At 42.9% G+C, this 71,127-nt stretch overlaps 1 protein-coding gene across 1 annotated transcript; it reads left to right on the top strand.

Moving 5' to 3' along the window:
• The first annotated feature begins 11,681 nt into the window (after positions 1-11,681).
• Positions 11,682-29,204, top strand: GPR37 (G protein-coupled receptor 37). Its single transcript, XM_032800953.2, has 2 exons — positions 11,682-13,744; positions 27,919-29,204. The coding sequence occupies exons 1-2, from the start codon at positions 12,668-12,670 to the stop codon at positions 28,735-28,737; spliced, it is 1,896 nt and encodes a 631-aa protein (XP_032656844.1). The 5' UTR covers positions 11,682-12,667; the 3' UTR covers positions 28,738-29,204.
• Positions 29,205-71,127: the final 41,923 nt, after the last annotated feature.

Below are 71,127 nucleotides of genomic sequence, written 5' to 3' on the forward strand. Positions count from 1 at the left end.
GAGGTGCTCTGTGGGATAGCTGCCCACAATGCACCACTCACAACAGCGCTGCAACTGGTGCAAGTGTGGACACACTGCAGCGCTGGTCGCTGTCAGTGTGGACACACTGCAGCGCTGGCCGTACACAGCTGTACGACCACAGCTGTAACGGCCAGCGCTGCAAAACTGTAAGTGTAGACAAAGCCTCAGTCAGCAAATCCAGATGACGTGCATCCTTGGCTGTACCCTAAAAATGCTGAACCACTGACAATTATTTTTGAAAAGTCATGGAGAACTGGAACACAAACAGAGGAGTAGAACAAAACAAGTGTGACATCGAGCTTTGAAAAAGGAAAGATGATTGATCCTTCATTCATTCACCAACCAGTGAGTCTAATTTCAGACCCTCGCAAAATAACAGAACAAGTGCTGAGGAAAAAAAAACCCTGCAAACATTCAGAGGATAATAGAACCAGGAGCAATAAGCAGCATGGGTTTAGAAGGAACAAATCATGCCGGAAAAAAACGTGATGCTTTTTTGATAGAATTGCAGAAACAGTGAATAAAAGACATACAGCATGATCTTAATATAGGATTTAATACAGCGTCTCACTAAATCTCACAAAATGAATTCAAATTGCCTTGGACATGAGCACTGACAGATTGAAAACAGAATGAAGGTTCCTATACAAAGTGTGATGATAAGTGGCAGCATACTGTGGGGAGGTGTGCAATGGTGCTGCTGAAAGGTTTGAAGTTAGTGCTGCTTTTAACATCAATATTAAAGAAGAGGTAAACAGCATGTACATGAACATTACAGAGATTACTTGGAGCTGTTGCAAAAGGCAGTCATGACTGGTAAATAATAATAAAAAGGATCTACAGTATTGAGCTTAGAAATATAGACAGTAAATAACACACTGAGATCTAACTAAGTGAAAAGGAAGCAGCAAACTAATGCATTTTAGGAAGAACCATCCACAGCAGGAAGAAAGCAACCTGGGAAGCATAAATTCTGAGACTTACACTTTGGGATGGTGGTGGACAGCAAATTGGACTTGAGTTTGCAACGTGTTATGTTAGACAAAAAAGGCTAGTGCAAGTTTGGGTTGCACATGCAGATACTTAACATCATGGAGCAGGGAGAAGAAAGCTCGCCTCTGTACCTGGGGTAGATGGAAGGATAAGGGTCTCAGTGGTAAATGAACCTGAGTGGCCTGATAGCAGGGCCTAGTGTACAATTCAAGGGGAAGAACCAGAACAGTGAGAAAGGCAGTCAGGATCTGAATGCTGATGGCTGGAGTGACAGTCAGGCACAGGTGAGATGTGGCAGGTCCCTCCTCAGCGCTTCCTTCAGACTCAAAGACTTTGACTTTACGGCCAGAAAGGACCATCATGATCATCTAGTCTGATCTCCTGAACATTGCAGTCAGCAGAAACTCACCCACCCACTCCTATAATAGACCCCTAACCACTGGCTGAGTTACTGAAGTCCTCAAATCATGATTTAAAGACTTCAAGTTACAGAGAATCCATCATTTACTCTTGTTCTAACCAGAAACTGACCCATGGCAGTACTGGAGGGCAAAACAACCTTAAGGTCTTTGCCAATCTCAAGTGGGTGGAAATTCCTTCCCAATCCCAAATATGGCAATTAATTAGATCCTGAGCATGTGGGCAAGACTCACCAGCCAGCACCCAGGAAAGAATTCTCTGCAATAGCTCAGAACCCTCTTCATCTAGTGTCCCATCGCTGGCGGTTAGAAATATTTGTTAACACCAGTTGCAGATTGGCTACGTGCCATTGTAGGCCACCTTGTGATACCATCCCCTCCATAAACTTACGAAGCTCAGTCTTGAAACTGATTAGGTTTTTTGGTCCCACTACTCCCCTTGGAAGGCTGTTCCAGTACTTCATTCCTTCTTCTGACCTCAAGCCTAAACTTACTGGACAGTTTATATTCATTTGTTCTTGTGCCAACACAGGCCCTTAAATTAAATAATTTCTCTCCCTCCCTGGTGTTGATCCCTCCGATGTATTTGTAGAGAGCAATCATCTCTCCCCTCAGCCTTCACTTTGTTAGGCTAAACAAGCCAAGCTCCTTAAGTCTCCTCTCATAAAGCAAGTTCTCCATTCCTTTGATCATCCTAGCAGCCCTTCTCTGCACCTATTCTTTCCCTGGGCTGTTTTTCTCCTTCAAGTTCCTTCTCCATGTTCTTTCAGGAGAACCCCTCCTTCCCTTCAATTACTGTTTTCTTTTTTCTCAGCTTCCTCCTTTCTTCTCTTTCCCTCCTTTTTGTCATCACCAGTCTCTTCCTCTTTTCTACCCCATTCCCCTTATGTCCTACCGTCCATTCCCCATTCATTTATATATCTACTGCTTGCCCACACTTGTCACTCACATTCTGCCACTAAAACATCACAGACATCCATACACACAACATACACACACATGGGCCTCAGCCACCCTTACATGTGCCCACATTGACTCACTGTCCCCCCTCCAATAGCTCTCCCACCCCTCACTGCACCACCTATTTCTTGCTTGCTCTCACCCTGTGTGTGTCTCTCTCTCTCAGACACACATGCACAGAGTCCCACCACTCAGCTCCAATCACCCATTTACTCACCACAGACCCACCATCTCACTCCTGCATTACATATCTGATAATTACTGACCATAGATACTGCTCCACTGACACCAGCAGCAGAAGAGTTTTCCTTCTGAGAACTGCTTAAACTAAAGTACAGGCCTATCTAGAAAACAAGTTCCATAATAAAGTGGCATCTCTCTATCACAGGAATGAAACTAGAACATCTGGAGAATCATCTCAGACAAATGAAAAACACAAAAGACAAGAGGGAGGTGACAATTATCCACCTAGGTATTTACACCTCTTCCAGGAACTTTACAATAGAATTAATCTCATTCTCTCTCTTTCTTCCTTTTCCCTACCTTTTGTAGAAACAGCTTGATTATTTTTAAGTCTCTCATTTGTTTATGTTTGCATCCATGTGTGAAGACCTTATTGAGGGAAAGTTAAGCTGAAGTTCTCAAAGTGGTTACTTCCCATATTTGCTCTTTTCTCTTGCAGAAGCAAGTTCCGTATTCCAACCCCAGCTCCTGTGAAAGTTCTGTGATGTGCATGAACCTCCAATTTTTGGCTGGAATACAGATTTCATAGGAGACCAAGGCTGCAGAGAGAGAGCTGATCTCTCAGGTAGCTTGAGCCATTCCAACAGAAGACTTTGAATTTCAGAACAGAGTCCTGGAACTGGACCCTGTATTAAATGGGGACTCTGCAGAGAGTGCAGATCCAGGATGATATCATGGTGATCTGTGTTGCTAAGCAAAATGACTTCAGCTTTAATAGCAGTCAGAGCCTTTTCAAGGAGTATGGCTCCATTCCTAATGAATTGTAATAATCAAGCCTGGAGGTCATGGAAGAGTGGAGCCAGGTCTGCGTTTCATGAAATTAAAAATATTGGTGAAACAGGGATAGTCGGCTGAAGTGTATAAAAGAAGATGAGAACAAAATGAGATAAAAATCCCTGAAGTGAAAGAGCCTCCTCTGGGGATACTGTAGAAATTAAAATTCTTGCTCTGGTGGGAATGCTCTTGTGTATGTTGAAAGATGGCACTGGATTCTGCAAAATATTGAAAAGATTAAACCTGCATCCACAAGTTCTCTCTTGCCCTTTTGTATATCCTGTTGATTCTTGTACCAGGGAGAAAATCTTAGATGCCCTTTGAAAGAAGGAGAGAGAGAGGGAGGGAGCGAGAGATGGGGAGGGGGAAAGAAAAAAAGACTTCACTATTTTTTTCCTGATCTGAATTCTATGAGCCAGCAAAGGAGAAAAATACTGTATGTACTATAAATAGATTTACTGGTGAAGGAATCTCCTCATCCCATGTGTTTCTTGCAAAGGTCTAGGGGAGATGTAGAATAATAAGACTTTTCTGTCTGGGAATGCATTCTCTGCACAGAAACTTCTGAAGAAGATTACTGATAAAAGAAATGAAACCAGACACAAGTGTCTGAAATGGAGTCTTGTGGTGCAGATGAGGATGTGCTTTCAGTCTCTTTGTCTCAATCTACATTCTGACTAGGAAATGCACTGTTATAAATATTTTGCTTACTTTTCTATCTGATATAAATAAGCAATGGACCAACTTCATTCCTTTCCTTCCTCAGTCCCTGTTGTATGCTTGCTATAACCTATGTTATTAGATGCACAATTTATTGTTCTGCCTCATGGACAATGAATAGGACAGAAATGTAAGTAATCGGTTGTATTTTATTGTGGAATGTATATCACTTGTTTTGTTATAAGTAACAGAAACCAGAGGGCCTATCTGCGATTAATGGCTAGCTTTGTATTTCTAAACAAGAATAATTTTTAAAACAAGGATCTACTGAGCCTCAGTGATGTGAACATTAGATGCTGGTTCTTCAAGAGAAAACTCAGACCTTCCAAAAGGAGAGCTGAGAAAAAGTATTATAGTTTAAAATCTGAAGCTATACAGGGACAGTAATCCACACATTCAGATTGTCATATGCTTACTTAATGGAGTTCAATCCGTGTAGAATCACAGCAGTAAGCATAAGTAATTCCCTATCTTGGGACAGAACTTTGAGTCCCTCTTTTTCAAAATTAGCATTTTACCATTGAACTAACAGCTTGGTCCATAGCCCATTGAAGTCAATAGAAAGGTTCCTGGTTTAATGGGCTTTGGATCAGGCCCTAGATGAGAAATTCCACTGACTCTACTCAGTAGAAATCCATTCTATATAAACTCAGACTTTTTGACAAAATAATGTGCCAAAACAGGAGAGATATAAGGGGAGGAGTTGTCTCTACAACTGGGTTTATCTAAAGCGAGGAAAGGTGTCTCTTAGATGAGAGAGTTGATAACAAGAAAGGATCTGGTAACTACAGTGAGCAAGATGAATGTGCCAGGGTCTGAAACCAACAAAGTTCACACATTACTTTAGGCAGATTCACTCTTCCCCCTCTTCACTGACCAGCTGTAGGATGTGAACACTGGTCAGAGCTCATTAGATAGCAAAAATTCTTTCTCACTGTAGCATAATAACACATTCAGACTAAGTTGCCTCAAGAGAATGAGTGTCTGAAATGTCAAAAAAGCAAGCTGTAGACACTGAGATCCTATTGATTTCTTTACCATAGCTGAAAAGTAGTTGGACACCAAGAGAGTGTAATGTATGTCCTTGGAAACCTTTCAAATGCCATACTTCTGTATTCTAATAAGGGATTATGTTCTTTTATTGTCTTTCCTATCATCATATATATTGGCTGCAAAGACACCTCCAAACCAAATTTCGCTTGTCCCAACCAACAGAGAAAAGTTAATTTTTACGTGTTATAAATACAATAATCCTCTTTTGTTTTGTCAGTCTATTTCTAAGATGATATATGATGTAGCACAGAGGCTATGACAATTTGTAGAACTCCTTTAGCAGAACAGAACACTACAGAGGGATAAAAAGCTTCTGAATTGGAAGTAGAATGATACTATTAGCAGTGAAAGAAATATCATTACTCTTAATGGACGATCTTATCAGAAGAGCTAAATAGCTAATACGAAAGTTACCAGGTTGGTAAACTAAAAGACCAGAAACATTATGGACCACAACAGTATTTGAAACCATGGAAATCAAATTTTCAAACACACCTTTTTGAAACTTTTGAGGGGTCAAGCTCTGCAACAGAAAATGGGTAGAGTGAGGATAGTTGTAATGGCAAATTAATTGTTTTAAAAACCAATTAAAGAGACTCCTTATAGTTTGCGAGAGCCAAATAATGATGATAAGAAGCATCACGTCAAACCAAAACCTACAAAAGACTCTACATCCCAGTGAGATAAGGAAGTGCCCCTATGTGAAATCACTCCTCTGATGGCAATTCTTTTACATGAATGTCCTGGCAAGAATAAAGCTTTAGAGATGTCCGTAAAAGACTCGCATGGAAGCCATATGAAACAACGGGAGATCTTCACCCATTCAGATGAGATGACTATGTGGCTAGATTTCTAAAAAATCTTTCTTCCTGCTCTTGAGTGTCCTTTCCACCAAACAAAGTACTTAATGAAGTACAACAATGGGGCAAAATTGTCAGCAAAGAGCAATAATTTATGGGCCCTGTTTTGTGTTAAAAAAATCAGTTATCGGTATTATTATATAAACCAGAAGGATGCTGACACAGAGAAAGTCAAGCATTACTCATTTCTCACCTCACCATTAAAGGATCAGTGATGTAAACCAAACAATGCTTAACTTTCCTCTTTTTGATCCATATTTGATACCAGAATTATACAAAAGAGCAATGTGTCTGATGACTCTAGAAGCAACACTCTCACTAACACCACTATCCTTTAGGAACAAGCACTGAATTTATCATATCTCTTTATAATGTCCTGTGGGAGCCTTCAGGAAGAAAGGCGCCATAAATGTAAGCTCATTATCCTCAACTTCTGTTATGCACCACCTGAGCACAGAATCAAACAGGAAAAATATGAAAAAAATTAAAAATATATTTTCCTTGCTCTTCTTTTCCTGATGGTCATATTTTTCCCTGAGCATAAAGATTTTTCTTAAATAAGACTTGCTATTTATTAAGCATCCTAAGAATCTTCTTGACCCCTTAGCAATCCTAAGTATTCTTTACATTACTGAGACAGAAATGGCTTAATTAACATTATGGAACATTTAACATGATTGTGCCTGATGCACTATACTTGTTCTCAAGTCTAGAAATCTCTTAAAATTGTCACTGTTGCACATCTCAAAGAAAGTAAAGAGGGGGTTCAGGGTAACTGAGAATTTTCAGAGCTCTTCAGGAGAGGGGCTTTCTGTTACTATGCATTAGTACAATGCCCTGCAAAGCAAGTTCTGAGCTTGGTTCTGGTAGTTAGGCTCAGATCCTCAAAGGTATTAGGTGCCTACGTCCCATTAAAAACAATGGGATTTAGCAACTAAATACCTTTGAGGATCTGGTCCTTAGTCCCTACTGTAACACACACAAATACAAAATAATAAGTTAATAATGATACAAATACAGAAGGATCCATTCTTCATTGTGGGCTTGATCCAATTCCTATTGCAGTAATGGTAACAGTCCCAGTTATTCCAATTGAAGTTGAATCAGGCCCTAGATACATAGGCACCAAGGGCTACTCTAAGCCTTCCTCTTAGCTTAATATCAACCAAGGAAATCTGAAGCCCAACCCTGAAGTGCACCACACAGAATCACAGAATATCAGGTTTGGAAGAGACCTCAGGAGGTCATCTAGTCCAATCCCTGCTCAAAGCAGGACCAGCACCAACTAAATCATCCCAGTCAGGGCTTTGTCAAGCCGGGCCTTAAAAACCTCTAAGGATGGAGATTCTGGCACCTCCCTAGGTAACCCATTCCAGTGCTTCACCACCCTAATAGTGAATTAGCTTTTCCTAATATCCAATCTAGACATCCCCCACTGCACCTTCAGACCATTGCTCCTTGTTCTGTCATCTGCCACCTCTGGGAACAGCCTAGCTCCATCCTCTTTGGAACCCACCTTCAGGTAGTTGAAGGCTGCAATCAAATCCCAACCCATTCTTCTCTTCTGTTGACTAAACAATCCCAGTTCCCTCAGCATCTCCTCGTAAGTCCCCTACTCATTTTTGTTGCCCTCCTCTGGACTCTCTCCAATTTGTCCACATCCTTTCTGTAGTGGGGGGCCCAAAACTGGATGCAGTACTCCAGATGAGGCCTCACCAGTGCCTAATAGAGGGGAATAATCATTTCCTTGAATCTGCTGCAAGTGCTTCTACTAATGCAGCCCAATATGCCTTTAGCCTTCTTGGCACAAGGCACACGCGAACTCATATCCAGCATCTCATCCACTGTAATCCCCAGATCCTTTCTGTAGACTGCAACCTTAGCCAGTCAGTCCCTAGCCTGTAGCAGTCATGATTCTTCCGTCCTAAGTGCAGAACCTGCACTTGTCCTTGTTGACCTCATAAAAATTCTTTTGCCCACTCCTCCAATTTGTCTAGGTCACTCTGGGATCCTAACCCTACCCTCCAGTGTATTCACCTCTCCCCCCAACTTAGTGTCATCTGCAGCTTGCAGAGGGGCAATCCATCACATCCTCCAGATCATTAATGAAACATTGAATGAAACCCGGTCCCCAGACCCACCCCTGCGGGCAACTTCGGCTTATACAACTTGCCAAATAGACATTCAAGCTGTTGATCACACCCATTGAGCCTACATCTAGCTGGCTTTCTATCCACCTTATAGTCCATTCATCCAATCCATACTTTTTTAACTTGCTGGCAAGAATACTGTGGGAGACCATATCAAAAGCTTTGCTAAAGTCAAGATATATCATGTCCACCACTTTCTCCATATCCACAGAGCCAGTTATCTCATCATAGAAGGCAATCAGGTTGGTCAGGCATAATTTGCCCTTGGTGAATCCGTGTTGACTGTTCCTGATCACCTTCCTTTCCTCCAAGTGCTTCAAAATGGATTCCTTGAGGACCTGCTCTGTGATTTTTCCAGTGACCAAGGTGAGGCTGTAGTTCCCCAGATTCTCATTCATCTGTTTTTAAAAGATGGGCACTATATTTGCCTTTTTCCAACCGTCTTGGACCTCCTCCGATCGCCACGAGTTTTCAAAGATAATGGCCAATGGCTTTGCAATCACATCAGCCAACTCCCTCAGCACCCTCAGATACCTTTCATCTGGCCCCATGGACTTGTGGATGTCCAGCTTTTCTAAATAATCCTTAACCAGTTCTTTCACCACTGAGGGCTACTCACCTCCTCCCTATACTGTGCTGCCCAGTGCAGCAGTCTGGAAGTTGACATTGTCTGTGAAGACTGAGGCAAAAAAAGCATTGAGTATTTCAGCTTTTTCCACATCATCTGTCACTAGGTTGCACCCCATTCAGTAAGGGTTCCACACTTTCCCTGCAGAACTCCAAGACTTCAGTGGGAGTTCCCCAGGGGGAGAGTTCGCAGGATTGGGCCCATGGTCCTGATTTTAGTCCCTGCTCTCACAATTATAAAATATGCCTTAGGTGATCGGTGTGCTTTAACTACCTTGTTTTTGTAAGTTGAACTGAATGGACAAGGGACTTGGGAAAAAGGTAAAAAAAGAGTGGTTTGAAGGCTTGTTTTGGGACAGAGCCAGAAATATTTTTAAATGCTTGGGGGCTGACCAACAGGAATATAATGTCTGCAAAGGGTTAAACTTGGACAAAAACTGAAATAACAGGGATGCCAGGACTTGCATTTTAAAACAATTTCGGTGGAGATTTTAGTGTGCCTGAGGGTGGTCAACTGTGGCGCCCTGAGAAGGAGTAGGAATTGCGTGGAAATCTGATAGATGTGATGAGAGTCAGGAGGAAAGTCTCTGATTTTCTATATATAAACTAATATAAGAGTGTGTGGATGAGGAGAGGGAGAGAGACACTTGGGCCTGCCTTCCCCAAACATTTAGAACACAAACAATTGCCTTTCCTTGAGGATCTGCTGACGTTTATTTGCTGCTGGGCTAGCATCAAGCACATTTACACCAAAGTATGAAAGGCTTAAATTTACAGTCCCATCCTTGGATATCCTTTTCTCCACCAGCCATTATGCTTCCTGGGCAGCTCCCATTCTCTTCCCGTTCCTTTTCTCAAGCTTTACCTGCTGAAATCATCAGGGCAGTGAGTTTCTGGAAAGTTCCTCCATGGGGAAAGGTAATGCCATAGCACTTCTACCCCTTGAGCAGACCCTTCTCACAAGGTATGTCTACACTGTCCTGCGGAATCCCTCAGACTGGGCTCCAGCCTGAGCCCAAATGTCTACACTGCAATTTTATAGCCTCGCAGCCTGAGCCAAGGAGCCCAAGACAGCTGACAAGGGCTAACCACTGGTGTGTAATTGCATCACAGACATACCCAGAGTCACAGTCCACAGATAAGAACACTTTGTTCTTCTAGGACCCCAGTTCTTGGAGTCATGCAATTACACCAGAATTCTTTTTTTAATTAAAAAAGTAAGTTTCTAGCCTTTGTGATTATAGAGAAACGGTTGAAAACCTGAGTGTAACCAATGCAGTGACATTTACTAGAGTCTGCAGACAGCCTGAAACAACAGCTCTAAGAGGTTTGACCTGTACTATCTAAATGCAGGGTTAACTCCTGGACTCCTTATGCTAGTGGCTCTGCCAAAACCACCTCAGCAGAGGATTCTTTGTGGAGCAGAAGGGAAGAGTGCTGTGGGCCCACTGACTCAAACAGCTACACCCCAGCTGTTGGGGAAAGTACTCGGGCCCCTGCTACTGCACAGATGCCTCCACTTATTGGGAAGGAAACCCCATGCTGCTCCCCCAACCTCTCTGGGAGGAGAGCTCCCTTGCCACAGTTCCTGCCACTCCTGAAGGGAGGGAACCCTGCTGCCACTCTTGCCTGTCTGGGAAGGAAGAAAGCCCTAACATGCTCAAAGGCCCATGGTCCAACAGACTTCCCTTGTGTATTTGGCCCCTACCACTAACACTCTAAGTGGGGTGAAGTCAGAGGATGGATGAGGGACCACAACAAGAAAGGGGAGGTCTTGGGGGGCCTGTGTCCTGCTGCATGTAGTGTCCCAGGATGCCTTAATCTGGCCTTCATTCTTGCCATCCTTACCGTTGGATGCACATCTTCTCCTGGGGGAGAGCTCCCCTCTCCAAATCTAGATTACTCCACTGGTTAGCGTGGGAGCCAGAGACTCCAGTACCCCAGTTCAATTCCTTCTTCTATCACAGTATTCCATGGGCAAGCCTGACTCTCAGGTCTCAATCTGTAAACTGGGGATACAAGAACCCTTCCCTACCTGATAGGGGTGTTCTGACAGTACATAGATGAAAGCTATTTGATGCTCAGATGACAAAGGCTGCAGTTGCAGGGAATAGTAAGTCTCCATTTAAAAAGAAAAAATCAGTGGTTCGTTCAGGAAGCCTTTCCCCGACCCAGCAGGTCAGACTCTACTGTGCATGTAAACACAAAGGTTTCCGCCCTACCACTGCCAGCCATACTCCGGCAGGTGATGGGATCCATCCAGGTCTTAATTTTTGCAACAGGAGAGCCTCTGTTCTAGCTCCACTGCCACCAGCAACCATTCGCGTGCGTTAGCCCGTGTGCAGGCTTGGGACCAAGGTGTGAGGAGGGAAGTGGGTCAGGATGGGACAGGAAGGAATAGGAGTGCTGCAGGCAGGGAGAAGGTAGCAGCAGCAACAGTAGCCAGATGGAGAGTGGGCAGCAGTGGGGGTGGCAGGACTAGGGAATTACAGGAGGCCAGGAACACGAGGTGGGGGGTGCAGTGGGGCGCGTGGGGCAGCAGCAAGGGAGCGAGCCCCGGGGCTGCTGCTGCGCCTACAATGTCCAGGCAGCTCCTGCACAGATCTAACCCTGTGAGCCAGGCAGGTCTACCTAGGTTGGGTAGGATGGGAGCAGCGTCTGGCCCGGGGAAGAGGGGGTCAGGACCCAGCTCCTATGCACACGGAGCGGAAGCGAGCAGCGCACCCACTCTTCCAGCCTGCGGCTCCTGCCGCGACTCCCATCTGGGGCAGTAGGTCGCGCGAAGAGCCGCTGTGCCTGGCCCCTGGAGAGGCGCTTGCGCACTGCGGGCCCCCGTCCCTCCCCCCAAGTGGAAGCCGCTACAAAGGGGCGCGCAGGCGGCAGGAGGGTTCCGTGAGGCGCGAGCTCGCCCCGAGGGAGGGAGGGAGGAGAGGAGTCACCCAGATCTAGGCAACGGTAGCCGAGCCAGCGCTTGCAGGCAGCTTTCCCCCTCTGGCCATGCAGCGCCGCGCCGGCTCGCTTCTTCCCACCGGCCCGGCAGCTCTCGCCCCTTCACGCCCGTCGTGGTGGCTAAGGAGAAGCAGCGGATCAACACGTTACTAGCGGGGGACTCCCGGCGCTGCTGCTGCTCCCCTCTGAACTTGCAACAGGAGCCGCTTGGCCGGTGCTAATTTCATGATCTAATTTCCCTTTGCGGTGTTATCAGATGCGATCGCTAATCCCAGCAAGAGTTTTGCAAATCTCTTAAGCACCCTGGGCTGCATGCAGCAACCTGTTTACTCCCAGGCGCTGGTGAAGAGGAATTAGTGTTTGCAATGATGTGGCACGGGGGAGGGAGCTTGAATTTTCGCACAGATCTTTCCGTGCAATAAAGACAAGCCTCCAGGATGAAGCCAACATCGAGAGAACGTGAATAGGCAGCTCAAGACCCGGTGCAACTGTTACCACAGAAAGGGCGGAGCGCTGGATGGGGGGTTCCTCTAGCGTTTGCACTTGCTACGTTAATTCGGAGACGTTGATGCAACTTCTCAAGGTTGTCCCGCCAGGCTGGGGGGGACAAGATCGCTCCTCGGCGTGCAGTTTATATTTCCTTCGTTTGTTTTCTGGTCTCTCTCTCTCCGGTACATTTTCTGCGGCAATGACTCGAACTTGAAACTTGCAACGGGATCAACAGTGTCCTTGATTAATATCCATCCTCCTTCTCCCCACCCCCGCTTTCCCCGTGCAACTGGAGCCGGTGTGCGGATGTTTGTCAGTAGCAGTGACATGGGTCCAACTCCCAACGCCAGCAGCTTGGGCAGCAGCTGTTTATAAAGGGGGAGCCACCGAGTGCCACCACCTCACCGCCATGCAGCTCCACCGCGCGCCCTTCGCATTCGTCTTGATCCTGCAGCTGCTCGGAGCTTTGACCCCCTTCGCCCAAGTGCCTGGCCCGCAGGCACCCTTGGTACCAGCAGATGGCGAGAGGGAAGGTGCTCAGCCTGCGACCCGGCGCCAGGCAGCCCCTGGGCTGCTCCAGCAAGAGGAGAGCCGCTGGACTGGCAGCGGAATCAGTTTAGGAAACGGGGCCAGAGGATCCTGGCAGAAAGCGCTTGCTCGCAGATCCAAAGCAACAGCACCACACGCAGCGGCGGAAGAGGCTGCCCCGCTGCACGGTGCTAGGGACGTTGCTGCTGAAGCTGCCCTTCGCTTGGGCGTGAGGAACAGGAGCAGTGGATTTCCTGCCGTGGAGCCTAGGGGGCGGCCTGATACTCCTTGGCAGGACCCTGGCGAGGGGGAGGTGAATACGGACCGATCGGTAGCTATGGGGATGGGAGGATACTCTGCTCTCCAGTGGCTTGCAGTGCGCGGGGAGGAAGGTGGCAGCCATGCAAGGCACAGCCCCAAGAAGCTTGCCAGGAGCAGGAGAGGAGCCAGCGAGCTGCAGGGCAGGGGCAAGGAAGGAGAGGGAGGGAAAACCAAGGGCCTTAAGAATAGCAACCTGGCAAAGCCTTTCAGCAGCTCCTTGGGCAGCCCTGCAGCCAAGGGTGATGGCAAGGGAGAGGATGCCCCCCAGCTGCTGCCTTTGAATGGCTCCTCCCCTGATGGGCTAGAGAGGGGTGCAGGAGCCCGCAGCAATGGGACAAGCCGCCGGGCCCGGCTCAAGAACCCTTTCTACCCTCTGACCGAGGAGTCGTACGGCGCCTATGCGGTCATGTGCCTGTCCGTGGTGATCTTCGGCATCGGGATCATGGGCAACATGGCAGTGATGTGCATCGTGTGCCACAACTACTACATGAGGAGCATCTCCAACTCCCTGCTGGCCAACCTGGCTTTCTGGGACTTCCTCATCATCTTCTTCTGCCTGCCCCTGGTGATCTTTCAGGAGCTAACCAAAAAGTGGCTGCTGGCAGACTTCTCTTGCAAAATCATTCCATACATTGAGGTAATTACAGTTGTTCATACTAATAACAATAGCTTACATTTATACAGCACCTTTCCTCCCAAAGTACCTTACAAACTTACACCCTTTGGTAAACTTTAGACATAGGGATTATTATCCCATCCACAGCAACCATTTCTGCAGAAAGAGGAGGCCTCTGGTAGCAAAGTGAGAAGAAATATATAGTTTGTACGTCCATGTTTTTTTCCATAACTCAGATTTGCTATGTATTAACTAGCAGAGTATGTTGACAGCTACTGAATAGAGTCATTGTCCACCCGGTGTGTAGAGGCAATGTGCCCTGTTTGGAACAGTATGATCACTTGGTCTTCTGTATGTCACATCCAAAAGACAATTTTCTTTTCCAGTCATTTTTCCATCCACAATTTTTAAAAATTATATTAAGTGTGGAGATTGTGCACATTAATTACAGCCAGAATCAGCTTATTTTACTGCCAAAAGTGCTTGAAATGAAGAATTTTCTCCCATTCCCTAAACTTTTTTTACTGCCAAAAGTGCTTGCAATGAAGAATTTTCTCCCATTCCCTAAACTTTTTTTAAAGAATGGAAAATTAATTTATTTGCCCCACCCACAGTTACACAAGAAACTGAGGAATATATTGGCAGCTTTTCAGAGCTGCTAATACTTGGATATTTCTCACATAGCCATACAATCTGATAAAAGTTAATGCTCTTACTCAAGCTGATTCTATTACACTTCTTTTGCCTCCTGGGGCCCTAAAGAGAAAGTATCTTTAAAAATTATTTAAGTCTTTCTTTTTGTAAAGCTGATCATGCAGTGAGGGAGGTGCCTTTATAGTCAAAGAACCAGGAATGTGATATGTGCATTGTTAACTTATCCTTCTATTTCCAAATCCCCCAATTATTATTTGGTTTTTCTTAAAAAATGACTCAAGTTCCATTTAATTCCTAACCTCTTGGCAACTGTTCAGACACTCTGCCAACCAAGCTTTCAGCCATCTGGCTAGACTCCTGCTACTGTTCAGGTTCTCCACTTTATTTATTTACTGGAAGCAGAAAACTGAAGCTTGTTGGTAGTGTGTAGCTCACAATTCTGGCAAGCTGTACTGTGTGCCTTTGACACTATATATATAACATTATTTCTTTACCTAAAGGGTGGGGTAGGTGAGCAAAAACAGCTGTTGATCAACTGGTCCTTAAATGGTTTATTAGGCACACAAGAAACTATTTTTTCATTACTAATTATACTGTCAATTTCCACATCACTTAGGTGCATTGAATAAAATATAAGTAAATGGTGATATATGTTAGGGATTAGAATCAGACGTAGCCATTAAAATAGCTGTCATCACTTCTTTATATTAGGCACAGTGTATTATTGGTGTTCCTGGGTGGTGTGCTACATTTTGATGCATCTAATTTAAGTCAGTGGAGTCCAGTGGTCAACAGTTTCCATAGTACATTAACTTAAAATAAAATATTAAAAATACTAATTTATGAAGTAGAAACATTAAACAAATTTGGTTATTAATAACCAAATTTATTTTGTTGAGAAAGGATGGTTAGTAGTGAATATAATGATGGTCAGAAAATTGAATTTTGTGGTTTTAAAAGTCCCATTTGCCAGTAATTAATATACTAAATGAATAAGCAGTATCCATTTCAATGAAATTAATATCTATTATATTTAAAATATATCAAGACTTTCCTATAGTATTATTTCACACATCCTAATTTTCCTATGCTGCATTTTCATACAGAATGGGAAATATTTTTTGTTATCATTGTAATGCTGATTCCTGTTACATGTCAGTGATTTAAAATGGCTTTTATGTCCTGTATTATCTGACAATTGCACAGTATAGCCACATCATTCTTGAAAATATAATTGCTTATATTATCAAAAGTTTGGACTTGCAAAAGATCTGAATACTTTATAAACTAGAGAAAGTTACAAGAAACTGTCTGTTCTGATGTAAATGTTACTGATTTAAGTAGGTAAGAGAGAGATATAATCTTCCAGAAATCCATAAGCAACAACTAGTTTTATACACATTTAAACAATTAATTCAGTGACTTAGGATGTATGGTCCCATGTCACATATGTGCTTTTGAACCCACCTGTAGTTTCAAAGGGGCATAGACCAAGTTGCTCAGTAAAGAATGTCTGATTAGCCAGAGCAGGTTATGTAACTGTAAGGTGACTCAAGCTTGCTTTGTACTGTATTTAAAAGTCTTAACTAACGCAATGAACTATATTGAATAGTCTTAGTTTAGCAATTTATGCCTAATTGCTATCTAATAGTGCTGCTTAATGGATGTTAATTGTGCAGAAAATTTTTAACAAGCACATACCAGCATTTATAAAATTGTTTACACTTCTGTGAAAACAGATTTATTTAAAGATATTTTTTTTCTGTCTGAGCTTCCAGCATTATTTCTGAAAGGTTGGCCCTCTTAATAGCATCTAATTTAAAGTGCACTTTCCACATTTATTAAAGATCTGGTGCAGCAAAGCATAAGCATGCATTTCTGCCCCGTAAATCTGCCACATTTGGGTCATCTGTAGCTGTCTTTTCAACTACATAAGTGAAAATAATTAAAAGAATATTGAACACCTTCTGGAGAAATAAACTTAACGGATTAATAAAGGCTCCAATGCCCCTTACACATGTTTAATGAGAGGGGACAGAGCCCCTAAGGATCGGAGCTTGGGAGGGTGCAGAAGCTAGGAATGCCATCAACTCTGTGTGCTGCTTTTTAACCTTGTGTTCAGCACCTCTGAAAATCTTCCACTTTTTATGTACATGAAATTTTTGGCTTGAATAATATGCATTATTTTCCCATCCACTTTTCTTGATAGTACTCTCTAAAAGGGATTTTAGGAGCAGCACTCAGGTCAGAGCCAGAAGGTATGAGGGTTTAAGCAGCACTGTAAAGGCAGCTGGCCTTGGCAGATCCTCCCCCTTTGGGCATTGAGACCCTCAGCCTCATCTTGTGTAGGTGAATCTCACCACTATGAAAGAAGAATTAGACGAAAATTCAGGAATGCTAAAAGATGGTGTATCCATTCCCCTTTGTGCAATGGAGCATCATTATGCTCTCCATGATTGGTTTTTCATTTTCATAACTTAATTAGGCTTTAATAGAAAGAAGTATGGTGACCGGCAATATTAATGATACTTGCACTTTTCTTCTTCAGAGCATTTCACAAACATTAACTAAATGGAACCCAGAAGCCTGCTGTGAAGTGGGATTTTTATAGTTTGGAAACTGGAAGCAGACAAGTTAAGTAACTTGTGTAAGGCCACAGTTACTTGTTTAAGGTGACCATGATTAGAAACTGCCCCCAACTTCCAGACTTTAATTGGAACCTCTCTCTAGTTGTATGTGTCCACCTGCATTTAGAGGTTAGAATAGAAATGTGACTGGTTTGATTAAGATAGGTTGAAAATAGAGATAACATTCTTTAGTGAAATAGGGTACCTTTTGAGCGATTTAATTGCTCAGGGAATGGGAAAGGGGTGAAGAACATATCACCCTTCAGGTGCTGATTTGAATCAAGCTCAGGCTGGTAGTGAATAAAAGTCAGTGTCTTCTGATGCCTTGTTCATTGATCTATACACAGTGTGTTAGTGGCATCAGTCCAGTTTCTGGCAGGCAACTTCTAGCTCACGAAAGCCACCACACAATTATCATTTTTAGTGGCAAGTGTAAAGATTGATTTGGCCTGGAAAACTGACTACTTTCTCTCTACCCCAGAATTGGTCCCGTTATTGCAAATTTGAGGCACATTTATGGGAAAGTTGGCCATTCTGTGCCTGTTCCAAGGCTGTTCATACAGCTTTGTTTGATACATTTGGCATTAAAAAAAACAAATACATTAAAGATTTTGAGCTTTCCAGGGCAAGGACTGGTACAGGGCATAGCATCTTCTGCATTTAACAAATAATAATTTTAAAAGAAGTTTTTAATAAATTGATACATTTTCATTTTATAGCTGCATGATGACATCAGCCACTAGCACTGTTGTATTTGGTGTTCTGTCAGTGTTTCTTTCCTCTACACATCTCTGTCTTCAGGGGGTTTATAAAGTGTCCATAAAATTTGCTTTTGGCATTAATTTGTATGCAGTATTTCAGCATGGAAATGAATTTGTGTCAGACTAGGTTTAAAATTGGGTCAGCAATATTTGTCACACAATTGTAGAAAGAAAAAGGCAGCTTTATCACAGGCACCACTGAATATTGTCTTGGCACTGGGCTGTCCTCTCTCACAGATGCTGAGTGTTTGTGTGACAGGGTGTTCCTGTTAAGTATGAATGGGTAGGTTTAACAATAGTGTCATGGTGCTAGTGCTAAGAATCAGGTCATGAACACCTCACCTAGAATGGTGAAGAGTTTGAGCCTCACTTAAGAAAACTGCTGTTTCCCTTATTAAAAGTCTAAGTGTTGTTTACTTACGTTTATTGGTAGATTTCAAAGAAGAAAGGGAACTAAAAATTGAATCTATTAGAAATTTAAAAAATAATGATTGTATGGTGTTGTTTTTTTTAAAGAGACAATAAAAACCATTTAGTCTGAAAAAGCATCATGTTCCTTACTGTTCTTGATGAAGAGTTGGTGCAGTAATGTCTAGTTCCAGGGTCATGACACTAGGGTTAACTATCCCCTCCAGTAGAATTCAAAAACAGCCACCTGAAATCAGCACAGAATACCTGCACCACCAGGACATATGAAAGGGTAACAAATACGGAGCAGTGTGCCAGGTAGCACCATGATAAGTGCTCTTTGCTACTACAGAGGAGCAGCCACATTATATACATCTGCAGAACATTTCCATGATACCAACGTTCATGATTCCCACAGGGCTTTTCTGATCCTGAACTTGATATGCCTCTTTCTCCAGTATACAAATGGTGATTACTAATAGAAGATGAGTCTTGTGTTTCTAGTCAACTCTAGGCGTGGGACTATTTCATTTTGGACCAGAGTAATAGGCAAAGTAGCATCACTGTATGTAGCACATCTAAAAACATAGAGCAATGAACAAATGTTAAGTATCATTTTATCATAGGAGGAACAAGGATTTATATTTTATTTCTGTATTTTTGTTGTTTCATTGTAACAGCTATAATTTGTTCCCCCCTTCATTCAACACAAACATTAAATAATAAAAAGATAACTTAATACTTTACAGTAGTTAGAGTATAATAGACATAGAACATATTGCAGATACTGAGCTGATTGTATTTGTTTAATTAAGGCAAAAATGACAAGGATTTAGGTGCCACCACAGGATGTTGCATTAAAAATACCCTAAGAACGAAGAGTTGGTGTGCATATAGAGCAGTCAAAATAAGAGAATAGACTGTCAAGTCTCAGAAAAAAACTTTTTTTACAGTTTCTTTATGGATATAACAGGAGTGTGCAGGCAGGGGTTAACGAGGTCTCATTCTGAGTTCAGAATCAGTTCATCTAGTGGCTCTCAGTATTTTCTGTATAGTGACCCCATGTCACAACAGAAAATGTTTCCAGATCCCCTTCCTGTGTAGCCATAAATAGGGCCCTACCAAATTCATGGTGCATATTCGTCAATTTCATGGTCATAGGCTTTTAAAAATAATAAATGTCATGATTTCAGAAATTTAAATCTGAAATTTCACAGTGTTGTAACTGTAGGGGTCCTTACACAAAAAGGAGTAGTGGGGGGGTTACAAAGTTATTGTAGGGGGGTCGTGGTATTGCCACAATTACTTCTGTGCTGCTGCTGGCGGTGGCACTGCTTTCAGAGTTGGGCAGCCAGAGAGCAGCAGTTGCTGGCCAGGAGCCCAGCTCTGAAGGCAGCAGCACCACCAGCAGCAGTGCAGAAGTAAGGATGGCATGGTATGGTATTGCCACTCTTACTTCTGTGCTGTTGCCTTCAGAGCTGGACCCTAGGCCCGCAGCCACCACTCTCTGGCCACCCAGCTCTGAAGAAAGTACAGAAGTCAGGGTGGCAATACTACAACCTCCCTACAATAACCGTGCAACCCCTCCAAAACTCTCTTTTGGGTCTGGACCCCCAGTTTGAGAAATGCTCGTTTCCCCTTTGAAATTTTTATTGTATAGGGTAAAAGTACACAAAAGACCAGATTTCACAGTAGAGATCAGATTTCACGGTCTGTGATGCATTTTTCACGGCCATGAAATTTAAAGGAGTATGAGCTGGATGAGTGGACTAGAAGGTGGATAGAAAGCCAGCGTTCTCATCAGGCTCAACGGGTAGTGATCAATGGCTCCGTGTCTAATTGGCAGCCGGTATCAAGCTGATGCCCCAAGGGTAGGTCCAGGGGCCGGTTCTGTTCAATGTGTTCATTGATGATCTGCAGGATTGCATGGATTGCACCATCAGCAAGTTTGCAGATGACACTAAACTGGGAGGAGTGGTAGATATGCTGGAGGGTAGGGATAGGATACAGAGGGACTTAGACAAATTAGAGGATTGGGCCAAAAGAAATCTGATGTGGTTCAATGAAGACAAGTGCAGAGTCCTGCACTTAGGATGGAAGAATCCCATGCACTGCTACAGACTAGTGACTGAATGTTAGGCACCAGTTCTGCAGAAAAGGACCTAGGGGTTACAGTGGATGAGAGGCTGGATATGAGTCAACAGTGTACTCTTGTTGCCAAGAAGGCATTTTGTTGCCAAGTAGGAGCATTGCCAGCAGATCGAGGGACGTGATCGTTCCCCTCTATTTGGCATTGGTGAGGCCTCCCATTTTGCGTCCCACACTACAAGGATGTGGAAAAATTGGAAAGAGTCCAGCAGGGGGCAACAAAAATTATTAGTGGGCTGGAACACACGACCTATGAGGAGAGGCGGAGGGAACTGGGATTGTTTAGTCTGCGGAAAAGAAGAACAAGGGGGGATTTGATAGCTGCTTTCAACTACTTGAAAGAGGGTTCCAAAGAGGATGGATCTAGACTGTTCTCAGTGGTACCAGATGACTGAACAAGGAGTAACGGTCTCAAGTTGCAGTGGGGGAGGTTTGGATTGGATATCAGGAAAAACTTTTTCACTAGGAGGGTGGTGAAGCACTGGAATGGGTTACCTAGGGAAGTGGTGGAGTCTCCTTCCTTAAAGATTTTTAAGGTCAAGCTTGACAAAGCCCTGGCTGGGATGATTTAGTTGGGGATTGGTCCTGCTTTGAGCAAGGGGTTGAACTAGATTATCTCCCGAGGTTCCTTCCAACCCTGATATTCTATTCTATGATTCTATGAGTTTGGTGGGGCCCTAGCCATAAAGAAAGGTCATGTCCCCCAGGTCAGGATATCATGACCTAATTTACATTTTTGTTTTGTTCAACAATTCTTCCTTAATCCTCTCTGCCAGTCTTATTTCTGTTGCCTTTCCCCACTCATTTAATTTGCATCTCTCCCTTGATCAACTGGAGGATCCACATCTAAAGTTCTGCAGATGAGGACTGAACGCTGTGGGAAAGTGGCCAGAAATAGAACTAGGACCACCTGATAAAAGCTTTAGAACATTCAGTTAACTTCTAAAGTGAATGAATGGGAACTGGTAGACTAGCACAGAAGGGCAGAGGGAAGAGAACTGATGCAATAAGCTGGCTTACTCCTCCAGTGAATGTTTTCATGAATTTAATGTTAATGTTTAATGACTCAAAGATTGACTAATGGCTAGGAAGTTAGTGATCCAGGGGCTATGCCAACTCTGAAGGACAGCCCTGGTGCCCAATAAAATCCTGTTTTAATGTACGTCTTGTGTGTGTGCAATATCTTGTAAATATTTTTAAACAAACAACATGAAAATCAATGAGATTTTTAATGGCAAAGTATTTTCTGCGTGTGTTTTGTTGGTGAGAAGGAGGGGAAATCTATCATTTTCTCCTCTTCCCTAATTAAGGTTTTACTGAACCAGACAGTTGGGGGTTTATTTTCCTCTTAGCAGATCAGATTTGTTTTCATGTAATTGGAAATGTGGAACTTTCAGTTCTGATCTAATAAGAGAAACACGAGCCTTGCCTGCTGGTGTCTTCATGGACATCTAAGGATTGAGGGAAAAGTTCTGTGATGTAAGAGATCCACATGGAACTAAATCAGAAAATTAAGTGAGGAAAGTCTGGCTAACTTAAAAGTGTAAATTAATTGTATAAAATCAAAGGCATAGTGGGCCTGATTCACCACTGTGGTGCTCCAGTTTTAAACTTGTATAACACAGTCTCCAATCAGAGGGGTAGCTGTGTTAGTCTGGATCTGTAAAAGCAGCATGCATCCAACGAAGTGGGTATTCACCCATGAAAGCTCATGCTCCAATATGTCTGTTAGTCTATAAGGTGCCACAGGACTCTTTGCTGCTTTTACAGTCTCTAAGGTGCCACAAGTACTCCTGTTCTTTTCGCTGATACAGACTAACACAGCTACCACTCTGAAACCTGTCGATGTAATCAGGTTTTTGTAGTAAAGACTGAAACACTGGGCCAGATTCTTTGCTGGAGTAAATCAAAGCCAATGGAGCAACACAGATTTATACCATTTGAGGATCTGTACCTCTGTCCGTACTCACCCTGTTGTACTTCTTGACTGGAGTTCTGTTTACAGTGAGTTACCTGAGTTCAGCAATTATCTAGGCATACCGCCATGGGTTAAAGATAGAACTTCGCTCATAGCAGTGGTTTTCAGCCCACGGGCCAGTTGTGGCCCAGTCAGCACATAGTTGCAGCCCATGTGACATCCTCAGAGCCATACAGGTAGTATATATAGAGAGCTGCATATGCAGCCCACAATGGTAAATAGGTTGAGCGCGACTGGCTCATAGCTCATAGATATCCATGTTCCCCGGGTTTTGTCAGTTTAACTCATTCATATCACTATGTGACATGTTTTTGAAGATTAACATGCAGTTTGTTAATATGGAGGCACACACTTAAAGTAAAACTGTTTATAGCAAAGTAGATTGAATGCCCTGGGGCCAAATTATCCCCCCTCACACAGGCTGTGATCAACACCCATGGATCTCAGCAGGCATTACTCCTATCCTGCAGCGGGGACAGTCAGACCCCAGAATGGTGTCAGTGCCTTGAAGCAAGGCAATTAGAGTGAATCTCTATTCGTATCTATTCCAGAGGAGCTGGAAGGGATTTAGATTAGAGTGTTCCACTGCATTTTGTTTTTTTACCATTTTTTCCATGGAATCGTCACATTCGTTAACATGTGCAAGATAGAAAACCGCTGCATGAGCCAGACACCTGCAGGCATTATTTAGCATGTTTCATCAGTAAACCAATAGTTGCATTTGGAAAGCTGACTTCTCCTGTTCCTAGTTAAGTTGTCAGTCAGTTAATATGGCAGGAACCCCGGAGGTTACATTTGTTCATGGTAGACATGCCTTCTTTCGTTAGTCCAGTTCTAACTGCAGCATCCAATGTTTTAGCCATGGCAAAACCTGATATAATCTATAATGGGACCCTGAAACCACTAAAAGGAGGTGCTTGTGCTACTCAGTTAGAATAGACATTAAAAAAGAGGAAAAAAGGTTTACTTAAAAAAAGGCAGCATCTCTTTCCCTGTACTGATTTTTGCAGTTCCCTCACCATTTTAAAACTCAGGAGCATTCCCTTCTCCGCATATGTAGAGACTCTTGGCAAGAGGCTAAGAGCTGTGTGTTGATCCATTTGGTATTTGTGTTGGAAGATAAGGTGGTTAAAGATGTTGATGTCAAGAATACACAAAAGATTTAAGTTTCAAAGACAAAAATCAGAGATTGTAAATTTGCCACTGTGACATCTCAGCCCTGATGTATGAAAATTCTTTTTATTAGCTCATTTAATCATTGCCAGTTTTTAATGCTTATTTAAGGTTTTCCTGTAACTCTAATTTCTCTTTAGTTATTTTTGTTTTTTGCCAGTGTTACTAAGCGTTTCTTTGAGCCTTATCAGATAGTTTAATTCTCAAAATTAATAGCTTCACTGATTTAAAATGTTTACAGCTCTGCTTTGTCGTCATTAATAATTCCTCCCATTGCAGGTTAATTAATAAGAGATTGCATCTTACTCATTCCCTCTCTCAGGAAGCTGCCCAACTAAGCCAATGCCTAACAGTTTTAATCCCAAGGGTCTAATATTTTGCAGTGATATTGAATTTTAGCAATCAGATATGGCCATTAAATGCTCAAGGCCAACATGAATGATACATTTATATAATTGCGTATAATTGCACTATCTATCTTTGCAGAACTTTTAATGGGATGTATATAAACAAGAATATTTCAAAATTATGATGGAAATAAGAAATGCACCATTATAGAATCTTAATTATCTAACTGCACATTGAATTTGAGTAAGCAAAAATTACAGTCAGCTGCCCAATATCTCCATAAATTTTACCAGTTAATAACAGACATGGCTAATCTATTATACAAGTAAGCATTCTTCTAAATGAACAGGAAAATCATTTAACAATTCCTATTAACATACCTTCACTGCTCTTCCGCACCAGGACATCTTAGGCACTGCAGCAATCTATAGAATGATGAGAGTAAATGAGTTAGAGTGCACCACAACAAAATTGAAGGATGTAATCTTTCTCCAGTTGAAGTAAACAGGAGTTTTGCTTTTGAATTTGAATTGAAGTTGAATTTATTGGAAGCCGGATTGGGCTAAAAATGTATATGGTCTTCTCACAAATTTGTCTTTAGGAACTGAAATATAAACAATATAAAATGATAGGGAGTTATCTTTTGTGACAGTACAAGATCCCTACTTACACGTGGAATGACAGATATTAGAGCTAGACAAGATGTGATGAGTCATCCTGTCCATTGCTCTGTTAATGCAACATTGTTCCTCATAGTGTATTATTGAAAGCTTTGTCTAGTCTAGTTTTAAATTGCTTGAAAAATGGGGCATCCACTACTCCTCTTGGCTAGGGTGACCAGATGTCCCATTTTTACAAGGACAGTCACATTTTTTGGGACTTTTTCTTATATAGGTGCCCCACCTCCTGTCCTGTTTTTTCACAGTTGCTATCTGGTAACCCTACTCTTGGCCTGTATCCTAGAGTGCAATAGACCCTGCTACTAGGACATGATATTCAGCCAAAATTTTCCTGTGATCTGATTAATAGATTCTAGAACTGGAAGGGACCTTGAGCGGTCATTGAGTCCAGTCCTCTGCCCTCATGGCAGGACCAAATACTGTCTAGACCATCCCTGATAGACATTTATCTAACCTACTCTTAAATATTTCCAGAGATGGAGATTCTAGAACCTCCCTAGGCAATTTATTCCAGTATTTAACCACTGTGACAGTTAGGAACTTTTTCCTAGTGTCCAACCTAAACCTCCCTTGCTGCAGTTTAAGTCCATTGCTTCTTGTTCTATCCTTAGAGGCTAAGGTGAACAAGTTTTCTCCCTTCTCCTGATGACACCCTTTTAGATACTTGAAAACTGGTATCATGTCCCCTCTCAGTCTTCTCATTTCCAAACTAAACAAACCCAATTCTTTCAGCCTTCCTTCATAGGTCATGTTCTCAAGATCTTTAATCGTTCTTGTTGCTCTTCTCTGGACCCTCTCCAATTTCTCCACATCTTGAATATTAATTGTAATATTCAAGATAAAGGGTTTGATCCTGGCTCCACTTAAATCAATGAGAGTTTTGCCATTTATTTCAGCAGGGTCAGGATTTCATACTAAATCTCTTTGGGACAGATTTTCAAAGGTATTTACATGTCAAAATATGTAGCTAAGCATCTAGGGTGGGATTCACAGGGTGGTGAGGGAACTTAGACTGAGTGTTGCAGTGCCTAAATTTTACATGCCTTGCTGCATAGGCACTGGCTCTGGGGCTGGAGCACTCACAGGAAAAAAATTGTGCATGCTCTGCACCCACTGGGAGCCCAACTGCTCAGCTCCTCCCCCTCTCTCCCAGTGCCTCCCACCCGCTGCAATCAGCTGCAATCAGCTGCAATCAGCAGAGGTGGGGCCTTTGGGGAAGGAGTGGAGTGGGGGCAGGGACTGTGGAGGAGCAGGGGTTGAGCACCCCAGGGGAAAGAGGAAAGTCAGCACCTCTGCCCTGCCACCAAGTGGAAATGATAACCCCATTTGGTGTCTATAAAAAGGATTAACAGATGCTAGCGTGCTGAGTGGGGAGCTGCCTAAACTCAGTAGGAAAGACTGAGAAGAGGGGTGTGTCCTAAGCTCCACCTCTCATAGAGAGTTAGATGCCTACATCTGGGGTGGAGGGAGGTGCCTCCATTTGCTGGAGAGTTACAGGCATGACTTTTCTCATAGGTGCTTAAATCAGGTCAGTTAGGAGGAGATGGTGCCACTAGTGCATCCCTGCTCTCATCTCTCATAGCCCTGTGATTAGAGTACTCACCCAGGATGTGAGAGGCCAAAGTTCCAGTTCTAGCTTTGCCTGATTTAGCAAAGTATGTGCTGCCTGTTCAAATAATTCAGTAGTTGTTGGAGCAGGGATGTAGGTCTCCCACATCCCAGAGGTGCACTCTAATTACTGGGCCCGAGAATCATTCTCCCTTTTTTCTTCTGGCCCAATTAATGTTTAATTATTTATACAAAGTGGAATGGCTTCATCAGGAGAGACTGAGACACCTCCCTTACCCCTGACCTAAATAGTCCATGGGTCAGTGATTAGAGCAGTCCCCTGAGAGATCTGAGATGTAGATTCAAATCCCTGTGCTACCTCAGGCAGAGAGGGGAAGTGAACCGAGGTCTCCTGCATGAGTGCCCGAATCACTAAGGGCTTGGCTACACTGGAGAGTTGCAGCGCTGGTGAAGGGGTTACAGCACTGCAACTCACTCTGTGTACACACTTACAAAGCCCAGCCAGCGCTGCAACTCCCTGGCTGCAGCGCTGGCTGTACACCTGGTCTGATTGGGGTGTAGCGATTCCAGCGCTGGTGATGCAGCGCTGCTCATCAGGTGTGGACACCAACAGCGCTGTTATTGGCCTCCAGGGTATTAAGAGGTATCCCAGAATTCTTGTCCACAACAAACCGGAAGAACGGCTGAACGACCAGCTCTAAAAAACAAACACAGCTGCTCTTTGCTCCAGCGAGCGAGCCGAGGAAGGGAAATTGCTTTGGAATGTTCACAGCTGTTTGTTTGAGCGGAGAGGGGAGTCTGTGTTGAGCAGCTGCTTATGTAGCCTGAAGGCTATTTAGGAGTGCATAATTTGCAATTTTAGTGAATAAGAGAGGGATTGGGGTAAGGTGGCAGCCACGTTGAACGTTTGAATAGCTGCCCACAATGCAGCCCTCCCAACAGCGCTGCAAATGCTGCAAATGTGGCCACACTGCAGCGCTGGTAGCTGTCAGTGTGGCCACACTGCAGCGCTGTTCCTATACAGCTGTACGACCACAGCTGTAACTCCCAGTGCTGCACATTTCCAAGTGTAGCCAAGCCCTAAGCCAAAGGTTGGAGGAGGGGGCACTGCAGCCTTCTCCTCTGGCAGTGGTGTTTTGTATGTTTTGTATCTATTAGGTGGCCTGAGAAAGCTTTCAGACAGAGCTCCACAGGCAGCACAATCCTAAAATAGCAGATAGATGAATCCTCTTGTGGATCTGGCCCCTACGGTCTTCAGGTGCCTACAATGTTAGGTGGCAGCTGAGCCAGCGTTTTGTAAATGCTAGTGGTAGAAAGGGCAGCTGGGCATCTAAGTCAGCCTTGTGAATCCCACCCCCAGCAAGATTTGTCAGATGCGCCAAAGCAGATTAGGTGCCTAAATCTCATTGATTTCAAAGGAGTTAGGCCCCTCCCCTGCTTTTGAAAATCCCTCTAAACATCTGGCTGCATCTTTGGGGACCTAAATACCATTGAAAAGCTGGCCCTTTTACTACAGCACTGTAAATTCACAGGCAGAATGTCTTTAAAGGTAAACATAGCATAGTAAATTACATTATGGCTCTTGCATTTTAATACTCCTGGTATTTTTAAATAGGAGTCATTTTATATGCAATTAACTTCACCTGATATATGAAGAAGGAGGATTTTTAAATGGAACACATTCAAATAAACAAACATTTTACTAGTGAATTTTATTGTGACGGTGCTGTATACAAGCTGTATACAATGTGAACAGCTTGGGATCTAGCCTATAGTCATCTCCTATATTTTTAAAATATATTTCAGACAGCATCCATATTAAAAATGTGTTCACTTTTCTCCCATACAGGTAGCTTCTCTTGGAGTCACTACGTTCACACTATGTGCCCTCTGTATAGACCGATTTCGTGCTGCCACTAATGTACAGATGTATTATGAGATGATTGAAAACTGTACTTCAACAACTGCCAAACTGGCTGTTATATGGGTTGGTGCTCTGTTATTGGCACTTCCGGAGGTCGTTCTACGCCAGTTGACAAAGGAAGATTCTGCATTTAGTGGCAGCCCACCTGGGGAACGGTGCGTGGTAAAGATCTCTACTGAATTACCTGATACCATTTATGTATTAGCTCTCACATATGATGGTGCAAGACTCTGGTGGTATTTTGGCTGCTACTTTTGTTTGCCTACTCTTTTCACTATTACCTGTTCTCTGGTAACAGCCAGGAAAATCAGACGAGCAGAAAAGGCTTGCACACGAGGGAACAAACGACAAATTCAGCTGGAAAGTCAGATGAACTGCACAGTGGTGGCTTTGACCATTTTGTATGGGTTTTGCATCATTCCTGAAAACATCTGCAACATTGTGACTGCCTACATGTCCACAGGAGTCTCTCAGCAGACTATGGATCTCCTCCACCTCATTAGCCAGTTTCTTTTGTTCTTTAAGTCCTGTGTGACCCCAGTCCTCCTTTTCTGTCTTTGCAAACCGTTCAGTCGGGCCTTTATGGAATGTTGTTGTTGTTGCTGTGATGAATGCATCCAGAAGTCTTCAACGGTAACAAGCGATGACAATGACAATGAGTACACCACAGAGCTTGAACTCTCCCCTTTCAGTACCATCCGTCGTGAAATGTCCACCTTTGCTTCGGTTGGGACTCACTGCTAATCGACTCTATGGCTTTATTTACAGTACTCCTAATTTTTTTAAACTTCTTATTTTTCTTGTTGGAACAAAATGCAAGGAAAAAATGTTGCTTATAAGAACTACCCTGTAAACCAGTTTGCATATTAACAGTTGTGCTTTGGAAAATAATTTCTGTTTAGTTATCAAAATGAGAAAGCCAACATAGAGTTTTAAATCATTATATTTGGGATGGTGCTAGTATTTTATTTTTTGAGGTAGGGGGAGAACCACGTTGACCTACTTATTTAATTTCTTGCTAATTTTTTTATAATCACTGTAAATTGATTACATAAACATTGTGGGTTTTTGCAGGATGTTTAATGTAAAAGATGTGGTGGAAAGTATTTGAAGCTAGTTTTAATCCAATTTACTGTACAATATTGTGAGAATATTTGGAGTTTGGAAAATTTACAAGGTAGTATAATAATAAATGAGATTTTATTCTTTAATATCATTGTCAATTTGTATTTAACTATTTAAATATTATTAAATTGCCTTAATAAGAATAAAAATCTTTGCTTTACACAGAATAATTTAAATTGACCATATTTAATTTACCATTCATGTACTTACCCTTGGAAATAGTAGTTACCATGTTTAAATAATATGCTTATAATGGAATTGGTTTTACATGAGTGGTTTTTAAATGTGCATTATGAAGGTTCAGTGTGCTACATTTAAAATTTCCTTTTTTAACTTGTAGTTATACAGTGCCTAAGTTACTTTGGTCCATTTGAGAAGTAAGATTTGCTTTCACCTTGAATTGTATTATATGTGGCTTCATTGGCTAAGTTTCTTTTCACTTTTTTCTACACTAAGGACATACCCTCAGTCTGCATGTGTAACTCCCACAGGCATCCATGAGAGTCTCACTGCAGAGCCAGGGTATTCTTTTGCCGTAGGTTTGGTGACAATAAACATGAGGAACTGGAAGATGTGAAGAGTGAATTCGTTTTTTTAAAACACAAATGCATTTTCAGACACACAAGGCCTGATCCAAAGCCCATTGAAGTCAATGGAAATATTCCTGTTGATTTCAGTGGGTGTCTGATCAGGCCATATGCCCTAAGTATTCTGGGATATGCAGCATAAATGTTAGAAATGGATATACTGTAAACAAATCATTAGTATTAATTATTTATTTTTCACAGAGGCCACAATCCTCTACAGGCTCACACTTCACAACCTGTTTTTAAGAACCATGTTGTGTTTGGCTGATTGTTTCTTTCTGTCTACAGACCTTTAAACTAGGAAATTGAATTTATTTAAACCATTGTTTTCTCAAGTGACAAAATGAACATATTTTTGTCCTCTGAAATAAAATGTGGGTATACCTAATATAGTCCACCTTCTGCATGCTCTTTCAATGTCTTGGCAAAATTGATGTGACTTCAGAGAGGTATATGTTCCTTTATGTGGAGTATGCTAGATTTTATACATTTATTTTGTATATCAGCGTAGGGAAAAATAATTCCTCCTTACTCTCACTTAAACATACATCAAATTCAACAGAAAAAGTAGTTATTCTGTGTATGTGTCCACTCTATTCTCTGTATTTGTTAAAATTAAACAACTATTATTGCACTGTCTTGATTAATCAAGCTATTAAAGCATGTGCCTATCTGTAGTCAATAGAATTATTCTTTAAGCAGGTGAATAATCCCATTGATTATAGATAGGCACATGCTTAAATACTTGCTGAATCAGGGCCCAAGTTTTCCAGCTGTTTTGTAGTGTGGTCAATCATTTCTATAGACAAGAGATCCTTTTGTAGACATTTCCTTTTCCAATTCCCTTTCTATACACTTTATGGGAGCTAGAGCTTGGTTACATGAAATAAATTATGGACAGTATTAAGCAGACAAGATGAAAATAAACTTCTTTAATGTGATGTTGGCAGCTGCTTGGTTACATGTCCCCATGCCCCCATTTTGTTCGTGCTGTCTGTTTCTTCTCCTGAGCTGCAAGAGTCAACATTTACCCTGTACATTTGTTCTAAACTATCATTTTGCAGTCTGAATTTGGTTCTGTTTGCTACCCCTCTCCCATTTTGGCGAAGTCTGTGGTTAAATAAATGTACCTCTAAGAGATATCTCAAAAAGAGACTGGGAACAAGAACACAGGGTACAGAGATGTGATGTATTTAAAGTTTAATTCCAAAAAATCACTTAGAAACTTTTATCCTTAAATTTATGTAATTTTGGGTGCAATACTGTGCAGTGCAGCACAAAGCTGCAATTCCCCAGGGGAATGCCTTCATTTCTCCCCTAGCTTCACAGCCTGCAGTGGGAGTGTATAAACTGCACCTGGAAATACCATTTTCCATCTAGATGTTCAAAGCTATATATCTCATATAGCCACTTCACTGAGCTATCCTTCCCCACTGACACATCTCCAGACCTATACATTCATTCTTCCAGAAATATTGTAAAATAAAAAAATATCAAAATACTGCCAAGAGAAGACAAATGAATGGGTAGGATTTGAAAATCGATAGCAATTGCATGGCTTAAATCCCACTTACTGCTTTGAAAATGTACAGTGATACCTCTGGCTTCAGACAGAGGACCTTCATTGTAATGTTTAATCTTTCTTTTTGTGTTGCTGAAAAGAGCATTGTTTAAGGTTGTTTCTAGCTCCTGTCTTGGCCCTAAATATGTCTTGAACACTGATGTGGCCCTTTTATTCTCATTTGCATTCTAAATTGATTGGACTTGTTCCACATTAACAGGTTTGCATTGTTCAAGAGGCATAATGTAGTGATTGTGACAGAAGTGTGGCTTGTTAATGCATGTAGGTGTCAAATGGTAAATGAGTTCTTTTGTTTGCTGAAAAAAACGGGTACTGTATTTTTTCCTACCCTTATTTCAGGATTGCCCTTCAGAAATAGCTTTCATTTTCTTAGGGTATTTTTTTCTTCTTTTGTTTTTCACTTGTTTTCACTTACCAGTATTTCCTTGAATTTTTATCCTAAGTATTTCTAGAAGTATCCACTCTTGCATATTTTGCATATTAATTGACCAAAAGAATGAGATAACTCACAGGACTGTTCTGGGGACACAAACTTTCACATCAAGGTCTGTATCCTCCATTCCACTAAACTGCCTTTACATCCCTATAACTCCATGAAAAACACAAAAGCAATAGTGCCTGCCTGCTGAGACAGAGAGGCACAATTTAAAGGTTACCCCCCTCCCCCCAACAGCTTGAGTCATGCCCTCTCTCTTACCCTCACCTGCATTTCCCAGGTGCTAGCTCCCCATGGAGAGGCAGGGACAAACAGCTGGGAACTGCAGGGTGGGACTGCTGTTTTAGCTCCTTACAGCTCCCAGCTGTTTGCTGCTGCCACTCTCCATGGGCACAGCTCCTAGCTTGTGGCTCCAGAGGGAGGGGGATCAGCAGCACCATGTGACCGAGCAGGACCAATGTGTTGTGCTTGACTTCTGCCCAGCAGGGAGAGGCCCCTATGGGGCCAAAGCCCACAGCCCCCGCAGGCACGCCCTGGCTCTTGAACTTTTGAAGATTGTCATATGTGGTTCAGAGGATCAGTCAATTGTGACACTCCTGTGATAGAAGTCTATAAAATCATGAATGGTGTGGAGAAAGTGAAGAAGGAAGTGTTATTTATTCCTTTACATAACAAAAGAACCAAGGGTCACCCAATAAAATGAATAGTCAGCAAGTTTAAAACAAAAGGGAGTGCTTCACACGATTCACAGTCAACCCATGGAACTTGTTGCCAGGGGATATTGTGAAGGCCAAACCTATAACGGGGGTAAAAAAAGAACTAGATAAGTTCATGGAGGATAGGCCCATCAATGGCTATTAGCCAAGATGGTCAGGGAGGCAACCCCATGCTCTGACATCACTCGATAATTGCCATGTTAATTCCCTCTGAGGCACCTGGGATTGGCCACTGTTGGAAGATAGGATTTTGGGCTAGATGGACCATTGGTCTGACCCAGTATGGACATTCTTATGTTCTTATCAGCCCATAGTCTAAATTTGTGGTTCTTAACATTTATTGCAGCCAGCACCCCTTTGGTTCTCAAAAATATGTTCTCACCCCCCCTTATAAAAAATCATTGAAGTAGGTCAGTTCTTTAAACCTAGATATATCATAACTATAGAAAGAAAGAGAGAGAATTATATATTTATTTTAATTTCATAGTTAACATTTAATGCAGTAATCGTTAAAAAATGTATAATGTTAATACATACATAGGTTTGATGAAACAAAGTAGTTGTACTTACATGCCTGTTCTCAATTTGTGTTTTCGATGATTTACCTTCTAAAAAATCTACCATGTCTCGCCCCCCTTGGGGATGCATGCACCCCAGGTTAAGAACCACTTAACTTGTCTAAATGAACACGGTAGACAAATGATGTCTGTATCCCCAGTTTAGAGAAGGAGAACTGAGAGGCTGGGGCCCAGATTCACAAAGGTACTGAGGCATTTCAATACTTAACCCATAGGCTTCCTGATGCCTAGTGGAATTTTCTGTCCTGAGTTATGCCTAGATTCTCCACAGTGCTCTGGAAGAATTAGTCACCTAAGGAAGGGATGCTCAGAAGCCAGCCAGCTGAGCTGGGAGCCACCTAGTCAGGATGAAATGTTGAGGAACAGCATGGGTCTTAGGCCCAGATCCTCAAGGATATTTAGGCTCCTCCCATTAATCTGAGAGGCATATTGCTGTGGAGTAAGAGATAAGTAACTTCCTCCCCTTGGGACCCTCAGCCAGGAACTCTCTCTTGGGGTTAGGCACTGAAGCCATGTCAGACTTTTCTCATGAAAAAACAAGAGAGAAAGAAAGAGACCATCTATCCCCCTAATAAGTCACTTGGTGCTTAGGCCTGTCACCTGGGCTGTGGGAGGCCCAGGTTCAAGATCCTGCCAGAATTAAAGCAGGGATTTGAAACCCAGGTCTCCCACATCCGAGGTGAGTCCTGCAACCACCACACACCAAATTAGGCCCAGCTGGTGAGAGAGAAAAATACCCATTTTAGTCTAGTTTGAGAATCCCAGTTTGGCTTGCACTAGGGCTTTAAGCAGCTTGTTGGCTGTAAGGTGGCATCAAGACTTAGGTGGCTTTGCAAATGCCAAATAGTGGAAACTTAGGTACCTGTGCTGTTAGACAGCAGGTGAGTGGTGCTTTTGAGAATTTCAGTGGCACCCAAATGTTGGACTTAAGCACCTCAGTGGTTTTGTGACTATGGGTCCAATGACATGTTTAAGATCATAAAGGAAATCTACAGAAGAGCTGGAGATTGAACCCAGAGCTCCTGAGGCCCTGTTCCATGTTTTAGCCATAAGACCATCTTCCTTCTTTTTACCAGGGTGTTAAAACAACTAGCATGATGGTATTTTTCTATAGCTTTCACACATGTTGTTTAAAAGAAAAGTGGTAAGCAGTGGTTGTCTGCAATAATGTTTCCTTTTTCTTTCCTCCAGCTATTGTGGCAAAGTACCTGCCTCTCCATTTGGTAGCACAGTTCCTTTTTGCCCTGGAGGCACAGGCTTGGTAAAAAAAAACAAAGACAAAAAAAAAAACCCTTCCCAATCTCACAGGGTCTGGCTGATCCCTTCTCAGCCAGCCCCTTGCTCTAGTTTCCTCTCCTTCTGAGGAGACTGCAAGCTGCCTTCCCAGGACAGCCTCAGAGTTTAGCTACCCCTACTTGCTGACAGCGACAGCTACTCTCCCCCCGGCCAGGGAGGTTTTAAAAAGGTCACCAGCAATTGGAGTCAGCTGAACCTGATTAGTTCCCTCCTAACCCCTGTCCAAGCTGAACCTGATTCCTCTAGGCTAAGCCTTCCGGGACCAATTACTACCCCTCTCCTGGTAGCCAACTGTCCTGAGTTTGCCACACTATGCAGAGGTCAGTCAAAGTAAATGTGCAGCATCTATGAAGCATGTGCATAAAAGTCTCCTAGATGTGTTGTCTTATACTTCAAGAACTGGCCTTGTTTACCATTGCCTTGTACCTTGTGGAGTCATTTTACACCTGAGTATAATGAGTGTAAAACGCTGCCAGGCTTTCCCACAGATGGGCAACTTTTATACTGAAAGGAAAATTGAATAGTAAAGATAAGTGACTCACCTAAGGTTACATAGACTCAAGTGTCCATCACAGGCACTGTCCCCTACAGGGGCAGTGTAGAGATGCATCAACCTAGCAGGATCTCTTGGGCACACTATAGGTGGGATTCACAAGTGGGAATTTAGGCTAAGCATTGTAACTACTAATGCTTGCATTCTGTCATCCAGTGGAATTCACATTGCTGAGCTGGGTGCCCACGCTCCTATACAATGCGTAGGCATCCACAGACCTTGAAAGAGAACTTGCCCCACATTTTTGCAAGGATGAACTCAGAAATGTTCTGTGCTACAACTTTGGTTTTGCTTTACAGCTTACTATTAATCAAAGGTTAACAGCCACTCATCTTTCTGTTGTTTATTAGTAAGATAGTTATCAGGATTATATAATTCTCAGTTTACAGCATTTACTAAATGGCAGAATCATAAATGAAGGTGGTAGACTTGCTGTAGCTTAAGGGGAAAGCTTTTATTTTGCTTCTTAAATCTGCATACATCATCCTTAATTTGTGTGTAGTTAGGAAAGTAATTTTTCCTTTCTAACTAAGTAAACAGGGCTCAGGATTCCTGGTCTTTTATCTAGATAGGCCAGATTTATCCTAGTCTGGGCCCATTGAAGTCAGTTTATTTACATCAGCTATTAATTCAGCTTATTCATAGTATGAAGAGAGGAGCAATGATGTCCACAATAGAAATGTAATCATGGCTAGACTGACCTTGAAGAAAACAGATTTGAAGAAACTGCAAATCTGGGGATGGGGAAATGAAATGTTAAACTGATAGCGGTGTCGGCTTTTTAACAGGAAAAGAGATAAAAAATTGCAAAGGTATCTCCTGGTTCAATTTTATAATTGAAGTGAGGGTCCAGAACTTGTACAGTCTGGAATAACCATTTTATAGCAGCTGGATGTGCATGTGATAAATCCCAATGTAGACATTTCAAAGTACTCGTGAGAATAAGCAAAACTGAGCCTGTTACCTGTTGTGTCAAAGGACTAGATGCTGCCTTTCAGATATGCCTGTGGTGTTCCAATTTGATTCAATGGAATCTCTGCATGTATGCTTGATGGAAGAACTATTTGGTCTTAAAGCTTTATATAGGGAACACAAAGCCCTAGGTAAAAAGGCAACCCATCTAGGTCTGCAGTCAGCAGTTATACCCAACATTTCTTCTTCTAACTGCTCTGCTCTCTGATTGGAAACTAATTACACTAGCTGTTTCTATTGCTTCTTTGAGTGGTTTATTTCACTTACTAACTCTACTCTAGATTCCCTTGGTGCTCTTCACTACCTTCTTTAAATGGTGTTTATAAGGAAAACCTCACTCCTTTTGCACAGTCCTGCAATCTGACCAATCAAAGATAAGTGATTCTTCTCAGTATAAAGTGTATTTACAAATAAAGAAGTGTTCTATCTCCACACCCAAGTAAGCAGCATAGGGGAGAAATCCTGTCAGAACTTGCCTGGGAGCTATTTCATGGGGGTGCCGTTAGAACATGACTATGGCACTAATTCTGGATCTTGCAGTAGTCCCTCTGCATGGCCACCACCATGGGCTTTGCCTCCATGGGTTGGATATGGTCAATGGCATTGTCACCTTGCAAGCACACAGGGGCTCAGTCAGCATTATTTCATGCATCAACACTCCACTGAATTAACTGGGTCCACAGACACATCCTGAGGGGGCTTTGCTGTCAGCTGCTGACTGGAAGGGAGGGACAAAGGAGGGGCCCAGAAGCAAGTTAATTTGCTGTCCATCTTTCAGTTTAGAATTTTACAGATGACTATATCTGTCCCTATGGGGTTCCTAAGCAGTCAAACAGGCATGTGGGGCACTGCATTCTAGATGCTAATGTGGTGCTCCTGTACTGCCATGGGGAAATGGTGCTGGAGTTGTTCTGTTAAGGGACCAAAACCAATCTGATGGAAAACTGGCTTATTTTCATACGTGCTGCCTTACTCATCTGGAAAATCCTTTCACATAAATAGACCGTCCCAGAAGATAAGCAGGTTGCCTGGATGTTTCTGATACAATAGTCAGTGGTGAAACAGTTAACAGTGTTACCATTTACACAGGCATCACTGGGCTTCAAATGAATGAGGGCAGTTCCTAGATCTCTTAATACTCCTGTGTCAGCTTGTCTTGCTCAAGGCAATACTATGTCTGTTCATATTAAGAAGGTTCCCCTGCTTGAAGAGGTTGACACTTTTTAACAAACAAACCAACCAACCAATCAACCAACCTCAAGGAGAACCTGACTCCTCATGATCTGTGAACTTTGTTTAACTTTGGATTTTCTCTTCTCTGCTTCTGCCCACTATCACTGCAGCACACTCATGGAAATTAACCAACGCTTCATTACACACGTGAATCATGCCCATACACAGATTAGAATCCTGCAGTTTAAATAGAGCATGACCATGAGCAGGCACAAAATTTGTTGGTGTAAATTGTACCTGCAAGATGGAAGCCAGTGAATTGAAAATTTAACTAACATCTGTTACTGGGTTCTATCTACACCATCCTTTCTCAACATTGTAGTAAAGGAGTCATTGTTTCTAGCAACTTTACTAATATTATGAATGAATTGTCTTTTCCTCTTCGAAGCCTTATCTTTTCCAACACATACCGCTGTTCCTTAAAGCTTTCTTGTTATTTATCTTTCAGTGCTATATCCCTTCATTAGATTCTTTGCTTCTGCTTTTCTTATGTGTACAGTTTTATTTGTTCCTGCTATCCTTTTTAAAAGATGTTTTATACTTCAAATACTCTGTTTTTTAGTCTTAGAATACAGTCAGCATGTGACAGGTTTAGGGCTGGTCAGGAGCCAGAATTCCCATTCCACAGGAAATGCTGAAGCTTAAAAAACAAAACAAAAACATTTAACAGGAAATCCAAAATTTGCATTTAGAAAAAAGGACTTTCTGATACAGCTTCACTGCTATTTTCAGCAATGGTAGCTAGAGTAAAGCTAGAACAGCTATGCCTCCCGAAACTGCAATCACATCTTCAATGGCAGCGTACACATATTCTGAGAGCTTTGCTACTTACATTAAGAACAAAGGCAAAATACAAGTCTAGGTTGTAACTAAGATATTGTTGACTGTGTTAGATGTAGGGAGGGGAAATTGCCTGTTTACCAGGGCCAAATATTTATAGATTTTAAAGCCAGAAGGCAGAATTAGATAAAGTAGTCTGAACTCCTTTATAATACAGGCTCTAGAATTTCACCCAGTTACCCAACTGTATTGAGCCAATACCCTTGTCTGACTAAAGCTTATCACCCACCTTGATTTGAAGAAATCAAGAGATTGAGAATCGTGATGGCCTTTGCTTGTGGGGAACATAGCCTGGTGATCAGGGTTTAGGCCCTTCAAACTGCAGAGGGGAGAAGTTGGTAGGGGAGCCCAGGTCCTCCCACTCCACCATGCGACAGCTCAGGGGCCTATGAAGGCTATCAAAAGTCTGACAGTCAGGGGCACCTTAAGGCTGCCCTCCTTAGCCATTTCCTACCACCCTACAATTGTCCAGAGTTCACCATTGTGGTGAGGAGACGTGCAGGGGGTTCAGTTCACTGCATGGCATCTCCGTGTGGCATGGTAGCACCTTCTTTCTTAGGGCAGTAGCTTGGTCCTCGGCCAGTTAGTTCTAAGTCTCTCCCCTGCTGGGGCAGTCCATAAACAACACAGTGGGAATTAATGCAAACAAACTGAGTCCATGGGTGGCGGGAAAGGCCTCTCACTCAGAGTCTATCAGAAGCAGGACCTCCTTACCCTCAGGGAGGGACCTTCAGGCAGTTGCTGATGGAAGAGATCCTGCCTTCCCTTAGTCCTTTCCTCAGGAGCTTAATGGAAAAGGTCCTTTCTCTTCCCTGGCCTGCCTGCAAATGAGCTTTTCTGCTCTCTTTTAACTCCTCTTCCAGTCTAGTTATCTCTCACAGGTATGGCAGTCCGGAGGAGAGAGAGAGTGGGCTGTGTGATCCCAAAGCATCTCCCTAACCCCTTGTTGCCCAGTGTGCAGAGGTGAAAGTAAGCCGGTATGCCCAAGAGGTGGTTTACATTTTTTGTTACTAAGTATAATCATTTTCTATTTCCAATCTTTGTTTTTAATATAGCTTTTATTCATTCAGCTATAGTAAGATGGGCAACATCTGGTAACTGGCAACAATAAGTAAATAAATAAATAAAACAACCCATACCCTCGCTGTCAATAAAAAAGTTATTATAAATACATCACAGGCATTTAACCCTAGAATATAGTATTGTCTGCTAAAGAGCTTCCCTTCAAGGTAACATTTCTCTATGTATTTCAGATATCATCAAAAATAATAGAATGTGTCTTTCACTACTGGAGACTTGGGGTCATATGCTAATCAGTAACATGCGGTGAAAACTGGAGTAACTGTAGTCACTTTAATGGCATTACTCCAGTCTTACTCCCATGTAACTGAGATCAGAATCTGGCCTTCTGTATTAAAGGATCTTTTTGCACTAAGCAAAAGGCACTGAAAGAAACCATTGCTGCTTGTAGCACTTGTATATGGATGTGAGTTGTACAACAGCCAACAGTCAATCCTCCACATACCTAATCCTCAAAAACAGTGCTGGGCAATTTGAAATATAGGTGTGTCATGAGTCCCAGGACACATAGGCATAATAATGGCCGGTAAGTGTGGATGGACCAAAACAGTTTTGTCAAAAATATAGTTATAGTGTGAATGTGCAAAACCACAGCAATAGGAAGCAGTGCAACGAACCACTCCATACAGTCTCTGTTCCTTTAAGGGGTTCCTCATTTGTGTGTGTGTGAGGGGCTACCTGATATCCAAGCCATCCATTGAGTAGTCCTTTCCTCTGCAGCTCCTCCAAACCAGATGTTTCATGCTCATGACTGCAGTATCCCTCTGTGACTGGAGGATCTGTGTATCAAAGAGGATCCTCTGGCTCCATCCCTCCTCCACCCTTCTCAGCCCCCACCACTCTGTACAGGAAACCCCTGCAGAGCTATGGTCTGAGCAGAGGTGTGCACCTTCTAGTGGCCCCCAAATCCTTTCACAGTAAAACTGCATCTATTCTGCTATCAGAGAGACCACTATGCTCAGAGGTGGGGGCTGGATTTGCCTTTTAGTGCAGACCCGTGGCTCAGGTGTTCACAAGTGAAATCAGTGTGATGACTACCAGTCAACCTTTATTTGCATCACAGAACCACCCTGTTATTTAGCACAATGCAGCAGCAGGGCTAGCAGTCTGCTCTGCACTGGAATAATAGGAGTGTTACAGATGAGAATGAACAACACTGGCAAAACTGGCTAGGGACTTTTCACACTTTGCCTGACTGCAGTGAATGTTTGGATTTCACCAGTGCTGTTAGTCTCTCACTTTCGTGGGTGTTAAAATGTTATCTTTCCTCTCCCATTAAAACAAAAAAAAAAACAACCTAAGCTCAAATGCAATTTGAGTATGTGAGTTTCTACTGGAGTACTAATTTTTTTTTTAAATTGCCATTATTATTATTACAAACAATAACCTATTAGTTTAACTTAAATGATCTCACTGAGGACACTACACGATATGTCATCCTTAAGTTTCTGCAGCCTGATGACCTTAGGGAAGTTTTACAGACGCCTTGCCACAATTCATTTCTTCCTCAAGCTGAGCTACCAATCTAGTTGCTTGTATTCATTTGCCTCAGTTGACTTCTTTGTTTGTCTCTTTGACCCTACAGCTACAAATGTGTAGTGTCAATGAAACATAGGGGAGATTGTATTTTAAGTTATTGATGATAAGAATTAAAGTCTAAAGTGCAGAGTGAGGTTATCTGGTTCTCTTCCAGCTGAACTGAGTTACTTCGGTCAGTAGTTTGGCTTCATCTTTTTGATAATATCCTTTTTGGGTTAACATATGTATTTGAGCAGCGCTGTATTAATGTGCTTATTAGCCTGGAATAATTTAAGGCAGACAAATATCTTCCTGACAGAAAACTGTCAGGTCAAGTCTGTCATGACATCATTCACTTCAGGCTATGTCACAATTTCATTTCTGTGTCATAGCTACAACAGTACAGATCCTTTGTTTTATTTATTTATACAGTTCAAATATTTGGGCTATATTTCTTTTAACCTACTTGGCTTTGCTGTTTGCCAGAGTCCTTTATTAGATGATTCTGTACCTCTTTAGCTGCACAGACGGCAAAATTCTGCTGATTAATATTGAATGATAATTTCTCTAAAAATAAAAAGCAGCAAATCTAGGACAAACAAGGCCTTATTCTTTACCAGCATGTAGGTCAATGAAGAGGTCTCTAGGTCACTGATGAGAAGGAAGTTAAGGAGAAATAGAACAAATCTCAATATAATTCAAAAGGCTGGGTTTTTTGTGTTCATTCTTTTAAATGCCCTTGACATTTGGCCAAATTAATGGGGTAGATCAGGGGTCAGCAATCTTTGGCATGCGGCCCTTCAGGGAAATCCGCTGGCAGGCCAGGCCAATTTGTTTATCTGCAGCGTCCATAGATTCAGCCGATCGCAGCTCCCACTGGTCGCAGTTTGCCGTTCCAGGCCAATGGGGCCTGCGGGAAGTGGTGGCCAGCACATCCCTCAGCCCGCACACTTCCCATAGCCGAACCTGCAGACGCTGCAGTAAACAAATCGTCCCAGCCTGCCAGAGGATTTCCCTGACGGGCCACATGCCAAAGGTTGCCAATCCCTGGGTTAGATTGTGCCTTTCCCATGTGAAAAAGATAGAAAGATGGGGCAGAAGGGGAAACTCTGGGAGGAGGTTTCTCCAAATTCCTTCATTAGTGGGACAAATTTGCCCACACACACTTATGGAAGAAGCCCACGGTGCCACCCCCAATTTTTTTTAATTCTTTGAGATCCGCTGTAGGCACAGGGACACTTCAATCGAGCTCCTGCATCTCCTCACTGATTTGAGGCTCACAGGGGCTTTTTGATGGGTTTTCCCTGATTTCAATAGTACTTCATAATAAAGTTAATTAGTTACCCTCGTCTTATGGTTGCTTTGGATTGCTGGAGCACTGCAAAGCAGGCAGAGTAAATTAGTGAATCTGGCCCTATGCTCATAAATATTTAGTAACTTATTTTATCACAGTAATGATGTCTTTGTGGCCTTCACCCTAGCACTCTTGTTGTTCAATAATTGCTATGAAGTGGGAATAGACTCCCGGTTTTTGTGTGTGAATTATGTGTTACAGCCAATTAGTGAGGTCCTGCTGGTCAGTATAGTGTTATGTCTTTTGGGATGACAGTAACTCAGCTGCAGTTCTTTTAAAAATATCAATATCACTTTTTCTGGCATCATGAGTGGAAAAACTCTCCATAATGCAGTGATATATATCTTGCTGTGATGTCTTCACGTTTTTTTCGGTGTTAATTTCTTGAAAAAAAATCTTTGATTCCCAGTGGCCAAAATCTTTTTCAAATGTTTTTAAAATAAAGCATTGTTTTTTAAATGAAGCATAAAGTGGAATTATCCATGAACCTCTAATGTGGCTTAAACAAATGGAATCCCCAGTTCCATGTTAATTTCCTGTGCTTCATTTCCCAGGAAAGCGTTCTATTTTTGTGCTGTATTGGGTATTCACATTCTGTTACAAGTTTTTCCTTATGAACTGCAGTAGAATCCACAACCTGAAATATGGAACGAGCAGAATTGTCTGAAACTGGAAAATAGCCACTTATTGATTAATATCCTGAGGGTGCACAAAACAGTTGTATACAGAGGTATGTAACCAATGCTGCCAGGCTTCATGATTCTTTAGGATGTCATCTCAGCAAGGCAATTGCCTTATCTAGCAATCTAGCAAAATATCTAGCAATTGCCATGCTGATTTAATAAGATCATGGAGAGTTATAGCTCCTGCTAGTTTGTATCCAGCTCAGGGGAAATTCATTGCAAAATAGTTCTGTCATTTTGGGTGATGCAGTCATAAGGAAATAACAGACTCTCTGAACCCTCCCAGCTGTCTGTCTTGCATGGCTTTAAATACATACCTTCTCCCTAATACTAATGCTTTTTCAGTAAATCTCTTAGGCCTACACTACACTAGAAAAGGTTTGCTGGTAGAGCTATAGATTTACACTAGGGCTTTTGCTGGCATTAAATGTTGTTAAAAAATCATACCCCAACTGATATTATTATACCAGCAAAAGTTTTAAGTGTAGACCCAGCCTTAGACTCAAAATTGGCCTGCTATTCTGCTAAGCAAAATATTCCATTGCCATTATAGGTCATAACCACAGAGAACCACATAAAAGCCTGAGGTTACACAAGGCGCACACAATGCTGCAGATAATGCACATGCTTTGCTTTACTACAGCTCTGAGGTAAGCTAAAGGAAAGTACGATTGTCCGTATTTTCCATTCAGTGCAGTAACAGAGCTCAGAAAACTATCTTCCAAATGCTTGAAAATACTTGAAAGGCTGCTGGGAATCCATAACTTGAGAGTGGCGTGAGAAATGTATATGGTAAGTACAATGCATGGAATATAGACACCTGGGTTATCTCTTAGGATGACATTTATTTCATTTTCACTGTCACAAAAATGTGCTTTGTGTACTTATATACTTCACTGTTTACATTCAGTGATCAGGCATTCTGAGGTAAAATGTGGCAAAAGCCAATGGAAAAGTGTAATGAACTTTTCAAAATGCCTTACTTGTTATGATTTACATTTTTACGTGTTAAGTTGTTTTACTGAATATAACAAGTGAAATCTCAAAGAGTTCATTGGCAGAGTCCCTGTTAATGAGAAAGGCATCAATCTATAAGGTGCTTTGTTGAACTGGAGCCTAAAGAAGTTATTTACCCAATTTTCAATGACAGAATATCTTCAGTACTGTGTATCTTGGAGGAAATATACTTTAGAAAATAAAGAAAGATATTAGACATTTCCTGAAAGCAGCTTTATCCACAGGAATGGATAAAATCTGGGAGATTCCATAGATGTCAGATGCTTAATAGCTGCTCTTGCTTCCAAGGTACACTAGCATGCGCTGACCTGGGGAGTCATTTAAGGTGCAGCAGCTTCCCCGATGCTGCCCTGTGGAATGCACTACCCAGAATCTCTGCTGTGCTGAAGCCTTACTCCCAAAACGCCCCTGCTCCCTGCAGTCCTGTCCTATGCCAAAGCTTGTGAGAGAGTCTTCATAAGGCAGCCGTACATCAGTCCCCCACAATGCCTGCACCAGGGGAACTCCTCCATCTCCTGAAACTGGGATTTTAAGGTCCCTTCACATCTCTCTGACCTTTTTACCCAACACAAAGGGGCTGGAGTAGGGGTGAGGAACATATCCAGTATCTCAGATAATAAGAGTTTTCTTACGTCTTTTGTCATGTTATTCCATTGTCCAGTTGTCCTCAATGACATAAAGGACTTCCTACTATTTATTATTATTAAATATTTATATTGCAGTAGCACGTACCAGCCTCAGCCAGGTCATCACCACAATTTAGGAAAGCAGCCTTATTCATGTCATCAAGCATATTTCCTAACCATAGGCTATTATTGTTATTTTTTATTTATTATTATTATTATTATTATTATTATTATTATTATTATTATTATTATTATTTTGGTACCCTCACTGATTGCCTGAAAACAAAATTTCCTTTATTTTTCTACAAGCACAGCTGGTAATCTAACTGTCACCCTGTTTACTTTTGTGTTGTGTCCTTGTTAAGCTTGTACCATCATTAAAACTGAAATAAATAGTTGTGACTGCACTTTGATAGTGATTTTTAATATTTTTTTAAAATTAGTAGCTCATCCAGTAAATGTAACCTTACTGAAATGTGACTATTTTTAGAACTTAAGAGCCAATTTTTTAGTTATTACATAAAATCCACGATAAATTGTGAATACAAGAAAATTGTAAATTGGAATTTAGACTGCTTATATAGCCCATTAAAAAAAAATAAAGTAATTCAGAATCCAAAGAGTCCAAGATGACAAGTTGTATTCCAAATTAGAAACTTTTCTCTTCAGAAGGAAAATAATCATGTCTAAATAGATCAGATGCTAATCCAACCATTCAATCACTGTGTAAGATCAAAAGAAACTCTCAACTCTTCACTTACATTTCTTGGGAGTTGACCTAACTGAACAGCTACATTCAGATTCATATCTATCTATCTATATATCATGTAGATGTCACCTTATGAGGAAATAGCAAAATCTTTACAAGAAGCTGTATGGATAAAAGAACCATACCAGATCTTCAACAGTGGAAGAAAAATAAAGCTTCCAACTTTCCTAATTAGAAGACTAGAAATATTTATAGTGAATATAACTACTACATTACTCCTGTCTCAGAATACGCTACCTTTGAAATCCCAACAAAGATCTTTAATAATTTAAATACTACCTTCCTACTTTTATCTGGTAGAGCAAAAGATCTTGAATATCAAATTAAGTAATAAAGTGCTGATGGCATTAAGGATAATGGGCCTGTCTGACTTAAATCTTTATCATTTCTTATGTGAGCAATAAGTAGGTGAATTTCTTTTTCCCCATATAGCTGTATTAAAAAGGTTGAACATAGGAAAAAAGGCCCATTTCTCCATTTTAGGTCATTAACTACTCTCCACTTCACCTTAGTCAAAGCTCCACTTAAAAGGAATCCTTTATTCAGTTAGCTCCTCATGGGAGTACTAAGAAGAGGAAATAGGCCTGTGTATCAATAGGTATTGTGTACCCATTTGGAATAATCCTGTTCTTAAGAGAGGTTAAAAGATGACATACATTCAAATATTGAAACTGTGTGGCATTATAATACAATTATAATTTATAATACTGGACTCCAGAGAGATTATTTAAGAATAAATTATCTGACTTCACCAATAATTAGGGACGTTAAATGAGGCCCAAATTAAAACTCTGGATCTGAACACTCCCAAAATTTGGGGAAGTTTGTCTCACAGGTTTATTAAGAGAGAAGACGAGATGCTATCTCTGCTCCAGCCTCGTCATACTGTGTAAAAGGGCCAGAGTGGCATAAAGAAGCCCCAAAAGCCAGGGTCCAGACAGTGGAGGATTCCCAGGTACAAGCACTGTGGAAGACAGCCATACGGTTGCCTTCTGAGGAACCCCTTGCAGACTGTGGTGTTGGAGAGGAAGGAGGGCCATGCATGTCAGGAGCAGGGCTGGAGCACATAGCACTGCAGGTATTCTGAGCACTGCTGCAACCCAGAAGGCTGTTGTAACTTAGGCAGGGAACCCAGGATATCAAGTTATATTGGAGGGAGGGAGTCTCCAGCCCCCACCGGAACCCAGGATTGGGAGGGTGGAAGGTCTTTAGAGGTAAAGCACAGAGTCTCACCCAGAGAGGATATAACTGCTGTGACAGACCCAGTGGGGTACAGGAGTCTGGCAGAGGGCAAATATACTGGTCACTGGATGAGCAATTTTCTGTTCACTGAGTGACCAGAGCAGGGGCTGCACTAGAGTAATCAGGAACCTGCTAGAACCAATTAAGGCAGACAGGCTGATTAGAACACCTGCAGCCAATCAAGGCAGGCTAATCAGGGCACCTGGGTTAGTTATAAAAAGAAACTAGACTTCAGTTGTGGGGCTGTATGTGGTGTGTGTGAGGAGCTGGGAAGCAAGAGGTGAAGGAGCTGAGAGTGAGAGGGTGTGCTGTGGAGGACTAAGATGTACAAAGCGTTATCCAGAACACCCAGGAGGAAGGTCCTGTGGTGAGGATAAAGAAGGTGTTTGGAGGAGGCCACGGGGAAGTAGCCCAGGGAGTTGTAGCTGTAATACAGTTGTTACAGGAGGCACTATAGACAGCTGCGATCCACAGGGCCCTGGGCTGGAATCCGGAGTAGAGGGTGGGCCCAGGTTCCCCCCAAACCTCCCAACTCCTGATCAGACACAGGAGGAGCTGACCCAGACTGTGGGTTCCACCAGAGTGGAAGATCACTGAGGTGAAGAAATCTGCCAATAAGCGCAGGACCCACCAAGGTAGAGGAGGAACTTTGTCACACTGCATAACGGTATTCAGGTAAAATAATAAAGATCTATATCTAGTTTTAAAACATCCTTTTACAAAAACATAGATGAAAGTGAATACATAGTTGTTTATTTGTGGCTATCCTCTTACTGATAGCTTATTCTGATTTTCACACACAGTGCAATGCATAGAGCCAGTGATGGATTAGCTACTGGGCCAATAGGGCCCATGCCCAGGCCAACTGGGGGGCCCCCCAAAAATCGATGCCCCGACCTACTCCACCCATCCGGCACTCCTGCTGGGGCATGGGGTGAGGATGTGGGGGCTTGCCCCACTCTGCCCGGTACTCCTGCTGGGAAGCAAGCTCTGGGCGTGGGGGCTTGCAGGAGTGCAGGACAGGTGGTTGGGCAGAGTGGGGCAAGCCCCCATGCCCTGACCCTATTTCCCCAGCAGGAGTGTGGGGGCAGCAGGGGGACTGCTGGTGGAAGGGGTGGGGAGGAGCTCCCCACTTCCTCTGGCCCAGGAACCCAAAAAAACGCTAATCTGCCCTTGCATAGAGTTCTCGTGCTCTCCAGTTGTGATTACGGGACGTTGGTTGGTTCACTTGCCAGATAATCAAGGTACATCCCAGGAATCCAGTTAGGTCTGGGGGGGAAGGGATGTGCCTGTGTAAAAGAACAAAATGGGGGAGAATGAGACAAACTCTCCAGACCAAATCCTGGGGAAAGGAAGAGGAAAGGACTCTGCTCTCATTCATGCTAGTGTAAAACAGTGGAGTTGCTCCTGACGTGCAACAGTATATCAAGGAACAGAATCTGGCCCTCAGTCCTGTTGTAATAACTGGGACCTAGAAGGCCTCCCTCAGTTGTGTCTGTTTGTGAGAAAGAGGAGGGAAGTTTATGAAATGGTTCAGTCACGTGTAATAACAAATGTTGGTGGGGAAAAGGTAACAAAAGTCCAACTCAGCCTATACAGAAGATTGCTTACAAAAATAAGTAAAGGTGAAAAAATGGAGACTGAGTTAGTCTAAATAATAAGGCTTTACTGACACCACTCAATGACTGTGCTGAGAGATCATACCTGGTAAACAAGAAGAGTGTGGGACCAGAAGCCAATGAACCATGGCATGTTGTAAGTTAGGCCTGACTGGTGAACCAAATAATAAGTTGGACTATTCTGCCAATTACGTCTCTTTGGACACTCAAAAAGAGACTTTTGGGGGTGGGGACATGTAGACTGATTGGAGGATTCCTGCAGAAGGGGGAAGGCTATCAGCCTTCTGCTCCACTCCAGGAATTTCATCCTTTGTCCATGGACCCTGAAGGTCATTGCATCATTGGAAAGCCCAAGCCTCAGCAGATCAGCAGGGACACCAATCCATCACCACTGCATCAGCAGATCCCAGATGAGATGAGCCAGAGCCCAGGGCAAATGCTGTTGTGGTTGACCTACCAACCTAGAACATGCATATGTGACCAATCTGCTGCCTACAGTCCAGAGAATATCAACAGAAGCCATATTTCCCCCACCCTTACTATTTTGTCTCTTCTCTCACTTGTGTCTGTCTGTCAAAAGCAGGAAAAGTAACCACCCTTCACATCTCGGAACTAAGCAATGAATCTAACCCTTTCCTCCCCACCAAGAAGGGTTGTTCCTGGGACTTTGCTAGGTTTTGGTTAAGTTTGTTTTATATAATCATTCAATTTCATTTTTAAAGTGCGGCATAACTTGTTTTAGCTCCTTTTCTCCTTGTATATTGTAACCAATAAATCTGCAAACTTGAGCATGAATTTCGTAGTGTGTTTGCCATAGAACTAAGCAAACCAAGGTGTTTCTGTGCCAAACCCTTGAATCTTCTTTAAACTGTTTAATATTTCAAAGTTTCAGGGTGATGTTAACACCTTTCACTTTTGGGGCCCATTTATTCCATAATACAACAGTCCTTACTCTCTGTCAAAACTCACATTGAAATCAATGTGATAGAATTTGGCTGTGTCCGAGCTCCTGCAACTTGAGATGCTCAGGACATTGAGTGACATAATTATTTTACATTTAAATCTGTTAATCTGTGTGGGGAGAAGGAGGAATGGGAGTGTCAGTAGTTAAAGCAATCCCAGCTAGATTTAACTTGACTGACCAGCATTTACTGATCAGATCATCCTCACAAGACTCCCTGCCCTTGGCAGCACTGAATAATCTCTGGGGTGTACAAAGCACTGACTCTTTTCTCCCACATTCAGATAAGCTGTGGGCCACCCACCACGTCCCTCAAAGCAACCAGACTCCCTCAGGATCTGTACTGCCATGGTCTCCTCATGAACATCTAGACCCATCTCCAGGCTGGGGGAACGGGATTAAGGTTTGGAATGGAAGTTGGATTATGTTGATATTGGCCCTGTCAGCATTAGTTTTCCTGGCGAAAATAAATCCCGGGCTTTCAGGGGTGTGGTGCCATAAGCACAGCTCTCTCCCAGTGCTTCTAAGACATATATCTAAAGCTTGACATTCACAGGGACGTGCTTCCACACTATTGGATCCAGAAGGAATGATGCCACTTTCCTCAGCCCCCCACAGATTGGGTCTGAAAGTAGTTTTCCCCTCTTTGTTTCATCCTCTCTGCTGGCAATAGCCAGAATGAATTTTGCCCAGAGCAAGAGAAGGTGGAATCCAACTGGAGAGTCCAGGGACTGGTAGGTGCTGAACATCAATCTCTTTTGCTGGGCAGAAATTTACAGAATATAACTTGTACCTCTCCACAATCTGGCAGTAGGAATAAAAGCCTTCGGGCAGCCTGGGGAAGTTTGCTTTGTTACTGCTTGTGATGTGGATAAAACAAGGACTTTAGTCAAGCACCTTCTGTAAGCCCTAAATAACACACAATATTTTGTTTACAAGTTACTTTTTCTCATGAAATTAAATGGTTGTAATGTATGTTAAAGGCCTCCATGGAGCTGTCTTCCCTTCCCCTTGAACCCAAGGGAAGTGCTCCATGCATCTGAGGATCCAAGTGGTGGGAAGGATGGGTACTGATCAGACTGGGGGATGGGGAGGTTCACTGACAAGATGAAGCTCCCTTTGTGGTGGGAATCTCCATTTAAGTGGGAGTTTCTGAAGGCAGCCAAAGTCAATCCATTGGAATTGTACTGCTAGTATGAAGGGAAGGGCTATCAGGGACACAGGGTTACACTGGAAGTACAAAGAGATCCATGCAGTTTCTCAGTGGGACTCACAGCTTATTCCCCAAAGTGAGAGGGAACAAACCTTGCCACCCCACCATGTAAGATGGGGGAAACTCAGTGGGAGGGGATGTCCATCGAGTTTTCTCCCCCTTGAACTCTCTCCCATATTTGTTACTGCAGGAAGGGCAATCTGGCCCCACATATGGCCATGTCTCATTTGCACTCTTCTGGGCTCTGTTCTGATCCTCATAGTCTCTTAGCAAAGATTTTCAAATGTGCCTAAGGGTTTAGGTGCACAAACTCCATTGACATTCAATGGGATTTGTGCTCCTAAATCTACTAAGTGCTTATAAAAATCTCCTGCTTTAGCTCCAAGATTGTTCTTCTTTTCACAGCGCTTTGCATTTTTGTCCCCAGTGTCTGTTTCTAGCTTTTTGTTGATTTGTAGATGATCTCCCTCTACTTCCATCCTTTCTCTCTCCTCTTTTGCATCTTTCCTTCTTCCTGGTTTAAAATGCTGTTCATTCTGAGGATACTTAGCATAGCTTCAGAAGGCGGGCTTAGGCATCACAACACCTAATGCTTAGGCACCCTGCCACCTAGTGGATTTTGCAGCTTTGAGCTAGGCACCCAGATTCCCTGTACAATGCACGAGATTCACAGGAGCCAGCGTTCTGCACAGGAAGCCACCTAAATTAGCCAGTAGGAAATACGAAAGAGACAGGTATGGCCTAAACACCACCCCTCTCAGGGAGCTAGGCACTTAACTCCAAGCTGCAGGCGTGCTCCTGGAGTTAGGTGCCTAAGCCAGATCAGCCCTTTCTCAAAAACAGCCAGATGGTAGTGGTGGTCTATAGCCCAGTGATTAGCAAATTCACTTAAAATACCAGGTCTCCCATCTCCCTCCAGATAAATACATTCACTGCTAGGTTTACAGGGGGTGCATGAGCTGTAATTTTGTGCAGGGTTATGCGTGCTCAGAGCACATCGACCAGACTGGACCTCACAGGCCAGATAGACAGGGTAAAGCTTAGTTTGTAAATCTTGCCAGGGCTTAGGCATGAGATAAGCATCAAACAGTTCAGTGGTGGCAGAATTTAGGCAGCTTTGTGCATGCCTAGTGGCAGAAATTTAGGATACTTTACTGGTGGAAACGCAGGGATTTACAGGGTTCAGCAGTAGCTGAGCGGGGGTTTTGTGAATGCTAGTGGTGCCAAAATGTCAGACTTAGGCTCCAAAATTGGTAGTTAGGCACCAAAGTCCAACTTGTGAATCTAGCCCTTGGTGGTTCCATTGTGAATTAAATGAATCATCCTAGAGTTCTGCTGCCACTAGTGATTTAAAGTAGGTCTTTCAGCCTTACATTTGTATCATCTAAGGGCAAGTCTCTCTTTATCAAGGTATAAGGTTATCAAGGTTATCAAGGTATCAAGGAGACTAATTCAAGTCTCTCTTTATCAAGGTATAAGGTTACTTGCAATGTATTGTTCATCTATGCTGGACTATTCTGAAGGTTTGGTTCTAGAAGTAAATTTCAAACCCACAAACTTCAGTTCAGTTTGAAATCACTTGTATGCATCCAAACATCCTTAATGTTACAGATACGGAAGAGCTTGAACCTAAAGTCTGAAGCAAAATTCCTACTGACTCAAATGGGAACAGGACTGGGCCCCAACACATGACAAGAGTCATAGAGACAGATGCATATTGCACATTACATGCCTATGCCAGAAGCCATACCAGAACTCTCTCTCTATATATATACATAATTGTGTCAGGAAAGTTAGCATGGCTTGAAATACTAAGAGAAAATACTTCAACGTTTTCCTCTTTCTTCCAGATCTTTAATAAGGATGTTGACTCAAGGGATTTGTAACATGGCTAGATAGTTCCAAATGAGGCAATTATAAATATCTATTCACAAGGTTCCATATAGCAATCAGCCAGTTTGTTTGCTTCCTCATTCTTGCCTATTTTTTATAAATAGAAATCCCTCCCTCCATAAAATAACCTTCTCCTGGCAAGTTACCTTAAACATTAATTATCTGAAAAAGTCAGGGCAAATGTCTAGTACCAAGCTTACAAAACACTTTGAAATGAAACCATTCTGCCAATGTTGTCAGCCAGAGGAAATTAGCTTTCACTGAAGCTCTCACAGTAGATATTATAATAGTAAAGAATCAGAAAAGTTTCCATACAGTTGCAGATTCTCCCTGCTCTCAAAGTTACATTCATTTTTGGCAAAGCACCAAGTTCAGGAACAGATTTTAAATCTTTAAAAGTCTATTAAATTATATATATAAAAAAAATTCCCCTCTCACCCCTATGGGTGATATGTGTCTTCCTCAACCTCGGGTCCTCTACCAGAGGCCTGGGAGTTTGAGGGTTCTGCGCAATATCTTAGCTGTTCCTAGCACTGCACTCTTCTGGACAGAGAGCTCTGATGTTGTTCCTGGGATCTGTGGCTTGGAGCCACTCACCGCTTTCAGAGTCACAGCCCCGAGTGCTCTACCACCACTGGACCACTTTGGCCTTCACCACTTTCCACATCCTCTCTAGTTCCTCTTTCAGGCCCTGGTACTTCTCCAGCTTCTCTATTCCTTCTTCCTGTGTTGCTGTCACTTGGCACTGCTATATCATATCACCACCGCTGTCTTCTGTTCCTTTGTCTATTACCACGATGTTTCTGGTTGATTGGCCAGTACCTGCCTGTGCCGTCTGGATCTGGAAGTCCCAGCAGAATCTTAGCCCTGTTATTCTCCACAACCTTTCTGTGAATCTCCCATCGGGTCTTGGGAGGGTCTAGCCCATACATACGCTGTGCAGATGTCCTGTACACAATTGCCACCACTTGGTTGTGCCTCAGTGTTATGCTGTTCCTGCCTGCATCTTACATCCTTACCACTCATGTGTTGGACTGTCTCTGAGGCCTCTCTGCACAGTCTGCACCTTGGTCCTCCTCTAGTGTCGGTAGACCCCCCTGCTTCAAGGATCTGGTGCTCAGTGCCTGTTCCTGTGCTGCTATGGATCAGTGCCTCTCAGTGCTGTCTTTTTTAGTCCAGCCCTTTCAGCCACTTGGTAGGATTTCCAATGTCAGCCACCTCAGCTATCTGTCAATGGTACATCCCATGCAGAGTCTTGTCTTGCCATGGCACTTCTTGCTGTCTTTCCTCCCATGTCTGCTGCTGCCTCAGTGCATTCTCTCAGCAACAAATCATTTGGGGGCCCATCTTACTGATGTACTCCTGGATGTTCCAGGTTTCATCCAGGACAGTGGCTTTTGACGCTCACCAAGCCCTCCGCCGCCCTTCTTTCTGGTGTGTATACAGTCTCTGGGTGTCTCGCGAACTTGCCGCTGGAAACCTCCGTGCAATTTTTGTGAGGAGCTTCGGGTTTTCACAATCAGCAGCCTCCATGTCCTGCTTTGGCCAAGCTCCGTACTACGGCCAGGGTATCTGCATGACCGGCAGGCCATATTCTGTTGATGGCCATTGGGATCTTCGTTCTTCCCACGTTGAGCTGGCTCTTCGAGACACTTCTTTCCTTTTGGTGTACTACTGGATGTTGCTGTCTTCCTTGCCCTCCTCATCGTGGATTTACCATATGTGACTGTGGGACACGCAAGTACTTGTAAGCTGGTCATGTAGGTCGCTCTCGCTCGCGCGCTCGGTTAGTTCTACTCCATCAGATCTTGACGACCTTCACCTCTCTTCACTACGCTACCACTGGCCAACACTTCTCACCAGTCCGAATACATCCGGATAGTCCTCTACTGTAGATCCGCGTATAGGTGGATTAGCGAGTCCGATTGTCTTGGTCATGTTTAGCATAACAGCTTGATTTCATTCCGCTGTAGAGGGATGGCTGTGATGGAGTTTCCACAGTCCTGAACCTGTACCCGTATCAGTCCTTGTGATTATTCTCTGGCTGAGGGGGTTTAGAGCCTATGCAGAACAGCAGCAAGGACAGTGTATCTCACCCTTGGTATATGCCTGCACTGATAGGAAAGACTTGACACCAAGTTGTAGAAATCCAGCAGGAGGCAAAAGATGCCTTGTTCTGAGTTCACCTGCCTCGTTTATTATCTAGAGTCTTACACAATGCGCCAAATGCCACCAGCACAGAGTATCAAGATATCTTAGCACAAAATCTTACCATTCACGAGAGCTTACCAGAAACGCAAGTTGCAAAAAGAGCCTCAGCTGGGTAAACACAGCACTTCTGTGAGAAACAGCAAAGAGGAAAGGAGACGTTTACCAAAACACTGCCAAGCTGCAACACGGGGCCGTCTGGTGTGAAAGCAAGGGGGAGGATGGGAGGAAAGGCCAAGTTCTGAACTGATAGCAGGCCGGGTGTGACCCAGCTTGCAAGCAAGAACAAAATGCCCCATTAAAGGGAGCACCCAGGCCTGTGGGGCCGGGGTCATTCCGTAAACACGCACTTTGCATGCCCACTTGGCAAGCTGCCTTGAGTTGACTTCAGCTGGGTCTTCCATAGAGTCCGCATTGAGTCTTGAGGAAGTCCTTCAGTGTCCCTGCTTGACTTTGATATAGCGCCAGACATTCACAGATCCACGTGTGCAGCATTAGTCGTAGGCTTTCTGTTAGTCCCAACTCAGGCTGTGCTCAAGATTGGTCTTGTCTAAGACCTTTGAGCAAACGGCTCCATCTATGAGCCAATTGGTGGCGTGTTCCCAATGCCCTTTCTGAAGCTGCTTGCTCATGTACTGCCCATTATGGTTCGTGTAGTTTGGCGGCGTAGACTGCCATGACGCTAGGACTTTCCATGTTGTGGGGAGGCGGTTATGTGGCCAGTTTTTTCCTTGGGCAGGGGTCTTTCATGGATCAGCACTGTGTCCATCCTTCCCCTTGGTTGGGTTAGCCAGTTTGGGTTGGGAGCCTGCTGCTAAGCAGCTGGTTCATCTGTGCTTCTAGGCGTTTCAGGCATGTCTCGTCATGTTTATTTAGCCAGTAGGTGTGGATCATGTGCTGATCCAGCTCTTCATTGTTCTTGACCGTTGCTCGATGTCCTTCTACTTGTGCATGGTGGACTTGGTTTCTGTTCTGGGAGACTTGCTGTGCTCTTGTTCTCAATCCGTGCAGCCACTTGGCAACTGGTGTTAGGAGTCTTCTCTTTCTCCCCTATGTTCTTCAGAGTACTTTCAGTTTTGCTGTTATTTTTTGTTGCACTGCGAGTTGGGCAGTACATCCTTGGATGGTTCTTTTGAGAGACAGGGCATTTACTTTTTTGGGCCTCTGGCTTCTTAATGGCTATCTCCTCTTAGCCTGGCACCAGGTGCTCGTGAGCCTTGTGTAGCAGTCTCTCAGGGCTTTCAGATGGGAGTCCAGTGCCCTTAGTATTTTTCAGTAGCAAGTCTTATCCTTAATCTTCTAACACCCTTCTGTAGTTCCATACCAGCTGACTAACTTTTATCTCTCCCAGTGGCGCCTTGATACTTATCTCCAACCTATTTTCCAGGGTGAAGGTAACTACTGTTGTTCTTCTTGATCGTGTATCCAAGATCTCCAGGATTACAGAGCGTTGTAGACATATTACCAATTTCATGGTTTTTGAGTCATGGTGGTAGTAGGGATTGTCATGAGGCCTCTTTTGGCAATCTCTAACGATATTGATCTGAGGTACTTCTCTCTTGAGCCTTGGTAATCCAGTCTCAAGGATGACTTGTAGCTTAGTTTCTCCATGATCTTACTGCCTCCATATACAGCTGCTGGTGCTCTGTCCATGGGCGGGGGTGGCCAGTTGAAGTTTCCAGCTTCAGGTGTGGGGCTGCACATCCACTTCTTGCCTCCAGGTCTTCTTGAGTCGCTGGGAATGTTAATAGTGGGGGTGGCCTCCTGTCTCAAGCTGTCGAGAGCAGCTTCTTCTTTACTATGTTGAAAGCATTGGGTAACTAGCCGTGTTTCTCGAGTAAGTGTGGATGTAAGGTCTTTTGTCCATCCATAGTCCCCTCATACTTTATCTCATATACCCCCTCGTCATCTAGGTCGGACTGTTGTAAGTAGCATTTCCCATCAATTCCAGGTTCTCTTTGGCTCGTCCATTGAATGGTTTGTTCGCAGTAGCGCCGTCCATGAATGGTTTGTTCCAGTAGCCCACTTATCGTCAGATTGTCCTGGTTCCTCAACATCTGGCACGGACCTTGTTAATCCGGGCAACGTCCGAGCCAGCATGACTCTCCTAGTTCATGTCACTCTCATATTTGAGGTAGGTAGGTGAAGCGTTAGGGGGTCTTTTGCTGAAGAACCCCCTACTGGAAAGTTGGGTACCAACTGGGATTTGAACCCCAGTCTCTCGTATCAAAGGGTGGTCTCCCATATCAAAGGGTGGCACTCTTAACCACTACGCTATCCAGTTGCACACTGGATATATATGTATTTATATATATATATAAACAAAGTCAGCTCACTCATATGTGACAATTAAATTGTTTGAAAGGGGTGTGTGTGTGTGTGTGTATCTATCTATCTCTTTATGCTATTACTTCATACTGAGAATTATCAGCATGTGATGATTAAAAATGCATGAGGAGAAAAATGAGGGCTCAAATACATAAGCAAAAAATCTGTGTGTGTCCTTAAATGGAAACAGCAGTATCAATAGTAAATATTGCCTTGGTAAGGAGAAAGTATCCCGTTAGAACAGATTAAAAATGTTGCAGCTAAAAAGTACAATTGTTCACTCTTTGCACTAATAAAGGAAAAAATACACTAATAGGACAGTTGATTTTGAACAGTTAGATTGTAAAATACTGATATTTGGTTCAGCAATTTTAGCCTGATCCAGTGCCTATAGAAGTTAATGGAGAGACTCTCAGTGACGTCAATGGGCTTCAGATGAGGCCTTCAAAAAGTAAATAGTAGTGTGAAAGTTTGAGGAATTTTCCATATAAAACTTATGAATTCTGATTGATTTTTATGAACTGTGTGTATAAGGCTAATCCTCACTCTTTTGTGCTTTCTCTGTGAGTAAAGCGTGTGTTTAAAAATTCAATTTCATAGTCTCTGTTTTACTTGCTTACACTGTCATGTAGTACCTGAAGAGGGAAACCGTAAGCCAGAGGATCCACAGCTTAAATGAAACCCTGAGAGTGAGAAATAGACACAGGGAAGGTTTGGGACAGCTGGTGCTAGTTTCAGGGCCTCACCAATTGGACCACAGGTGCCCCACTGTCAAGAGGGGCATCAGACATGGGGTCTGCACCTGCAGTGTGTGTCTGAGGGCCCAGAACCAGAAAGATGGTTCCTAAACTCTGCACAATCCCAAGAGCACACGGGACTCAACGTTTGGGTCCAGTAAAGCAATCTGATGAGTGTCCAGGAGAGGAAGTTCATTCAAGACAATAACAAGTAGCAATTTAGAAAGAAAGTAGTAGCTTACTAACCAGTGAGACAGGCTGGAGCCAAATATAATTACATGTTGTGGGTAGGATTCAGTCAGATTCTGCACCAATCGCTACTGCCAGCAGAAAGTTCATGCTGAGAGGGATTGCAGTGGAGCAAGGTGTGCCTAATGGGGACAGATCTGGTGAGGTGAGTGGCTAAAGCAAAAAGACACTAATTCAAATATAAGCTGCCTTCCCGCAGCAGAGCCCTTGTGGAAGAATGGCCTCATGGCCTCCCTTAGGGATGAATCCCTCTCCTTGTGGTACAGCAGCCTCAAAATGTAATACTGACCCCTAATGGTCACTTGGGAGAAGAGTCAATGGGAGTTATATCAGGCCCTTGGTGATTTTTTTTTTATGAAGGATGGTCTGTGCATAGCTGAGATGGGAATCTGAAGGTTTGCAACTCAAGCATAATTGCTTTTGAAAATCTTCTGTGGATTTGGAATTTTCTGTCTTTGGAAACATAGCAAAGGATATGCTGAAATTAGGAGTGAGTTTGAAATAAACCACATTACTGAAGGCATCCCATTAAGCCTCAACTTAGATCTACAGGCAAACTTATTATACATTGAAAGAAAAGAGGTATTATGGCCTACACTATAGTGTCAGCTGGGATCACTTGAGCAATTATTTATAAGGTATAAAATCTATCTCTGCTTATTATCTTTACAGATTTGTGATTTCAGCCCAAATAGAGAATTTGGCTGTGTGTATATATAGAGAGAGCATGAGCATTGAGCATGACTGGTAGACTGGGACTGCGGCTCAGGACTGGAATAGCAAGGATTTTACACTGGAGGTCAGAGTTAAGGTACATGGGCATGACTAAGGAGAAGGTTGTATAATATGTGCCTTCAGTATTCCTTGCTCTAACCAGAGCTTTGTTTTGTCACTTTTAATTTCAATTTAGACACAAAATTATGCAAAGAATATATATATGTAAATATTCCTTGCAAAATTTTGTCTAAATTGAAATTAAAAGTGACAAAACAAAGCTCTGAGCCTCCCTGTCCCAGTCTACCAGTCATGCTCAATGGCATGAAATGGACCCGTGGGTGCAACAGCCACAGATGTCCCTCTCCTATGCATTGCAATAGTAGTGATTCCATTGCCTGTGGATATAGTGTTAAAATGTTGCCATCTAGGGTGGAATTTTCAAAAATGCCTAGTGTTGGTCTAATTCCATATGGTCCCATTGACTTAAACTAGAGCAGAGTTAGATCAATGGCGAGCACTTTAAAAATTCCACCCCTACTGTCTGAAGGTTATTTGTATCGAGAATGCCTGTAATGCTGTGGTAATGTCTTTATCTTCCAACAGCCTGTTGTCATAAACAGATAGCTAAGGTTTAATGTTTCTTTTACCTGTAAAGGGTTAACAAAGGGAACCACACACCTGACCAGAGGACCAATCAGGAAACCAGATTTTTCAAAGCTCAGGGAGGAATTTTTGGGTTGTGGGTCTGTTTTGTTGACCTTCTGTTCTGTTGCTCTCGGCTCTGCGGAGGAACTTTCTCTCTTCAAGCTTTCTAATTCTTCTGTTTCCAGGTAGTACAAAAGGTAGAAAGACAATAGGTTTTATATATGTTTTTGTATTTACATGTGTGTAGTTTGCTGGATGTTTAAATGGATATCTTTTGAATAAGACTTTTATTCATTTTTCTTTTAGAAATGACCCGTGATATTGTCAACTTGATACAGAGAACATTTTTATGTCTTTTCTTCTTTTTTATATAAAGCTTTCTTTTTAAAACCTGTTTGAGTTTTTTCTGGTTAAGCTAAGAAGAGGAGAGGAAATCTCTTTGGTTAGATTGACTAGGTTTGAATCTGCATTAGCCTCTGGGTGAGGGGAGAGACACTTTCTCTGTGTTTGCATTTCAAGGACTTGAAACGTATCTCTAGGGCCAGCCAGGGAGGGGAAGCGCGGGAAGAAAGAGGACGACAAGGGAGAGGGGTTATTTCCTTTGTTGTAGACTCAGGGCATCTGAGCCTTGGGGTCCCCAGGAAGGTTTGGGGAGACCAGAGTGAGACAGGCACTGTAATTCCTGTCTGGTGGCAGCGCTATCAGATCCAAGCTGGTAATTAAGCTTGGAGGGTTTATGCTAGGCACCCACATTTTGGACGCTAAGGTTCAGAATTGGGATTTATGCTTATGACACCTGTATACTTGTTTCATATACCTGTGATACTGTTGTAATGGTAACTACTTTCAAACGATATTTTAACATTTTAATGGTGTATATCCACAGTTGTATGGCCAAGGAGTAAGTGTGAAGAAATGTTCTGCACTCCCTGCAAACTGCAGCAGCTGGCTGTGTGACCTCCACATATCCCAGTGCAGATGAGGGAGACAGAGATGAAATAGAGGAGGAGCAAACAGGATTATGTGGATCCAATGTGATAAACCTCCAAGTAGATGGCACAAATGGGGCCATGCTTCTATTCTAGACAAGGGACTGGAATGATGAACATGGCTGGGCTGTGACATTCCTCCTGCCTATGATTCTATCCTCCCAGTTCCCACATAGTTCCCTGCATAATGCACATTAACTCAAGCTTTGTGTAGGCCTGTCAGCATACTCAGGAGATGTCTTGTCTGCAGTCACTGGGTCTGACTGCAGCTTGAGCAGAAAAACACATGCTAGCTTTAATCTCGCTAACTCAGATCCCAGAGCAGTGACGCTGTGGCAGCTCATGCTTCAGCCTGGACTAGCCCTGAGAGTAATTATGCAGGATTCTGAGTGGGTTTGCAGAGCCAGTGCTGAAGCTTATGCTGCCACAGCTTCACTTCTCTGGGACCCATGCTAGCGAGATTAAAGATAACTTGGGGATGTCAGCTTGAACTGCAGTCACACCCTCTGATTGCAGTCTAGACATACCCTCAGTCCTTGCTATTATGTAGTCTGAAGTCCACTTACCATCTAGGAAGAGGTCATCAACATCTTGCTAATAACTTAAGGAAGAATATAAATGCAGGTCTTCTGAGATGAGAGGTTCTACAGTAACAAGCAACAGGAACAACAAGTGCCTCAGTCACAAAACTGATGCTTAAAGTTATGAAAAACAAAGATATATTTGAATGTAAATAAAACTGTACAAATAAGTTAGCTGTTAACTCTATGATTTAATTCTGGACTAGTAAATAATGTGAAATTGAGAGAGGCTCACTGCTTGTTTTATGAGTTATATGGAGTACTCTAACTGAGATGTCTGCATCAGCATCAAATTCTCATATAATGATGAAAGAAAGGTTGGCTCAGGAAACAAGGCAGCCATTAGTGTCAGAGGCTTCTTACTTGTTCTTATATTATGCTGGTTTTCGTTACTCAATGTTGCCAGTTATTTAGATTCACCCTTAAATGTAATTTATGTTTTCCTTGCCAGAATTTTTTAAAATTATGACTACGGAAGCGATTATTATTTAATGCACTAAGAGCTGCACAGGCTTGAACCGTAAATTCTAAAAAGCCTTTCATAGGCTTAACAGATTTTTGTTTTGTTTTTGTATAAAGTAGCTAGAGGCAAACTCTCTGGTTATTTGACCTATTTGTTAAAAACAAAAGTGACCACGTATCTCTGAGAACAAAGGTTCAATTGCAATTTAAAATACTGAAGGTTAGAACTAAATTTAGTGAAAATTAATTTGCTTAACTCTTCCTGATTGGAACATTTTGCCTTCAGGGACTGCCAGTAAAACACTGGAAAAAAGGAGGAAGGGGCCAGTTTGACAACAGAACACCACACATTCAGAATGCAAAGTTTTCTCCCTTTTCCACCATTCATTTGAAACAAAAGAGCACACAGGGGATGTGTTCGCAAAGTCACTAAAAATCCCAAAGCTAAATTTCCAGTGCAGTGAATGCCAGTTAAAATAGACATATTTCTGCTTAGGAAGAGGAAAGGACCCCACTTTTACAGGGCTTCAAATTAGAAGAAGCTCAAGACAGAGACTCTGTGGAATCTTTAAGGCCTGGTACTGTTCCCATTGTAAGCTGTTCAAAGCAGTGTAACTGATTTTGCTTTTTTGTACTCTATGGCACAGAGCACGTCATTTGCAATATACAAACAATAATGGGAGTTTTGCCATTGGCTTCAATGGGAGCAGGCCTTAGATTTTGAAGTGCTAAGATGTTATTTGAGCAAATTTTCCTCTTGCCAGCTTTGATTTGGAACACTGCATTAACCTTATAAAGGGAGCTGGGAGCAGTGGGGCCTGACAGGCAGAATCTGACTGGAAAGTCAAGAAGTGGTGCCAGCTCTTTCCAAGTTCTCAAAGCAGACAGTGGTCATCTTAAAAGAAGAAGGAAAATTAAGCAAGAAAACACTTCAACCATTATATTTAAAAAAATACAAATTGAGCTCCTGTGATGAGCCTTATCGAATCAGGGGGGAGAATAGTCTGGTGGTGACATCAGTAGACTGGGTGTGATGACTTCTCAGTTCTACCTCCAGCTCTGCCACTGACTTGCTGTGTTACCTTAGACCAGTCACTAAGCGTTTTTGCACCTCACTTTATCTATCTGTAAAACAATACTTCACACTTGAAGTGTTCAAAGCACTGTACAAAACATAACTAATTATTCCTCATAATATCCGTATGAGTTATTTCAGTAAATTTCATCTCCATTTGGGTCAGGCAGAAATTGAGACAGTAACATGAAGGGTCTTGGGTAACTTCAAAAATGTTCATTCCTTGCACACCACTGCCTCTTCTGGAGAATACTAATAGCTGTGTATTCACAGGAATGTTGGAAGGATAAATTAAATAATATTTGTAAAGCGCTTTATAATCCTGAGGCAAAATGTGTTAGGTAAGTGTAAAGTATAAGTATTACATTGTAAATTGTGCATACATGCTGCTTTACAGATGTTTCTTCCACTGAGAGATTTCAGTAGTTCAGGCATCTAAAATGGGAATGAGGCACCACTTTTACAGAACTGATTACTATACCTTAGAGGCTATAAGTCTTGACAAGTGGTGGGGGTGAAAGAAGCTCCTATACCATGAAGATGACATTTCTGTACTGTAAGAGGTACTGGATTCATTTGAAGTTATGGCTTAGTTTATAGACTGTCACCCTCTCTCTTTTTAAAATTATATCCAAAAATTGGTTTTATGTCAGTATGCTTTGTTTTAAGGTGACTACACCTCAGTAATAAATGAGAAGTCCACTAAGAGAAAACTACTATCCATCACACCAGTTAATCAGCCAGTCAAGTTTCCCTGGTATTTTGACAACTGTAGAGAACAATGCTTAACAATAATGATCCAAATTCAGGACTTACAGCCTTTTGCAGTGGGACTAAATGTGAGTCAAGGACTGTTTCAGAAGCTTGGAGAAACAAGACTACTAATGAGAAAGAAATGATTAACAACGGAATGAGTGGGTTCTGAAAATCAAGGAGTAGAGAGATGAACTGAAAAGTTTGGATCTGGATGATTATTATTTAACATTTATATGGTGTTTACAGAGACTCAAGAGGCCACAGTGGAAGTAAATAGACTATTTCCTGCCTACACAGGCTTAGATCTCCCTGCTGTATGCCCCCTAGTGGCTCTATCTTCTCACAACACCACAGCACCTTTTCCAGAAAGGAAGGGAGATAAACTGGGCTGTACAGGGTTGTTATGACATCAGACACTGACTCCTCCTTCTCTTGCTTGTGTAGGTCAATCTGTGTCATCTCAAAAATTATATTGTGGCATGACATGAAATGCTTGTCTAGTTCTTCTTTAACTGTATTGCACTGTTTGAGCTGAGCAGCTCTGAAGCTTCTGAACAGGATGATGTGCTCTTCTGCACATTGTTACAGAACATTGTTTCAGTTTGGTTCTCCTCTGATTGCTGATCAAACCAAGAAACCCAACAATCTCTGGAATCTGCTTATCCAGAGTTGCTATCCCTCAGGGATGGGGGTAGTAACTGGAAAAAGGCTGGGTCAGATGTGGCCATCTCTGCTGTTTACCAGCTTACAGATCCCATTTTTTTTGTGGGGTGAGGTGGGGGAGTGTAGCACAATATAGCCTGTTAGGGAAGCAAACTGGTGTTACTATTGGCCTAGCCTCAGCTTCAGTGTCTTGTATTCTCTGATCATTCCCTGCTACAGCCTGGACCCAACTTTGCAGTTCTCTCTGGGCCGTCTGTGACTTAGGCCTCTTCTCAGTCTGCTTTGCTGCTAGCTCTGTACAACTTTCCAGTGATCCTGGCTGGGCTGGAGAATTGTTCATCTGTTTTCCTTTCTCCCTCTTTCCATGTTGCAGGGTCTATTCAAGCCTGTTCTGAGGCCATGTGGCATTTACGGAGATCCAGAGGGCACCATTGGAGAAATGAATACAAGACTGACTTTATTTCCTGCTTACACAGGCTTATTCTTCTCCGTTGTATGCCTCCTAGCGACTATCTTCCTATGACTAACATGGCAATTTATAATTACGTAGTGACCAGAAGTCAGTCCTTGGATCTGGAAGTCTGGTTTGGTTTGGTTTGGGTCCAAGTCTATAAAATCCTGTCTCAGAGTTTGACCTAAGTATCTGAGTCTTGCATCAGTAAGGGATCCTTCTTTCAGGACATGGCAGTGCTGGAGTGGCCTCCACGGCTCTTTGATGCTTCCTTACTCCTACTCACACAGGAAAGAGACGGGGAAGATCTGTTCAGTGACAGATTCAATGCTCTTCTCTCTGGCTTACCTATGCCTGGCATACAGGAACCCTCATGGAGCTGTGCTTTGCCCCCTGTGGGTTGTGCATACCCTTTCTCAGGCCCAGAATCTTGCACCTCTGTGCACAGGAAAATCACAGCATTTCTGCTACTAAGGGAGACTCTAGAGCTGCACAGTTAAAGGTAGGTCTAGCCCCAAAAGGCACTTCCCATCTCATGTGCATTTTGCATTAGTGTTAGCAGCACATAAAATTGTAATACTTACTGTCAGGTAGCACTTTGGTCCTGTCTTTGCTCTGTTGTGACATTCATTCTCAGCCAACTCTCTGCCTGTTATCGCCAGCTTTAATGGCACTCATATGCAGTTGAATGCCAGTGAATTTAACTGTAAGGTGAAGCATCATGTGACTGAAAGCCAACATTTTAAAATAAAAATTGCTTTTTCTTTTCCATGCTTTTTTTTTTCTAACACAGACAAACTAAGATAAGCAGTAATCTTTCCTGGTGTTTAATACAGCCAGTAAACTAACATGGGATTACCACCCTATACATAGGAAAGAAAGAATTAGAGAACCCCTGGACACTCCATTTTCCCAGTGCATCCAAGCAACACCCATGCATGAGCATAGCTACCACTGAAGGAGTGGAGACAGTTGCTTCAGTAAAACTCTGTGTTTGCACTTAACACACATCCTATGCTGTTGAAAAATTGAATGCTCAGTGTGTTCACATCATTATCCCTGAAAAAATCCCATCACTAACCCCATGTACCTCAACAAACATAATTTAATTTCTCAAAGCTGAAAAGAATCCACGAGCAAAAGCAATCCTGTTCCCCTGACAACACTAAGCTTGCCTCAACTGGTCTTATGCTTCCCTCCCTCCTCTTCCCAATTAACACAACCTTTTGTTTTCTGAACTTCATTGGCTCCTGTGCTTACAAAGTTATCATCCCCTGCCAGCTTGGTGGCATGGATTCAAACAGTTTCTTCAATACAAACCTAATGGATCTATTCAAGCTAGTAACAAAGGATGAGTTACTAGGTGAATGGCAGAACATTTCTAAACTTAAAGGGCTGTGATGGCCAAAGGTGTGGATAGAACCAAAAGAAGATTCCATTATTTGTGGGGAAAAATAAAACCTATGAAGCTGAATGTTAGACAGGTAATGCCTGGTCCACACTAGAAAATTAGGTTTTATAAATACCTCGGGCAGGGGCGTGAAAAATCCACACCCTTGAGCGTGTAGTTAAGATGACCTAAGCCCCATGTAGACAGTTCTAGGTTGATTGAAGAATTCTTCCGTCAATCTAGCTATTACCTCTCAGGGAAGTGAATTACTTTTACTAATGGGAGAATCCTTCCTGTTGGCATAGATAGTGTCTAAGCACAAGCACTAGAGTGGCACAACTACCACAGCTCAGAGTGGCACAGCAGACACAGCTCAACTGTGCCACTGTAGCATTTAAAGTGTAGACAAACCCTAACTGGGGAGGCAAAATGAAAGACAACTACCCAAAGAAGAGGACCAAAGTCTCAAGGTGAGAGCAAGTATGGCAGGTAAAAAGAGGAGCTTTTAAGAGGGGTAAAAGTTAATGAGGACGGGAGGAAGAAACAAAAATAAAATGTCAGAAGATGCTGAAGCAGGAAAGTGACATTGAAAAGTAAGAGGCTGAAAGTAAAGAAGACTTGAGTGAAAACTGGAAGAACTGAGGAAAAAGTCCTCTTTTTTTGTTTGGTTCTTTATTTCTGAAGTACAGTTTTCTTAATGTGATGATGTGTCAGCACAGATTTTAAAATAAAATGAACCTTGTTGCCTTTTATACTTCAAAACCAAAAAGATGAAGTCTGAAAATCTGATCATGCCAGGAGGCTCATGGGAGACCTGTGACTCAGGCCAATAAATCTTACTATGCTGGGATTGAGTTGCTAGTCATGCCCCTGCAAATAATTTTCTACTGCCCTTTCATGAATATTTACAGTGTGCAACAGCACTCAGAATTTCTCATTTCCTACCTGTGGTGGAGTGGTTTCCCTTTACTGCTTCTTGGTTGGGATGGGAAGCCAGTTCAGGAAAAATGAGAACCAGTTTGAATCCTAGCCCATCCATCTAAACTTTTTATGAGCAGTTAATTAGAACACCTCTGATAATTAAGCCATTGCCCTTTCTAACTTCCAGCAGACCTTTTTGATAAAATCCATCTCAGTATGCTAGAAATTTCTGTTTGCTGCTGGTTGGCATCTTGGTAGTTCGAGAACTTCCCCATAGTCAAATGGAAGGCAAAATATTCTTGGTTGTTTCTGACGGAGGAAAGCCTCGAAGTGCTTGAGATTTTCAAAGAATAGATGTCTAGACAATATAAATAAGTGCTAGGATAGAGACTCCTGTATGTTACTGAAGGTTGGAAGTCTGGTGAAATGGAGGATAAGTGAGAGTTGATGGCAAAGGGCATAAGTGGAATCAGGAAAAGGGAGTTGGGGAACACGACGCCCTCGCAGGGTTAGAGAAAAAGATCTTGAATAGTCAGAGGGTTAATGATAGGGAGTTTGAGGTCAGAGGGAATGGCAAAACGAGATTAGAGGGAGAAGGTAAGAAGTAGGTTCTCTTAGGATAGTGGTGATATGGTTTGCAGAATCTTTCTCTTTAGATCAGTTTGCACAGGGAAATATTTTCAAACTCGGAAGACACACAAAAATGTGGCCTGTTTTTTTTCGGAGGTGCTGAGCAATTGTTCGGAGCTCTGGGAACGCTGAACTGCTGAAAATCAGGCCAACTGTATTTAGGGATCTAATATTAAGGCCAGAATTGTCAAATGTGGGAGAGTAATGTATAACTTTTCACTTTTCTTGTTAAAGGGACACTGTCAACTTGAATTATTTTTTTAAAAACAATCACCTTTTTTCAAGAATATATTTTGAGATTAAAAAAAAAATCCATATAGGTTTCCCTGCTCTTTGCTGATATAATCAAGGTCTTTTCAGTAGGGGAGAAGCTAAGACAATAGGACTAATCCTGTGTGTTAAATTAAGATGTGTGTAAGTGTTTGCAGGATTGTCACTTGATAGACAACAAAAGGGAAACAATGGCTACAAACAAAGTGCTGTCAAATGCCCTAGAAAGCAGAAACTGAAAAAATACAGAATAATTGTTGCTAATTTCTTTCACTTATAATGATCTTAGGAGTTAGGTATAACTATAGTATGTACAAAATATTCTGACAGAAATGTGACATCCAAGTTGATGGTATCCCTTTAATGTACAGTGAACTCAAGTCAGCCTTAGTTTTCTCAATTTTGTTCACTGAAAAAGCTGTGATTTATAATGTCATGTAAGAGAAAATCATGTGGCTATTTAAATTGTGGTTCAGAATAAATTGCAAATTCAAGATACGTGTGTAAACTACCAAATCACAGTCCCTTGCTGCTAGTTTATACCAAGTTTGGGAAAGAGGTTGGGAGGAAAACAGCCAAAAAGTTGGAAGGAATAGTCAGGGCTGGTGCTTCCATTTAGGCGACGTAGGCAATCGCCTAGGGTGCCAGGATTGTTGGGGGGCAGCATTTTGCACGCCTGCGGCAGCTCCACTGGAGCCATGGGACCAGTGGACCCTCCGCAGGAACGCCTGCGGCAGGTCCACCAGAGCCGCGGGACCAGTGCGCGGGGCGACGAAATGGCCGTGCGCCTAGGGCGCCAAAAACACTGGCACCGGTCCTGGGAATAGTCACAAACCTAGCAAATTATATGTGCTGAAGTACATATGCTCTAAAAACATTGCAAATGTATGATATACATTAAGGATCCAATTTCACAGAGCTTGCCCAAGCAAAATTCTCATTAAGGTGAATGGGAGTTTTGCTGGAGAAAGGACTTTAGGATCTAGCAGTAAATGCCTAAAGCAGATAAAACAGCAGAACAGGCAGAGAAAGTAGGCAAGAAAGTCTTCCTCTACAGCGGTTACCTCATTACACCAGACAAATTGTCTATCCCTTCCACACAATTTCACCCCAGTAAGCATGATTGGCAGTTTGTTCCAGAGAGGCCATGAAATGAACTAATAGGTGTGTTACAGGTTAGAAATACAGATTTGTATGAGAATATTAGCATATCACCAGCCTGTACTCTGTCAGGGTCTTGTCAGGAGCTATCAGTTCGTCCCCTTTTTGAGGGACCAAATTAACTGAGAATGTTTTTAATTCACCTTTGCCTCTAAGCCAATAAAGATTGTGTATATAAATACAAAGGGTTTGGCTACTCTTGCAGCTGTACAGCACTGGGAGTTAAAACTGTTTTTGTACAGCTGTGTAGGGAAAGCGCTGCAGTGTGCCCACACTGACAGCTACCAGCACTGCAGTGTGGCCACATTTGCAGAATTTGCAGTGGTGTTGGGAGTGGTGCATTATGGGCAGCTATCCCAGCATTCAAGTGGCTGCAACATGCTTTTCAAAAGACGGGGATGGGGGTGAGGTGACAGGGAGCGTGGGGGAGACAGAGAGAGTGGATTTTTGGAGTTGACGTTCTCAGCTCCCTGCCTTGCAAGTTCTAATGACTTGAAGATACACACAGGGCCGTCCTTAGCCATAGGCAAAATAGGCAGCCGCTTAGGGCACCAAAAGGTCTGGGGACACCAGAGGGGAAGCAGTGGAGCATGTTAGAGCAAGGCTGCTGGGTCCTGGAGAGAGCTGAATGCAGCACAGTCTGAAGGAGGTGATTGGCTGCTGGGAAGGGCTGGGAGAAGGAACTCACCTGCAGGGGTGGAAGTTTATATGGGCTCGAGCCGGTGCTCAAGCACCAGGAATATTCAAAGCTGGGGATTGTGCTCCACCAATATTTGGAGCTGGGGTTTCTCCCCTGCCCCCTCCTCGGAGCTTCCCTGCCCTCTCGATTTTGATGAAAACGCAGTGGTATTCTCCTTTGTTTGTGCTGCTTTTGTACCTAGGCTATAAGACATTCGTTAGGGCGGGGGCTGGGGAAGAGGGAGGGGTGGGGAGGAGGGGCACATGCTTTTGGAGCTCTTCCCCCGCGCCCTCGCACTGGTTGGCGGAAGGGTGGGGGCCAATGATGGCACCCCCTGCCCTTGATACCATCATAGGGAGGCGAGTGGGCTTTTGGACCTGACAGAGTCTCATGTTCAGTGACCGTGGTTCAGAGTGAGTGTGCAGGGGTGGGGAGGGGAGGGAGAGAGGGGTCCTCCCTGGAGCTTGTTTCCTGCGTAGGGGAGAGGGGGAGAGTCTTCTGGCCCTAGCCTGGCGGCGCTGTTGGTCCCGAGTTCCTTTATCCCAGCCCTGCCCCACCAGGCCTGGCCCCCAGGCCCCACTGACCTACACTGCTGCACTGTGAACCCTCATCCAGCCCCAATCCGGCCTCCCTCAAGGGGAAATGTGCCAACTTAAATTTTGAATGGTCAGTTTTGGTAGTTCATTTGTTCGCACAATTACTGTTATTTTCATGGCTTTTCTTAAACTATCCAGGTGTTACAACAGTGAGGAATGTTTCTTTGTTTTCTTGATACTGTGTGGGTGCCTCGTATTCCCACTATGCATTTCTCAGATTCTAGATGGTGGGATAGGGTGTGTGATTGTTGTAGGAGCCCTAGTGCAGCTGTGATTGCCCTCTGCACAGGACATGGCCGAACCTGTCTCGGGCACTGATGGTCCATGGGCCATCTCTGTCATGTGGTGCCATTGAAGGTTGTTGCGAGAACAAAGGATCAGGTGGCTCCTATGCCTCCAAAGAGACAAGGCCAGAGGAGTTGGTGTCAGTGCTGTTTGGACTTTCCAGGAAGTGCTGTGTGGAAGGGGGAGCTGGATGGTTTTGAAATTACTCCTTTCAGCCACTGCAGGATTGGGGGGCTCTTCTCTTTGCGCAGACGGTTCCAGGGCAAGACGCTTACACCTTTCACGGGTTTTACCTAAGAGCTTCGCATGCCTTCCTACTGTCGCTTTCCCGAGTGTGCTCCAGGCAGGTCCTGCGGGCAACCAGAGGTCCTGCATTGACAACTCTAGCAGTAAGACGTCGCATCTCGCAGCCAGCTTCTACTAAGGTTTATTAGAGAAGACGTTAACAAGAAAAACAAAAAAAAAACACAAAACAAAACATACAAAAAAAAAGATAACAAAAAAACAATAGATAGGATAACCAGAAACAGGAACCCATCATGAGATAAATCCAATTAGGTGAAGAATAGCCTCAGACCAAGTTTATGGGCCTTCCCCCATTTTCCCCAGCCAGCTCCAAATTGACACTCCTCTCTAGCCTTTGATGTCTCTTCTGGGCTTTCTGATCTCTTGTCCCCAGTCTTCAACTGGCACCTTGCAGTGGAAACTTGAAAGCACCACCCGTTTCAGAGAAGATCAAACTTCCCACTTTTCTACAGTTGGCAAAATGATCCATTAAATCCGTATATTGAGGCCAAGGCAATGTGCTGACTCCTATTATACCTTAACGTGGAAGACATGGGGGCTAGCGAGCATTGTGCTTCTTGTTTCGGCTTACAGGGCGCTGTTGGGGCGGTAGGAGGTGGGGGCGGGCACCACCCATTTTGGTGGCACCAACAAAAATTATTTACAACTGCCGCCTTATGTCACCTGGATGAGTGTTGACTACTTTCCCTGGTTGAGGTATCAGGGCTGTGTTGGGGTGACGGTGCTGCGGGGGAGGTGAGGCTGGCTTGCCTATGCTGAGGAAATGCAGTGAAAGTACTCATCTCTCGCAGGCAGCAGAATTGGAATGGTCACAACGGTTGGTGCTGGGGATAGCCAGAGGCATGTGCGAAAATCAGGAAGGGGGTTTGGGTGGTGAGCAGATGTCCACTTTTATAGGGACAGTCCCATTTTGGTCTTTTTCTTACTATTAGGCTACTTTTGGCCCCCACCTCCCTCTCTGATTTTTCAACTGCTATTCTGCACCTAGGTGGGGTCTGTAACTATATAGACAAAGCCCAATAAGTCGAGAGGCCCTATAATCGGGACATCTGGATCTGGTACCCTGTTGGGAGCGATCTCTCCCGAATGGCAGTGAGTCTATCTAGTCCAGGGGACGTCGATGTAGCGAGGTGGCGGCTCTG

Source organism: Chelonoidis abingdonii, chromosome 1, assembly GCF_003597395.2.
Source record: "Chelonoidis abingdonii isolate Lonesome George chromosome 1, CheloAbing_2.0, whole genome shotgun sequence".
Classification (NCBI taxonomy): domain Eukaryota; kingdom Metazoa; phylum Chordata; order Testudines; family Testudinidae; genus Chelonoidis; species Chelonoidis abingdonii.

Bases quoted from the DNA above. Each gene is read 5' to 3' on its own strand.
- GPR37 (XM_032800953.2), top strand. From the start codon at position 12,668: ATGCAGCTCCACCGCGCGCCCTTCGCATTCGTCTTGATCCTGCAGCTG. The intron at 13,745-27,918 runs GTAATTACAGTT...TCTCCCATACAG, and splicing joins AAATCATTCCATACATTGAG to GTAGCTTCTCTTGGAGTCAC.